The sequence below is a fragment of the Lycium barbarum genome, chromosome 10 (genome assembly GCF_019175385.1).
Source record: "Lycium barbarum isolate Lr01 chromosome 10, ASM1917538v2, whole genome shotgun sequence".
NCBI lineage: Eukaryota > Viridiplantae > Streptophyta > Magnoliopsida > Solanales > Solanaceae > Lycium > Lycium barbarum.
In genome coordinates, this window is record NC_083346.1 from 100,652,186 (window position 1) to 100,724,274 (window position 72,089).

At 34.9% G+C, this 72,089-nt stretch overlaps 2 protein-coding genes and 1 long non-coding RNA gene across 7 annotated transcripts; 2 read left to right on the top strand and 1 right to left on the bottom strand.

Annotated features, from left to right (window-relative positions):
* Nucleotides 1–15,784: 15,784 nt before the first annotated feature.
* On the top strand, nt 15,785–23,277 carry LOC132615719 (MADS-box protein 04g005320). Its single transcript, XM_060330327.1, has 8 exons — nt 15,785–16,134; nt 19,975–20,053; nt 20,284–20,345; nt 20,732–20,831; nt 21,596–21,637; nt 21,731–21,772; nt 22,288–22,418; nt 22,959–23,277. The coding sequence occupies exons 1-8, from the start codon at nt 15,950–15,952 to the stop codon at nt 23,035–23,037; spliced, it is 720 nt and encodes a 239-aa protein (XP_060186310.1). The 5' UTR covers nt 15,785–15,949; the 3' UTR covers nt 23,038–23,277.
* Nucleotides 23,278–30,616: 7,339 nt separating this feature from the next.
* Nucleotides 30,617–45,681, top strand: LOC132615718 (truncated transcription factor CAULIFLOWER A-like). 5 transcript variants are annotated; one of them, XM_060330325.1, is made up of 9 exons: nt 30,617–31,018; nt 37,901–38,056; nt 39,328–39,409; nt 39,850–39,914; nt 39,999–40,098; nt 41,436–41,477; nt 41,713–41,754; nt 41,885–41,997; nt 42,805–43,000. In XM_060330325.1, exons 2-9 carry the CDS (start codon nt 37,998–38,000, stop codon nt 42,905–42,907), a joined length of 606 nt encoding a protein of 201 aa, XP_060186308.1. In that variant the 5' UTR covers nt 30,617–31,018; nt 37,901–37,997; the 3' UTR covers nt 42,908–43,000. The 5 variants fall into 5 exon arrangements, with proteins under 5 accessions (XP_060186308.1, XP_060186306.1, XP_060186307.1 ...); XM_060330323.1 differs by lacking the exons at nt 37,901–38,056; nt 42,805–43,000 and adding an exon at nt 44,135–45,681; XM_060330322.1 differs by lacking the exon at nt 37,901–38,056 and having other exon boundaries at nt 30,622–31,018.
* On the bottom strand, nt 45,109–50,255 carry LOC132615720 (uncharacterized). Its single transcript, XR_009572809.1, has 3 exons — nt 50,098–50,255; nt 49,719–49,772; nt 45,109–45,461 (listed from the first exon to the last, which is right to left on the bottom strand). It is a non-coding gene; the product is annotated as an uncharacterized LOC132615720 (long non-coding RNA).
* Between the last annotated feature and the right edge of the window lie 21,834 nt (nt 50,256–72,089).

Genomic DNA, 72,089 nt, shown 5'->3' on the forward strand with positions numbered 1-72,089 from the left:
ATTCCAATTGAAGGCATAAGGACTTAGTGCTTGATCTTGGACTGGACGTCATCTTGATCTATTACAGACTCCTTAAATTCCTTCAATTTTTGGAATTTGATTTCTTTTTCAAGACTTGATGTTATGGATTTGATTTTAAGTTTGGACATGAATGTTTCATTTTATATAAGAATACTATTTTTTTTTATTTTGGTGTTCTTATTGATGGTTTATATAAATTGAAACTCGATAATGTTTTTTTTGAATCCCTTCTTGCTCTTCATCAAAATATTGAAATTAAACATAGTTCACTGGATGAAAGTTTTGCTTACTTGTGGCACAAACGCTTGGGTCATATATCCAAAGAAAGGCTAGAAAAATTAGTAAAGAATGAAATTCTCCCGAATCTAGATTTTACTGATCTTGATATATTTTATCACTTTTATCAATGATTTTTCGTGTTATGGATATATCTATTTGCTGAAAGAAAAATCTCAAGCAACGGACGCCCTCAAAGTGTACGTTAATGAGGTTGAAAGGCAATTAGATAGAAAGGTGAAAATCATTAGGTCAGATAGAGGTGGTGAATATTATGGAAGAAATAACGAATCGGGACAATGTGTGGGTCCATTTTCAAAGTTCCTCGGTGAACATGGCATATGTGCACAGTATACTATGCCAGAACAACAAAATGGTGTTACAGAAAGGTGTAATCGGGCACTTATGCATATGGTTAGGAGTATGATAAGTAATTCCTCGTTACCCAAATATTTGTGGATGTATTCTCTTAGTACCGCTGTGTATTTATTAAACAAGATTCGTAGTAAGGCAATTCCAAAGATTCTTTTTGAACTGTGGATTGGAAAAGAACCTAGTTTAAGGCATCTGCATGTTCGGGTTTGCCCAGCAGAGGCTAGAATTTATAATCTACATAAAAAAAAATTAAATTAGATTCTCGAACAGTAAGTGGTTACTTTATTGGTTACCCAGAGAAATCTAAAGGGTATAGGTATTACTGTCTGGACCATAGCTCAAGAATTGTTGAAACCGGTAATACAAGATTCATTGAAAATGGTGAAGTTAGCTGGAGTGTTGAACGACAAAGTGTGGAAATAAATGAGGTGAGGATTAATGTTCCATTAACCATGAATGTGCCTACTTCCACATCAATAACAAATATTGTTCCTGTTGTCAAAGAACACTTTGACAATATTGAACAACATTTGAATGAAACACTCCAGGAAGGAACTCATAAATATCTGACACAAATGAAAAATGATTATGTGGTTAATTTACAAGAGTCAGATTTTTGACACTGGACTTAAAAGATCCGGTTTCATTTCACAAGCCATACAAAGTACCGAGTCTGATAACTGGATTGATGCCATGAAAGAAGAGTTAAAATCCATGGATACAACATAGTTTGGGATCTCGTTAAATTGCCAGAAAGTTCTAAAATAATCGATTGTAGATGGATCTTTAAGACCAAACGTGATTCAATGGCAGTATTGAACGATATAAAGCTAGACTTGTTTCAAAGGGTTATACTCAGAAAGGAGGCATTGATTATAAAGAGACCTTTTCACCCGTCTCAAATAAAGACTCGTTAAGAATTATTATGGCTTTGGTGGCTCATTATGATTTAGAGTTACACCAAATGGATGTGAAAACTGCCTTTCTTAATGTAAACCTTGAGGAGAAAGTTTGTATGGACTAACCAGAGGGTTTCAAAATCAAATGAAAAGGCCGGATGGTGTGTTAATGAAAGCAGTCAATGTATGGGCTTAAATATATCTCATGACTATGGTATATTAAGTTTAATAATACTGTAATATCTTTTGGATTTAAGAAAAGTACCGTTAATCGGTGAATATACCAGAAGATCAGTGGGAGTATGATTATGTTTAACCCATATGTTGATAATCTACAACTTGCTGCTAATGATTTGGTGATTTTGCATGAAAGTTTTCTCTCACGAAATTTTTGAATGAAAGATACAAGTGAGACATCTTTTGACATGAATAAGATATTTCAGAATAAGTCATGTAATTGATGGATTGTCTCAGAAGTTGTGTCTCTTAAAATTCTAGAGAGATTGCATAAGTATTCACCTATAATTTATCACTTAAAAGATGCATAAAGTGTTGTGGTACCTGAAAGAAACAAGGGATAAATGTTTATATATATGAGATCCAATATAATGAAAGTTGATTGGATAATCGGATTCAGCTTTACCAAATATTTTGATAGTTAAATATAACAAATAAAACCACACTTAATATTTGTTCCTATTATGTGAAGGAAAAATAACGTGGAAAAATGTTAAGTAAACTGTCGTTATATCATCAAGAATGGAAGTGAAATTTGTGACATTATGTTTGAAGTCACTATTCACGCTTATGGTTGCAGAACTTCGTTTCAGTACTTGGGGTTGTCGACGCCATTACCAAGCCGCTGAAACTTATGGTGATTAGTCTGCAGTAGTGTTCTTCTCTAAGAATGACAATTACTCTAGAGGTAGCAGACTTAAGGAAATAAAAGTACCTTATCATCAAAGAGAAGACAATTCAGAAACAAAGAGTGTCTACTAAAATGATCTCATGATTGCAGATCTATTAATGAATGTTTTCAACCAAAGACATTTAAAGAATATGTACATATAATGAGACTTGATTGTACTTATGACTGATGTACTTATGATATTTTGACACTCTGAGCTCAATTATGCGTTTCTGATATACATTAATGAATTTCCTATTTCTCATAAGGGTGTAGACATTATTGTTTTGAGATATTACAGGATAAGTCTCAATGAGACATTATTATGGACCATAATGTTAAATGTTTTATAGCTTATGAACCTGGTATGATAAATTGCTAGTGTTGTAGTATATGGAAGGGAGTACGTAGCACAAAATTATGTATAACCGCCATAACTCGCATTAGCGGTTTGTCATATTGTGGTATGTATGATGGACATTATAGAAGAGATTTATTTTATGCGCAGCTAATGTTTATGTCCTTTAATATTAGTGTTATGTGGTCATTGGGCCAAGTGGGAGAATGTTAGAATTTTATTAGGGCCCATTTTATTATTCTTATGTGTGGCCCAATTAATGTAAAGCCCATAACTAATATTTAATGAAGAATAAATCTCGTTTGTTAGATCGGTTACTTGATGGACGTACCAGATTAAGTCACAACTTATATAAATTGGCCCTCCCTCCACCCATTAGGGTTACCACAAAATCTCTACATCTTTTCCATCACTGACGGCTGTGGTAACGTAAGGCTAGGGCAATGAGGTAGAAACCAATTTCTACAAGTAACACTTCCGCCCTTCTCTACGATAATGTCTTCCGCATCAGGTATGTTTCATGTAACATCTCTCTGTAAGATTATCATGTTCAAGATCCTAGTATGCATTAGGTTAATCTTACAGCGTTCACCGAAAATTGAAAAATCGAAGAAAAATATAACCGGAAAAGCTAGTATGTAGATAAATACCTATTTAAAATTTATAATTGCACATACATATATCTATTTTATATAAAATTTAATGGTACATATTGATCTCTTGCACTTTTGATTCGTAATCTAAGTGTTTGCCTTCTAGTAATCAATTCTTTGCCTTTACTTTCTAGTTTAATTTGTTGTCTTTATTTTAATAAGTTTAAGAATCTACTTCATGTTTAAAATAACCCGTATTTGAGTCATTTAATTCACCATTATTTAATTTAATTAATGTAACGTCAAAATATCAATTGGTAAATCACAACTTTTTGCGCAAAAAAAAGTTCATGGTAAGAAGTTTTAAATTTCTAGAAAATGGCTAAATTTAGGACAATGGATTCGATTTTCTAGAAGAAGCTGCACACATGACTTAATTACATATACAGTAACTTGGGGCGTGACCCTTTTCCGGACCCAGCTAATGCAGAGAGCATGCTTTGTGCACCAGACTACCATTTTTTTAATGTAATTCCTTTTTTTTTCAAAGAATAATGTATTTGATAGTGCTATGCTGGAATATAGTCACTTTAATATGTATATTATCGTATATTTTGAAAAAAACTCGGCGAAAACTGAAAAAATAAAATAAAAAACCCCAAAACTAAAGCGCTGAAAATCAACTTAATAGGCTTACTTTGATTTCAATACTTGAAAAACCAACTTAATTAGTTTAATTATTTATTAGAGGAAAGCTAATGCAACCGAATCATGAATACCCCTAACACAACTACTGTTGGAAAAAAAAAAGAAAAATAAAGGGAACACAATCTACTTTGTCATTGGATAAAATTTCACGAAGACTATAAGGGGTCGTTTGGTATACTGAACAAGTATAAATAGTCCTTGGGTAAAAAATTAGTATTGTCTTATACTTTGTTTGGTTACTAATTTTGGGATAAGTTACACCAGAATTAGAAATAGTAATGAGATAAGTTAACCTTTCCAGATGGTGGAATAATAGTACCAGAATTAGTTATCCCTGAATAAAACAATGAAAATGACAAAAATACTCTGAGTCCCTGATCAAACCATTTTTCTACTAAATAAGGGGAGGGTATTTTTGTAAACAAACAACTTCTTCTTAGAAATTTATGCAATACATGTTACTTCTAATACAACAAACTAAATAGTCAATAAAAAAGTAATGCCAGAATAATTAATCCCAATATAGTTAATCTCAATATAACTAATCCCAACATAAATAATCCCGACATAACTTAATTTCTTCAAACCAAACGACCCCTAAGATCCTTCCACTTCTAAAGCAGTTCTTATACTACAAGCCAAGTCTTGAAAGATCTAGTTACTTTTCGTAGACAAGCAAGTGCATTAAAAAAAAAGGCATATATTGCCTCACACTGAATTTAATTAATTTGTTTTATATATATATGAAATTATTTATTGTAATTAAGCTTTATATAATAGTTGAATGTGAAACTGAAGATTATGTTGATACTCAAAGTAAAGTGACGAATTCAGTTTGTGACAGAGAATATATTATAAGATTTTGAACAAAATCGAATATTAGGGGGAATAATTTTGGATATATTCTTAGTTGTCCTTTCTAATTTCAAGATCTACATCTAGACTCTCGACCTAAAAGGAGATGGAGAAAACTGCGGGAGATAAGAGAATAGAACAATCCAATATTAGTTGCACCATCTTTTTAGAAGAGAATATACCCATTTGCATGTGGACATCATGAAAAAATGCTTATTTTAGAGAATTAATCTTCCATACGTTATTCAGTGTGTTAGCGCTTGTAAAGGGTGTGATGTTCTCAATTCGCTCTTTCATGGCGCAACCATCGAAGTTGGAATTAGGGCTTGGATGGCAGAAAGTGCACATGGCGCGTTCGTTGATAGCATCGGCTAGTTGTCTCTTAATAATTAAAGACGCATTTTGACTTTATTAATATATTAGTTCAATTGAGGCTTTCAGCTAGTTAGTACAAGGTCACTCTACGGTTAATTATACAGGTGGTTGTCAATTACATCTCACCCCAGTTTGATGAAGAAAATATAGTTAAATATTTGGTCTATATATATCTGCTTAACCTTCAATTTTGAACATTCCCCAAAAGTTGCATCAGGAAGGTGAAAAGTCTTGTTAAGGAACAATAACAAACATTTTAGGTTGTTATGCATTTTATTAAAACCAAAAAAATCTTGTAACTCTCAACTACGTACAAATACTTTAGTTTAAATTCTATGCATTGATAATGTAAAAATTAGAGATTTACATAATCAAATCACTTATTAAATAAGTACACACATTTAAATCAGGTTTGATTAATAATTGATAAGTTGTGTTACATTCTATGTTTTGATGATTTATCAAATAGTTGGAGAACCAGAGAGGGACCTGGTCTACTATGTGTTCTCTCTGTACATCGTACAGTCAACAGTAACTGCTGTAAAGCTGCACTGCTCACTGCACACAAGTACAACAGAGCTGCTGCGGCCATGCTTTAAGTCAAATGTGGGATGAGTGGTCTCTATCTCATCCCACATGCTCTCCAATTTATATGCTACATGTTACAACACATTAAGCATCACTTGGAAAACCTAGAATCACTTTAAAGTGCAGCCGTCACGAGATTCTCCAAGTGTTCAAAACAAAGCTGACCACAAACTGAAGGACCAGATCCCAACAACTGAAGATGTCAACGTCTCTTAGTTTGTTTTGAGCTTTGTTTATGTTCTTTAACTTGTAAACCTCCTCTTCTTTAAAGAAGCTGTTGTAGGTAGCTTAAATTCTCAGTAGGTGTGTGTAGGCAGTTTACCTATTCATTCTATTTAGTGGTACTCTTGGCTAGAGTTAGTCAAGGTGTATTAGTTGGTTTGGCTAGAGGTAGTCAAACTTAGTTGAGTGTGTGGCCAGAATTAGTCATAGCATGTAGCTTACAATAGGGTTATTTTAAGGGTGAGAGATTAAGGGTTTAATTCCTAGGTTACAACAGGTTGTAATCTGAAGTTGCTCAGTGTAGTGGAGTTGAAATCCTACATGGTAGGTCGTGATTTTTAATCCCTTGAGCAAGGAGTTTTCCTCGTGAATATCTGTGTTATTTACTTACTGCATTGTCTGAAGGAACTGGTAGACAACCAGGTCCCTTCATATGTTGTTTGGTGGACACATAGGTTTTATCAATTGGTATCAGAGCAGGTGCTTTCTAAAAGGTTAACACCTAGAAAGAGGCGTTCAAATGACTGCTCCACCAAACTTAGAGGAAGGACAATCGATTACAAGACCACCAGGGGTTAGGGGAAAGTATTACAGATGGTGTACATCAAGCGATGATGAACCAGACATGGAATGTCTCACTCGCAAATTCCAAATGATGGTTAAAAGAATCGGAAACGCCAGCAGGAAATCCGGTTGCTCCAACAAAGAGGGTCCTCTTTACAGCAAGCTCATGATGAATATGAGTCAATCCTTGCACTCATGGCCAAGATGCAGATAGTAACGATGATGCAGATAAGGCTGAGGTGAACGGAGGCGGTCAAAGAGGGTACATGGATAGTGGCTACTCAAAGCACATGACCGGTAAAAAGGATGATTTTCTTTCACTCAAAGCCTTTAAAGATGGGAGTGTGTCCTTTGGAAATGGCAAAAAAAGGTACATTCTTGGAGTGGGTAAAGTTGGAAGGACACTATTGAAAATGTGTACTATGTAAATGGTTTGAAATATAGCTTGTTAAGTTTGTCTCAAATCTGTGAAAAAGGGAATGAAGTAAAGTTCCTGTCATGCTCTTGCACAGTCACAAATCTCAAAACTGGTGAAGTGGTGCTGACTGCTAAAAGATTCAAGAATGTATATATTTTAGACTTTTGGCTCTCAAAATGAAAATGACCTGACCTGTCTAAGTGCAATAGAGGATGACCCTTAGCTTTGGCACATACGACTAGGGCATGCAAGCTTTTCGTTACTAAATAAACTTGCACACAGACGATTGGGGCATGCAAGCTTTTTGCTACTAAACAAACTTTCTGTAAAGGACCTGGTCCGTGGACTACCAAAAACTAAATTTAAAGATCACAAGACTTGTGACTCTTGCATAAAAGAGAAGCAAGTGAGATCCTCCTTTCAAACCAAAGAAAGAAGTAAGTACCTCAAGGCCACTTGAACATCTTCACATGGATCTATGTGGACCGATGAGAATACCGAGCAGAGGAGGAAAGAAACACATTTTTGTGATTGTGGATGACTATTCCAGATTTACCTGGACTCTGCTATTGAAAAGTAAGGATGAAACATTCCCTGTGTTTTATGCCTTCGTAAAACAGATCCAAGTAAAACTTGGCACGCACATTGTGAGTATTAGATCTGATCACGGTACTGAATTCAAAAATTCTAAGTGTGAAGAGTTTCGTGATAATAATGGTACCAGTCACAAATTTTCTGCCCCTAGAACACCTCAACAAAATGGTGTTGTGGAGCGAAAAAACAGAACTCTTGAAGATATGGCCAGAACAATGTTAATAGATAGTGGTGTGTCTAAAAGTTTCTGGGCTGAAGTTGTCAACACAGCCTGTCATGTAATAAACAGATGCATGATCAGGTCTCTACTTGAAAAGACTCATTATGAGCTATTAAATGGAAGAAAGCCCAAGCTGACATACTTACGAGCATTTGGCTGCAAATGTTTTGTCCTAAACAACCGCAGGGAAGCCTTGAGAAAGTTTGATGCTAAAAGTGATGAAGGTATCTTCCTTGGTTACTCATCCCACAGCAAAGCATACAAAGTCTACAACAGCAGGACCCAATGTGTAGAGGAAAGTGTGCACGTGATCTTCGATGAGTCAAATTCCCAATTAAATGACAGGACTCCAAATGATGAAGATGAAGATGGAGTTTTTCCAAAAGTACCAACTGAAGCCATTGAGATCTCAAATGGAAAGACGGAGTTGATGAATCGAATCGAACAAGTTCATGAAGAAGATGCTGATAGCCCCCCAAAAGGTGCAGAGGAACCTGATTCTCAGATTAATATACTTGAAGCAGAACATAGAGTGGCAGATGCTGTCTCAGGCACTCCTGAAGCTAATCAAGGAGGTGGAAGCCACGTATCAGTCAATGCTAATGATGGATCCAACACTGAGAAAATTGGTTCGTCCATTTCTGCGGTTCAAGCCTCTAATTAGAAGCACAGAGATCCCATCCTCTTCACAATATGATTACTTCCTTGGACTCAGGTATTCAAACAAGATCCAACGCGAGAAGTATGTTTACATTTTCCGCCTTCCTATCCCAAATTGAGCCCAAAAATATCAAAGAAGCCTTGAAGGATGCTGACTGGATAGCTGCTATGCAAAAAGAGCTCCACCAATTCGAAAGAAACAAGGTGTGGCACTGACACCTGGTCCCCAGACCATTAGATAGAAAGTAACAAAGGAGTAGATGACTCGTCCATGGAGTTAGATGGGTGTATTTCTAAGAAGGAAAAGGGTGGATCAAATATCCTACACAGCGAAGCTGAGATTTTGCACAAACCTTGCAAGCCATGAAAAACGGTGAGGGTGTTATTAGTAATTTGAAGTCTGGGTCTGTGAAATTAATAAGGGACTCGAAAGAGGGACCAGATCCCTCGGCCCAAGGGGAATATGAGTCTCCTACACTCAGTATGCTCCCCATCTGGGATGGAACACCTGGTTCCTCAAAGGTATATTTCGAACTCATGGTCAACCCTGAACCCATATCCATGATTTCCGTACCCTTGGGTGACATGTCTCTTGAGAAAGAACTTGGCTCCTCTAATCACACTGTTAAGTATGAGGGAGATGAGATATGTATAATCTTTTAGTGAAAAAGAACTCCTACGCATAAGATGCCTAAGGACAGAGCTGCGCCTACCATTGTAAAGAGCATCCCCACCGATGCACCGAGAACCAGGCAAAGCAGATTGGTTGCCGCACTTGCCTTGGATAATGCTCTAAAGGCCAATAAAGCTAAGGGTACTAGCCATACTAAACGACAAATTGGGTCTCATAGGGTGGATGATGGAGACATCGTGCTGGATGCAGATGTTGAGATTTCTGACAGTGGTGATATTGTGGAAGGTGTTCTTAAGAAAGGGAAGTCACTGAAAATAAAAAGTGCGGGGAGACCTACTGAAAATGACAATAACTCACTCGTAACCAAGTCACGAGTTACTAGGCCTCGTTCCTCACTGAAGAGAAGAAGTAGCAGTCGAAGGGAATTAGGTCTCTTTAAGCGCTAGCGGAGTGGCAAAAGTGCTACTCAACTTGAAAAGAAACGAAAAGAAAAGTTAAGGGTCAAAAGGTGCTGTTAGGAAGGGTGTTTGATCCTGCTATTGCTGATCAATATGATATGAAGGAGTTGCTTTGTCACGCCCCGAACCTGGGCCTGAACGTAACACGGCACCCGGTGCCTGACTGCATGTGACCGAGCGAACCAACTGGCTGGCTGAATCAACATGTGATATCAAAAACATAACTGAATGTGGAAACAACTAAACACATGCTGATATACTAAAGGTCTGACTGAAATCATAATGCGAAAATACTTAGACAATCTGAAATATCTGAACGTAGCTAACATGGCTTAAACCAAAACAACTGAAAAACTGCCAACAAGGCTAACATAATAAATATCTGACTGTCTGAACTGTGTCTATGAAGCCTCTAAGAATACTGAATAATAGAGCTGTCTATAAACTGAAATAACTAGATAGCTGACAACGCCCCGAAGGAATTTGGGGCTCACCAGTAGCTGATACGTACACTCCTAAAGAGCTGAGTCGTCAACTTGTATATCGTTGCCTGCATCGCGAGATGCAGGCCCCCAAGCAATAAAAGGGACATCAACACATTTGAATTGTATTGGTATGTAAAGCAACTAAAGCAATAAAATACTGGAACTGAAACTGAAACTGAACTAAACAGGAAAGCAAGAAGCTGAAGTACTCCCTGTTCTGGATGAAGAATCACCTATAAAACTGTAAATATAACTGTGGCCTAGGGCCCAAATAATGTGTACAAAAACTGTGGCCTCAGGCCCAAGCAATACGTATGCATAAACTGTGGCCTAGGGCCCAAAACAAATAGATACAGGTGTTCAACATTAACAATTTGCAAGACTGAGACTGGCTATAGCTGATAGCATGATAACTGTTTCTGATTATGAGACTCATGCAAATAACTGGTTATGTACTGACTGAGACTCATGTGATAACAATGCATAAGTCTATAAAGATTACGTGTTGAGTTCATGATGTTCAAAGTGACAACCATGAACGAATTCTGTAATTGCAACCCTAGAAGATAACAGTTCTACATCATATCATGAAACTAGGGATAAACTATATTCTAAGTCAAATTACTGACAAGTATGAAGAATGAGGCGTAGGGAGAATCATGAATATTCCCTAACGTAGATAGTTAGCCTCACATACCTTAATTCCAGCCTTTGAGCGTAATACAATGTTCATCAACCTTTTCAACTGTGATCTATATCAATACAAGTCAAAGGGATTCTATATTAGCAATAATATTCATGCTTTGGTCATCTAAGCATTTTATCAAACATTTAGTGGGCATAAAGCTCCACAATCTCCATTAATGGTGTTTCTTCACCCAATTCCCATTCTATTACTTCTAGGTGATTCTACAATCTCAATTAGGTGTAATTAACATCATTCTCCATCACCCATATCATTATAACAATCTCAAGTCAACAATCCAAAACCCTACTATAGTTCGTGTAATTCTCTTTACTAAACCCATTTACTATTCTCCCAAGAACTCATCAATTCACTATTATGAATGATTACAGTGTAGAAGCATTAACTTTTTGACGTTCCATCCTCTTCAATTCGAGGTCTAGGGTTTCCACGCCCAACAATAATGTTCCACAAACAACTCTATTCATTAGAAAGGTTTACTCAAGTTAGAAAGAGATTAGGGACTTGAATTCAACCTAGAATCATGATAAAACTTACCTTGGAGGGTTCTTGAGGCTTGGGACTTGTTCCCTTTGACTTTAGGGTGATTTTTCGTGACTAGGAGTGTTAGGGAAGAGAAATAAGCCTCAAGCTTAAATATAACTTAAAACGCGAAATCCCGACTTTTGACCCTAAACCCGACCTGTTATGTGATGGGCCCGTGATGTAATCGCCAAACGAGCAGACGGTATGCGAAGGGCGAGATTTCACAAGAAAGAGCTCAAAACTGAGTACCAGCTTAGGTTCAAATTAGTCAACAAAGTGCTTCTACCGCGGTCTGAAGGTCGCACTATTGCATCGGTAACAGACCCTGGTTCTTTTTGAAGCTCTGTTCGCCTTTTAGCCCATCAGTTTGTCAGCGACTAGGATTGAGCATATTATCAAGGTAGTAAATGCACGGGAAGGGCGACATGGGCTCCCTTATGGTTTCCTCTTGACCAAAGTCATGGCGCATTTCCACATGCAAGGTCACTAAGGGGTCTAAGAAGCACATGCTCACAGTAGCAACCTTAGAGGAATGCTAGTGTGTACCCAAGAAAGGGGGTGTCGGCGGCGTCTCTACTATCTCTACGCTTCTTGAAGCTCAGGAGGTTGCAAATGCTGAAATTCATAGGGTTTCTGCAGAAAAAGATCTTCTCAAAGCCGAGCTATCTGGAATACCACGGGAGTCTGGCCCTTCTGGTGCTTTGGAGGCTGCCAATGCTGAAATTGTGCGACTAAAGGCCGCAAATGAACGACTTAAGCAAAAGGTTGATGCCCTTCGTGACTAAATGCTGCAAGATCAGCGCAGCAGTAATGAGCGTATTAATAAACTCCTGAAGGCTTTTACCCCTCCATTCTCATGACTTTCTTTCCTGATTTCTAAAATTGGTTCTCCCTCTTCCTTAAGTCAGCCTTTATGCTATCTCTCTCCTTTTCTCTTCTGTATGATTTGGCACTGTGACCATTGAAATTTTTATGCACTATATTGATCTGACTGCTATCTCCTAGTTACCATCTCTGCTGTTTTGGGAGTTATTCTGTCTTGTGCATTGTTACTTGCTTTCTTGTTCATAAACTGTTCGTGCCGTGCTGCCCAAGTGGCTCCGAGTTAATGCTATTGAACTACTTTGTGGTTGTCAACTTTGTTTCTTTTCGATGATGCCAAAAGGGGGGAAAAAGGATGGTAGATGATGTGTAAAGGAAAGGGAAGACGATATGTGTAAGGGGGAAGATGATATGTGTCATATGTAAGGGGAAGACGAAATAAATGTGTTGTTTGATAACATGTTGCTCGCTTTAAAATGGTCTGTTTTGCAAGGGGAACATCAATTCTGCGTTTGTCATCATCAAAAAGGGAGAAATTGATATGTCGTGTTACATTCTATGTTTTGATGATTTGTCAAACAGCTGGAGAACCAGAGAGGGACCTGTTCTACTATGTGTTCTGGTCTACTATGTGTTCTCTCTGTACATCGTACAGTCAACAGTAACAGCTGTAAAGCTGCACTGCTCACTGCACACAAGTATAGCAGAGCTACTGCGGCCGTGCTTTAAGTAAAACGTGGGATGAGTGGTCTCTATCTCACCCCACATCGATCTAATAAAAGCGACAACTAATTAATTACCGTTACAAATTAAAATTTACCAATAATATAAAAGTGATGATTATACCGTCAATATATATAACTTGTCTCCGACATTTTTTTCCAGTCATAAAAGGCTGTAGACATGTTGGTATTTCCAATCTAAGGGGCTATGATTATCTCTATATAAAGATATTTTAAAACACTCCCCACAATGGGATACAAATACCTACTACCTTTCATAATAATGTCTCACAGTTTCCATTAATATGGAAATGAGACTTGATTGATTGACATCTCTAATGTGCAAAGTTGAGAGGTTAATTTCAGTCATGTGAAAACTCTAAAAATAGATGCCATTACTAGATGATCAGACTCTTTCATCTTTTATGTTTTCGAAATCCAATTGGGAGCATATGGAATAGCTTTAATTTGTCCTACACTGCCTAAATCTAAAGTTTGGTTCGACTTGACAACCAGCAACCAATTCTAAGTGGCTGACTATATAAAAATTGAAAACGAAAACAATAAGTTTTTCTAGCAGTATGTTTTTCTTTTGTTCCAACCTGTATTGGTATGTTCTATTATAACAATAACATATCCAGTACAATTCCACAAGTAAAGTTAGGAGAGGGAGGATATACACAGATTTTATCTTTACCTTTGTGGGGGTAAGTATTTTAGACTGTATAAAAATATTTAGGCGCGTTCAGACATAAATTGATTTTTGTCTTTTTATTCAAGTTTCTTTCCAAAATCCTGGTTGGTGATACATTCGTCGATTTTTCACTTCAAACTTGAGTTTTTCAAGTTTTAAAAATAACGTTCAAGTAAAAAGAGAAAAAGACTTCCTTATAAATAATTTTCAAGTAAAATGAGAAAAAGACTTCCCTTATAATTTTTCAACATTTTTTCAAGTTTAAAGTACGTTCAAAAACATCTTTCAAATACATTTTTCAACTTAACTGCAAATATTACTTTCTTTCAAATATTACTTAATTTATTTTCAAACATACTTATACTATCACATTATTTACAAAGTATTAACTATACATAATTCAGTACACGTCAACCAATAAGTTAATAAAAATAATAACTAACATGTTATGAAGTTAAATTATACTGAAAATATAATTAAAATATTTATATACTGTTAGCTAGTGTGTATGACATAAATCTCTTTGTTTCCTTCTCGGCTTAATAGGGAATTAGTCCTATAGAGAAGAGAAAATACCAACAAGGTTATGATGAAGTGGTAAATACTCTTTTATTCTTAATTAAAGATTTCATGTTCAAACCCTGATTATGAAATCACTTCTGCTAGAGAGTACATTATCCCAATATATATGAACTTCTTGGTGTGAATCAGAATATAATCGGCGGGTTTCAATATAAATACCCAACACCGAACGAAAAATCGAAAAAAAGAGAATAAGATAGAGCAACTTCTCCACGTGATAAAACCCCAAAGTTGCGGTTAAGGGTAGGAAAAAGAACACAAAAAGGAGTCATTACCAACAATCTAGCTCATGGTTTGTGGGTTTTACTTTGTGTTCGATTTATATGATAAACCTTTCTTTTTAGGATGTTACAAAAAGAACAACATGTTTTTTTACTTGAAAGCTATTTAATTTGTGCATCTCCGTTTTATTCTTACGTACTCACATGATTTATATATCATGGTCCCTTTATAGTATAAAAGTTCAAAGTCATTTTAAGAAAAGTAAAATTGAAAAGATATGTGAAGCTCTAATTATTTATAAATTAAAAATATAAATCTGACATTTTGTGTATATTTAATTTATATATATAAAAAATTTCTTTATTTTTAAAAGGTATAAGTCCAATCAAATACTTTTACATAAAATGGAATTGAGTGTAATACATAAAGAAACTTTGTTTGGTGTTTTAAGATGGAGAGCGTTTATTTCCAAGTCTCAACTGTTTATTTTTCTTTCTCTCTCTCTTTTTTTTTGGGGGGGGGTGGGGGGTGGGGGGTGGGGAGGGCTGCATCTACCGTGTAACCTATGAATTCAATAGTTTTTGCTTAGTTTCGGTATATGTATTGAAAGATTCACTAAATATTTTTAACTATGAAGCCAATAATTATTATGACATAATTAATTTAGTTTGTTTTAGGAACCCGTAAACTCCAAATCATGAGTTCGTATCTGGGCGAGGGGAAGTTAAACAAGAATTAGCTAAAATCTTGATTTTTTTGTTAAAATACAAATTTTGGCAAATGTGAAGGAACATCGAAATATTAAATTGAATAAGAAAAAGAAGAAACGAAACTAGAGGAAATGAGATCTATCTTGCCCTCTTACAAGTTGAATAGAAAAACATGATTTTTTCAGATCTGTTTTTTTTTTTTTTTCGGATCTCTTATGTATAAAAAATAAAAATCTTTTAAAAGAATCATAAAACTAAAAAAAGTTTGTAAAGGGCTAAAAACTATTTCTCCTCATCAGCTCGTATAATATGGAGTAATTAAGTTGGATACTTTCGAATTTAACAAACAAATCTGAACCCAAACAAGAAGAAAGAAGTAAAGAAAATACTAGTATTGCCTTGTCTTTTTTCGTCCTACGCATATTATATGTAGTTGTAGCGAGACCAACCTGAAGAAATAACAAAAGCACTTTCCAGTGTTGCCAAATATGCATTTTCTACAAGGTCTAAAGTGACAGTATTTATTCAAGTATAGTAAAATACAATGTTGTATACAAGGAAACCTAAGACCTCACAAAGCTATTTATTGCCCGAAGAACAAAACAAAAGAAAGAAGAGCCAAAGCCATAACTGCACTATCTATATAGTACATAGCCTTTTAACTGCAAAAAAGATACGCACACAGACACTTCTTATTGAAAATTTTCAGATTAAAATATTAGATTTGAAAGAATATTTTACTATTTTTAAAGTATAATGGGAAGGGGGAAGGTAGAACTGAAGAGAATAGAAAACAAGATAAACAGGCAAGTGACATTTGCAAAGAGAAGAAATGGATTACTCAAAAAGGCTTATGAACTTTCAATTCTTTGTGAAGCTGAAGTTGCTCTTATCATTTTCTCCAACCGTGGAAAGCTCTATGAATTTTGCAGTAGCTCGAGGTACGTTTTTACTGTCCATATCTTTCATTTAAGCTCGTTTATATATAAATCTTAAAAATTAAACGTATTTGCAGAAAAATAAGATTCAGCTAGGGATTGGACAAAACTGCCTGAAACTAAGCTCCCGTTTGGCCATATATTTTGGAAGCTTTGTCCAAAAAAAAAAAAAAAACACACACAATTTGAAAACATTGTTTGTTCATGGAATTTGATCAGTTTTGAAAAAAAAATTCAAGTTCCAAAAACTGGTTTGGGTTTGGACCAGTTTTGGATGAAATTTTCTTTCACTAAAACTTCAAATCAAGTAAAATGCTCGTCACTTCAAGTTCCAAAAACCTTTTCTTCAACACAACTTCAAATTTCTTTTTTTCAAGTTTCACAAGATCAAATATTGAAAATGTTAGCTAAGAGATACTCCCTTGTTTCAATTTATGTGAACTCATTTCCTTATTAGTCCGTGCCGAAAAGAATGACCTTTTTCTATATTTGGAAATAATTTACTTTTATGCAGTGATTTATAGCCACACCAAATATATGTGACTCATTTTACACCACAAGTTTAAAAGTCTTCTCTACTTTCTTAAACTCCGTGTCCAGTCAAATGAATTCACATAAATTGAAATGGAGGGATCAGTATTATATATCATGTTCATGTGCAATGTGGTTTTGTTTTGTTAGTTTTTCCTTTAACTATGTTTTTTGGTTTTTGGTTGTTGAGTATTGATGTTAGATCTGAGTGAAATAAAGATCAAATTTTCATTTGATCAGATTTTTTTTGCTTGTAGATTTACAAATGCCATTAGTATCTTAAGGATGAACTAAGAAACCAAAGGACACTTCCATGATCCAACTTAATTAATTAGATTATGATTTGATGTTCCACAACTCCATTTTTTTTATTTTTTATTTTAATTATCCTCACTTTATATGTTCCCCAACTACAGACCCAGAAAAGAAAAGCCTCATAATCTTAGATTTGAAAATCACAAAAAGCCTGAAAAATAATGTGGTTTGAGGATTTGCAAGTAACATTTGAAGACTCTTTTTCTCATGCTTCAAATATGGTGAACATTTGAAGACTCTTTTTCTCATGCTTCAAATATGGTGAACATTTGCAGACTTGATATTCTTCTTTCAGTCTGAGTCTACAAAATCATAATCATAGATTCACGGCTCATTTACTTTTTAAATTTCCTCAATAAATTTTCATTTTTACCTTAGTTATGTATAGCAACGTTTAACCCCCCCCCCCCCCCCCCCCCCCCAAAAAAAAAAAAAAAAAAAAAAGAGACTAACTTTATCATGCATATGAAAACTAGCTCAAATTGAGTTATGGAGTGATGTATACATGTATCAGTCCTTCAGATCTTTTTTGGCAATTGATTTTCTGAATATCTGTATTGTGAATTAATTTTTACTTTCTCCGGTTCAGAATAAGTGTCCACTTAGCCTTTAGTACACCCCTTAAAAAAATACTACCTCCTAAAAAAAATAGATATTTTGATTAAACTACACTTAATTAAAATGGAATTAATAAGACTCTTGATTATAACATGCCTTGAACAAATTTCAAATGGCTAGAAGAAACCATAACTGAGCTTAATAAGTCTCATCATATTCATGGCAATCAAATTTGGAATGTGTAAAAAAGTGACGAACTTAGGATTTTCCGTCTTGGTGCATATCAATGTTGAACTTATTTAATGATATCATAAAAAAATTTGAGTAAAATTTTGAAAGATTTCTGAGAGATATGTATGCTTTCCAATGCTTTTTCTTGAGTCGAGGGTGTATCGGAAACAACCTCTCTACCTTTCAAGGTAGGGGTAAGGTCTGCGTACACTCTAAAATCCTTTTCAGACTCCACTTGTGGGATTATAGTAGGTATATTGTCATTGTTCTGAGACATATGTAAATAAGGGCGGATCTGAAAAAATAAAGTTAATTTCTTCTTGATTATGTAAATAAACACTTATTCTGGGTCAAAATAAAAAGGCTAAGTAGAGACTTATTATAAACCGAAGGAAGTAACATAGAAATCCTCGTTAATTTCCTTCTGGTTAGTAAGACATGAGTTCTTACCAAAATGGCATCTTGAAAGTGACCTTGATTGTCCTATTCCCCTCCATTAGGGGTAAGTCTATCCTCGCATTTTTTCTGTATGCATCATCAGTTCTTTTTCCTTTGCTGTGAATGCATCCTGACGTTGCCAACAAACAACAACAATTAACATATAATCCCACCAGGCCGGGTCTGGAGAGGGTAGAGTGTACGCAGATCTTACCTTTACCTTCAGACGTTGCAAACATATTTTCTAAGTTTTTCAGACTCTTCACTTTTGGTGCCGCACTAGTAACGGCATGATGCAGGTGTGGGTGTGGGATCCGTACCCTATCAACAATTTTGGGTTTTGACCTAAATCGACTGAGAAATTCCGGACAGATTCAATGATTTTTGTAATAAAAGCAAAAGACAAGGTTAAATTGAAGAAAATAGAATACCTTATACATACAAAATTTCTATGTCACTCCTTTTCCTTTTATCTCCTTCTGGCATTTTCCTCTTAATCAATATTTTCTCATCAGGTTTTCCACATAATATCTCATAATTAAAGTTTTATAACTCTATTTTTAGATATTTGAATTAATTTTAGCCGAATCCCAGCACCTGTATTCATACCTGGATCCGTATCCCCGAATCTTAAGATTTAGATCATGAAGGATCCGACCTCTAGATTCACACTTGTATCGGACACCCGCACCCGAGTCCGAGCAACTTAACATAATTTTAAAATATGTCTAACACCCGCATTTTATTTTATTTTTCCTAACATTCTAGACTTTTTCGGACCTACATTGTAGGTGAATCTTTTCTTGATTCATTATTCACCTCTCTTGTTATAGCTGGAATTAGCTCTTATATCATCTAGTGTTTTCCTTTCTTTGTTCCCTTTCCCTTTAGGTTATGTCTCTTGTACCATTGTTTAACTTGTGCCATTCTTAGTACCTGATGCTTCAATTCACTTTTCCACACTTCCAAACACGCATGTATATGTTTCTAGCATACCACCATTATTGTGTGATATTATTATCACTCTTGTGAAACCTTAATTACGTTATTGGATTACTAATTAGCGAATTAGAGTTTAAATTTATGGAGCTTTACATTCTTGCTCATTTGAAAACATTCGTTCTCAAATATATAACTTGGTCGTTTTATACTCTAGAAATAGTCCCAAGTCTCTTGTCATATTCACCTTCTTTTAGGACATCAAAAACTCGGGGCTAGCTCTACAAAGCACACTTTTACTCAATTATATCTTTTCGACATCCTCCCTCACGTGCATCTTTTGATTCCTTTTATGGAAAAAACACGTTGAAATTCTTTTTTGACAATGTGTGGCGATGACACTTGAACCCCAGGACCTCTGTTTGCTCTAATACTATGCTAATAATACTTGTGATCATCTCATCTAAAAGCTTAAACTGTTAGAGAGATCAGCACACTTTTAAATACTTAATTATATCTTGAGCATTTGTAACTAATTTACAATCAAGCTGAGGAATTCAAAGTAAGAGAAGGCAACCCAAGACTTAAGTACTTATATAAGCAAGCCATTGTGGAAAGACAATTCGTATAGAGAAAATCAAGCATGTATTGTGCATTATGCTCTACATATGGTCCTACAAGAGTTAGATAAAGTACGTATGCATTAGTTTTTTCTTGATTGTTGTTTTATTATTTGGGTTTTACTTATAATTATATGATTAAAGAACTTGTTAACCTGTTGTCGAAGAGTAAATAACAGTGTCACTGTTCTTCAACTTGCCTTTTTTCTAGTATGTCCGAGACACTTGAGAGATACCATAGATGCAGTTATCGCGACCTTGAAGCTGGTCAGTCTTCAAAGGATTCACAGGTTCCTTCATCTTCCTCAGACTCGTAATTTATACTTAATAAAGATATCACTTATATACACTGAAAGTGCAAATAATTTTTAGAGTATCAATGTAGTTTAACTTCTTATAACAGGTTATCTGCCTTATTTTCTTGGTAAATAATTAGTAGCTAGATAATATTGATAAGTAATGTCATGCAGCCTATATATATATATCTACAGTCTGACAGAATAGTATTATTATAAAACAGAATAGCCACCAGGAGTATATGAAGCTGAAAGCAAGAGTTGAAGTGCTACAGCAGTCTCAAAGGTGATTCATATATGCTTGAGAGTATATGATAATTGAAAGGCGAATAGCCTGACACACTCCTAATTGTCCCTTTTTGACAAGCCGCCCCCTTTACTTTGGGGGGTTAACCTTTTAAAACTAGTATTTTGAACATGTATGATCGGAGTGTTCGAAATACAAATTTTGAACAAGTTCAGGTGTTAAGATGAAACCCCGTGAAATAAATGGGTTACTTGTCAAAACAGGACAAGCAAGAGTGTCTTCAGGCTACGCAGCCTAATTGAAATAATTAACACTGCTTCAGCCTCTACATTAACTTGGTTTTTCATATGATCTGTTTATCTCCTATATATTATTTTTACCCTAATTCTTAAATAACATGGGATTTACTTCTTCATAATCTTTAGGCATATACTTGGAGACGACTTAGGAGAATTAAACATAAAAGATCTGGAACAGCTTGAGCGTCAGCTGGATTCATCTTTGAGGCAAATAAGGTCAAGAAGGGTATGTTCTATGCACCTTATAGGTTATTAATTTATCAATTTTTAGGCGACCTATCATAATTCACTGACAGAGCCAAAAATTAATGCAAGAGAATTCAAATATATTATAGAACGTCATACTTCGGATTTGAATTTATGATTTAAAATAATTTTTGAACCCCTTTGTCAGTACACTAAAATCTTTCCTCATGTCAAGGGAATTCAACAGTTTATACGTAATCAAAGAATGTCATATTTCATATTTGAACTTATAACTTAAGGTAATTTTTGAACTCCTTTGCCGGTACGCTAAAATATTGTCAAGGGAATTCAACGGTTTATATATAACCAAAATACATTCATTTTTGCCCTATTTGGTGCGACATATATATATTATGAAAATCCGTTGACTCTACTTAGCTCCAACCAGAATAGTACCTATTAATTTGAGTTTTCCCCAAATCAGAATCAAATCACTGCCAAATACAAAAAAGAAAAATTAGTTACGTATAATATAAAGAAAAAATGTTCTTAAAAAAGGACACAATTGATATTGCTCTCTGAAGCCGCGGTCATGCCTTTCCTCCCCCAAAGTATAGTAACCGTCAAAAGTTGTTAATAACTTGACGGCTACTCTCGAGCTCCATATACCAACCAATTGGTCGCGATCTTACCTCCTCTCTTTTACTAACATCAGCTTATACCGTAATAAAAAAATGTTTGCATGATTTACTAACTCGCAATTATCAAAAGTAGTTGTTAACCAATTCCTTGAACATGTTTCAGACACAAAACATGCTTGATCAACTTTCTGATCTTCAACAACAGGTATGTATTCTATAATCCCGCAATGAGTAAGAAATGAGTGCATTGCTCAACTGTTCATGTGACATTGTGTGTGTACTTATGCTTTTTCTACAGGAACAATCTCTTCTTGAAATCAACAGATCCTTGAGGATAAAGGTAAAAATATCTTGAATAATGTTTCAACTTGAAAACATGGACAAATACAGAAAGCTAATAATACGTATAGTCTTCTCATTTTGGACCATTTACTTTCATGTGTTATGTTTTCCTTTAACCCCTTTATATTATGGGATAGTATTCAACTTAATATTTGTCTTATGCTATCTGACTCATTTGTTCTCCATTTCATCCACTACTAAAACAAATGGGAAATTGCGATGGATGGATAAGTTTAGTAGCTAAACAGCGCAATCCGTTGCTAATCCTATTTAGCGAGGAATTAGCGACAGATTGTCAAAAAACTTCTATTAGCTATGAGTAATTTAGCGACGGATTAGCGGCGAAGTCTCAGCCAATTCCAGTTTTCTTTTGTAGTGATCTGAAATGAGTTGTTTAGACTTTCTATTAATGGGGCTAATGAATTAAAAAAATGAATTGAATAGAGGAAGCTGGTAATTCTTCTCCATTATATTTAGTTGACAGTTGTTTCTGTATTTAAATGCTTATAATAGTTGGAAGAATACTCTGTAGCCCACCAAGCACATTGGCATACTGGAGAGCAAAATATACAATTCAGACATCAACCTGTTCACTCAGAGGGGTTCTTTCAGCCTTTACAGTGCATTAATACAGTGCCAAACAGGTGAGTTTTTAATCTTTTTTTGTCCTTTCAATAGCACACTTTTTGTAACATCCCAAGTTGAAGTAAGCCTTATTGTAAACCCAAAGGCAAATTCAAGATCTATAGTAATAAATACATTCTAATTAATTTCTTTGTGTGTATATTTTATATATATAATTTTGCCATATGATGGCGTGTCCCTTTCATATATGTCAAAAGATTTACACATTGATGACTTATGTACTTCAAGCCAAAAGCAAAGGATTTAGTTAAAAGTTAAAATAACGGTGGATTCTAAGTAAGACTTACGGGTTCACAGAAATTCAGTAGCTTTTGCCTAAACTATATATATGTATTAGAAATACCACTGAATATCTATAAGCATTTGATTATTGTATACTAACTTAGATCGCTGTTGGAATTCTTAAAAGATCAAAATCCTGAATTTGCCTCTGAATTAAAACACAGAGTCGCACTTGATGCGCCTGTGTGGTAACTTTATATATCATCCTTCCTATTTACCCAATTTCTTTCTACTTTCTGAAATCCATGTACTTACAGATACAACCTGGCGTCATCGGATACAATAGAACCATCAACACAGAATGCTACTAGAATTTTACCTGGATGGATGCTTTGATAAGTTGATGCAGTCAGAGATTGGAAAAAAGAAACTAATAAATGTAATTTCTCTCATACATACACTTGGAGTTTAGTTTCAAAAGACTACTGCTTGCATGTTTTGTAAGCTGTTGAGTATGCAAGGCATAATGAAATACATATAGGTCATGTAATAAGTCAAAACACAACTTCAATTTTAATTTAGACTCATCTTTCTTCCTTGTTTCAGTACTTTTCTTATTGCCTTGCATGGAATTAATGCAAGTAGGTGCACTTACTAGGCCATTGTGATGTTTATGAACGCTTGAATCTTGATGTAGCGATGGAAAACTGTACCTTGATTTTACATACAAGTCTTCCTAAGAATACTCCAATTGCTCTAATCAAAATACTATCAAACTATAACTAAGAGATGACTTTTAATTAAAAGATAACTCTACATCTCTATCTAAACTAAAGATACACATAGAAGATTAATAAGAATAAACATAGAAGTTAAATGCTAATGATCCTCTGGGATAAGATCTAGTAACAGGATATTATTGTTCCAATACATCCTCCCCTCTCCCCCCAAGTTAGGCGATGTGTCAGTGTGACTAAGTCTAACTTGAACTAATTTGCAGTCGAACACAGGCTTGGCTAGTGCTTTGGTCAGCGTATCAGCTAGTTGATCGGCAACATGGGCATGAATAACACAAACCCTATTTTTGTCCGGTACATGCTTGCATACAAAATGGAAATCCACCTCAAATTGTTTCATGCGACTATGAAAAATGGGATTCTTGCTCAAGTATGTCAGATCAATGTTGTCACAATAAATTTTAGGTGCCTCATGGACCGGAATAGCATCTCACTCAGAAGACTGGTGACCCACAAGGTTTCAGCAAGAACATTGGCCCCAACCCTATATTCGGCCTCTATGGAGAAACGAGCGATAGTCTTTATGCTTTTTGGAGGACTAGCTGATGGGATTGCTTCCAAGAAACAAGATGTAAGATATGTCTGTAAATCAGAGAACATGTGTAGGTTGAAGTCATCAATTGAAGATACACGCAACCCAAATTGGATCATACCACGAAGTTACTTTAGGACACACTTGACAGCTTTCCAGAGAAGGTCCGAAAGTGATTGCATGAATTGACATAACTTATTGACCACCTAGGAGATGTTTGGTCTAGTAAATGACAGGTATCAAAGTCTGCTTAAGACTCGACGATAGTGAGTTGCATATGTCATGTGGGCACCATCAGTGAGTTTAAGCAGTCCAGATGCACTAATAGGAGTCTGTGCACTTTTACATTCAAACATCAACTTATCCATAATTCGCCTGAGAAAGAACCATTCCTTCAGAACTGTGTATCACGTCATCGCTAAGAGAATAATGAAGATTCCTGAAATCTTAATTGAGAAGCGAGAAGCAAGGGAAGCATAACCTGATAGAAATTAGAAAGGTTGATCCTAGTGACAATGATGTCGTCGACATAGACCGGGACCAACAAAGTGTCAGCAAGACCATGCCTTACAAGTAATGAGTTATCTGATTTAATTTAGTCTTGACAAAATACGTGGAAGAGAGATGACATGTGAGTGCATTGAACCCAGCTTGGGGGCTTGTAACAATCCATGGATCGTTTTACGCAACCGGCATATGTAAGTTGGCTTATCATCACAAACAAGTCCCAGAGATTGTGTCATGTACACCTCCTCATCAAGGTCACCATAAAGGAACGTGTTGTTGACAACAAGTTGATATAGGGTCCAGTTGAAGAGAAGTGTCACATAAAGGACCATGCATACTGTGGTAGGCTTGATGACAGGGCTAAGTATCAAGTGAAAATCAACATCTGGCCTCTGAGTGAAGCATTTTGTAACTAGGCACGCTTTGTATATGTCAATAGACCCATCAACATTCCTTTTGGTCCTAAAAAACAACTTACATGATACAATATTTTTAGATGAATCATGTGGAACAAGTTTCAAGTATGGTTATGTCACGACCCAGCTAGGGGCCGCGACGGGTACCCGGGACTAACCACCGAGCACCGCTCGTAATATTACTTCTTGGGCTTATTAACAAACAATTATCCAATTCATGCTCAATTCATAAAAAGAAACCGTTTCATTTAGAACAAAATACTTTTATACACATGAGCTCTTAGGCTCGCAAAACAATTCATATATATACATATACATGCATAAAGATCCTGCCATAAAACCCTACGACCCACGTCGAGTATCTACGAGCCTCTATGAGATGACATCTACAATTGTACACAAAAGGATCATCATAGGCACCTCCGGGGCAATGGAGGGCTTTCAATCAACTAGCAGCCTCTAAGAATCCGGAGCGAGATCTCCTCCCTGTCTACCTGTGGGCATGAACACAGCGTCCAAAGAAAAAGGACGTCAGTATGAATATTGTACTGAGTATGTAAGGAAGGAATGAAATAAACAAACATAATGGAAGGATCATGCGTCAAAAGACAAGGATATAACCTGCACAAATGTCATAGGCAATTACGTTACTTACTTATATCACATTTTACATAATTATAGCACACATGTTAGCACATCTCATACATCATCGCACACATCGTCATATACATCATCGCATCATCATCTGTATCGTCACCCGCTTCCGGGTAACCCTCATGTGCCGCCCACTAGTGGTGATCATGCCCGGCCCTCTAGGCTCGGTGTAAACATAGCAGCCCGCATTCGCGGTGACATGCCCGGTCATATAGGCGCGGTGGAAATCTTAGCAGCCCGCATTAGCGGTGACATGCCCGGCCATATAGGCGCGGTGGAAATCATATCATCACAACCTCAATCATACACCTTATCATTATACATCTCTTGCCATAACATCATATTATCATTTCTTAGTATTCCATAGTCGTATTACAAGTTAGTATCATTGATCATTTTACTATCATAGCATACGTTAAGCTTTAAGGCAACCACACTATGTCGGGGTGACATAAGGTCGTGAACCCCCGATGGTATTATGGACATTTGTGATTATCATGCCTCGCCTTGAAGGAAATAAAACATAAGGTGAGTGTTAGCAATAATAACACCATTATCATGCTCATATGTGATTTCATACATAGAAGGGCTCATAAGCTTCATCTTATAGAAGGATCATGGAAAACTTGAAGGATTCATGCCTTTCGGAAGAAGAGTTAAGCCTCACATACCTTTCTCGTTTAAGCAATCTAGCGTTCGCTTATTCTCCTTCAATGTCGCGCCTCTACCTTCAAAAGAGGATTCGTACTAACATTAGTCAACCAACCATAAGAATGCACTACTAATTCTAGAGAAAATTGGGCAGCACTTCCTTTGTTTGTACTACTTTTCCCGTATTTTATATCAACTCACAATATCGCAAGCAACAATCTTCATTCATATACTTTAGGCAAAATCCACCATTTCTCTCCAATTTCTTCACATTTATGGTTATAGGTTCGTTATCGTATTTTCCCTCGTATCACACTTACCTCATGGTCTACAAGTTATTTGTAACGTATTCATACTCACAACACCCTAACATTCATGATTCAATTCAACTACTATTCAAACATGACACTATTCACTCTTGAATGACCCATTTGCTATGCTTCTCTACAAGTCGAGTACCTTAACCTTCCAATACCTTAAACAACATGTAATGGTCATAAAACTTACCTTGGATGATGGTTGAACAAGCCTTGAGTGGAGTTTTCCCTTCTAGCACCAAAACCCTATCTCCTCTCTTTTGGGTTTTCTTGAATTAGATGCACTAACGGTTTCATACACTTGGGTTCATGGATTTGGTGTTATTGATCATGGATTTCCCTTGAGTTCTCTTGTGGATGAGTGTTAGAGAAGGTTCTAGAGGTTTTCTTGACCAAAAATGGAGGAAAAATATGATTTTGGACGAGTTGGGTATATTTAAAGTGGTCCAGAAAATTCTGGACCGTCACGACATGCGGCACGCTTTGCGAGACGCAAAGCATGACATGCGGAACGCATATTGGGTCGCAAAGCTTTCCAGGTTACCAACTCTCACTGGCACACTTTGCGGTTGAACTGCGGAACCGCATGTCGTACATGCGAGCCGCATGTTGTGTCGCAAAGTGTGTCAGAGAGTGATATTTCTCCCCAAAACAGTCCGTCGTAGAATGGCCCACGACCTATGTTTGGAAAGCTATTTCCATTATCTACAACTTGCATCCTATGGTGTTTTCCCAAATTCCAACTTTATAGTAGCGTTTTGGTCCCTCCAAACCAGATCACCCGAAAATGGTTCCTTAACTCACCCCTTTTGGATGGCCTATGCCCATACTTGGCTTATGGGTCCTTCTTGAAACTTACTTGACACTTCATTACCAATATAAGGGACATTATAATTCTTCTCCAATATGTCATTAAGACATCATTAATGCGATACTCGTAACTGCCCTTCGTCAGTCAATTCACTGTGCACGAACGAGAATTTTCCGGGGTGTAACAGGTTAGTTGGTGAAGCATCAAACTCTTATTTCATGGAATTTTGCTACTCGAGGTGTTTATGTGCTTGTTTGAAGGTGTAGAGTGCTTAACAGAGTCAAAACCATCAACGAAAGAACTCGTTTCAGAAGAAGGTGCTGCTTTAGTTCTTGAGTTGATAAGTTGTTCTTAGTTCTTGATTTGTAACCTATTTACTTTACTAGAAGTTTTGCAATAGGTTTTTGTTGATTAAGTTGTAAAGACTTTCAAGCTAGGGAATAGTCTTGAAAGGGTTGCTACAATTAGGAAGCATTGTAGGGGAAAAGTACTTAGTTGGTAGTTCCTTGGGTTATGGAGTTGTAACCTTAAAACTACTTGAGTTGTTAGTGAATATTTAGGGCAAATCCTACTGTAGTAAGTTGTGGTTTTTTACTTCTTTAAGCAAAGCGTTTTCCACAGTAAAATTTCTGGTGATTTACATTCAACACTTTACTAATTCTTGCTTAGGCGGAAGAACCCGATCTTCACTTCATTAGGGGGCAGCATAAAATAACAGTTAACTCTCATACCTTCATAATCTCCCCTGTGATCTTCCCCCGTGATCTTTCCTCTCGAGTTTCATGGGACATGCCATGTTTATGACTACCTTTTGTATGCATCTATGTAACACTATAAACAGAGGTATAAGAACTCACATTATACACACATAAATAGACTTGAAAGAAAAAAGAAAGTTATCTTATATTGTTTCTCTTATTTTCATCTTTATATTGTTACTTTTGAGCTTGATTTTTCAACAGTATAAAATATGTTGAAGTGTATAAACATATCATTTAAAGATTTAAGTTGTGAGGGAGAACACACTTTCAACTACTTATATTTAATTTTTCCACACGCCCCTAGCGTGTAGTTCTAGTTCTTTTTCATGAACCGAACACTTCAAAATGTATTTTTTTTATTTTTATTTTTTGAGTAGTGGTGAGATTTGAACCCAAGGCTTTTTTATTACCACGTTAAAGTGTATAATTATGTAAATTTAACTGATTAAACAAAACACCTTTAATTGAATAATTGTACCATAACAACAAACTAAACAGATAGAGTAGTTCACTAGCTAGCAGTCAAAATTTAATGAGAAAGAAGTCAAGGGAAGTGAGAGTAAAAAGGAACTATAATTACTCTGCTGACTTTATGTGATATATTTTTCTTTTTAATCTGTCAAAAAAAAGTGATATATTTCTATACTTAGAAATAATTTAATTTAAAATTTCTCTTTTACCCTTAATGAATTTTTTTACAGGCACATAAATACCGATAGTTTGTTTTAGACCTATTTTAAAAGTTTCTTTCATAAAATCCGTGACTATCACATAAATTAAGACGAAAGGAGCAGTAAGACTTTGTCAAGAGAGAATAGAAAATTACTCCTCTACTGTAATAACGAGGCACACACATAGCACTGAGAAGGCAGAAAGTGTAAAGAGCACAGATGTACAGAAGCTTGTATTAATAGCTGTGAGGGTTCATATTATATCCAGCAGACACTAACGGAAACAAGTTGTCCAGCCAATCAGTAGTAGACAACAAATCCTTAATACACATCAGTTAGTTCCTCAATACCCCGTCTTGCCCCTTACGTGCATTAGTTATTGTGGTTTCATTTGTCACCTCACATATCCTGTCTTATCGTTTTTATGTACTTGCTTTTTCAGACAACCTCTCCTTTCCCTTCCAGACCTAATATTCCTCTAATAGTTTCAATTTGTGTAATATTTTATGTGGTCAAAAACATCCTTTGAATAGTCTAAAAAATATGTATGTTTTTCATATTTAGTACTCCCTCCGTTTCAATATAAGTGTCTTGCTTTTCGTTTTAGTATGTCCTAAACAGAGGGGGAAAGGGTCAAAAATGCTCATTTACTTTGGGAAAAGGGTTAAAAATATCCCCCACAACAAATTTGGATCAAATATACCCCTCCCGTCATTAAAGTTTTCAAATATACCCTTGTCTTAAAGGAAATTCCCAATGTAACCCGATTTTATTTTTAAACTTGCTCCATTTAAACTCAATCCAACTAAATAAAAAACGCATATGGGTTACCCGCTCCTATGCCTAGTGGCTCCAGTTGTAAGACTCGGGAACAAGTTGGCCGCATATGACAGGAATATATTTGAAAACTTTATGACGGGAGGGGTATTTTTTATTCAAATTTGTAATGGGGGATATTTTTAGCCCTTTCCCAAAGTAGAGGGGCATTTTTTACCCTTTCCCTCTCTTTTTAGGATATACGAAAAAGAAAAGTAAGACACTTATATTGAAACAGAGGGAATACTAAATGAAGCGGGTTTAAAAATGAAATCGGGTTATGTTGAAAATTTCAGTTAAGACAGAGGTATATTTGAAAACATTATGACGGGAGGGGTATTTTTTATTCAAATTTATAACGTAGGATATTTTTAGTCCTTTTCCCAAAGTAGAGGGGCATTTTTGACCCTTTATCCTAAAAAGAGCGTCTCTTTCTAATATTTAGCAAGTTTTTTAATATCGAGGCAAGTTTAAGACTACAAGACCACAAGATTCAAAAATCTCTATTAATTTATTTCTTGAATTTCGTGCCCAGTCAAACTATGACACTTAAATTGGAACGGAGAGAGTAATAATAATTTAATATTTTTTGTTTGAAAAATGATTTTCTTGGGTTGAGGATACATAGGAAACAAACTATCTACCCAACAAAGGTACGAATAAAGTCTACGTACACCCAACCTCTCCAAACCCTATTTGTGGGAATATGCTGGGTATGTTATTGTTGTTGTTGTTAATTTCAAACTTCTCATTTTATCCTTAATAAAACATTTGTAGCTACAGAAGTTTTTATGGCTTATTTAGACCATGCATAAGTTTCAAAAACCTTTCTTTTTTATCTTAGACTTCGTGTCTAATTAAACACTACACATAGATTGGGATGAAGGGGATACTATTTAAAAATAATTATTGTTTTTAATGAGATGTTTTTATAGCTACGCAAATGTTATGATAGGTTTATCAGTTTAAGACCATAAGTTTCTAAAATTTTATATATAACTACACAAATAAGTTTCTAAAATTTTATATATAACTACACAAATAATATGATATGTTTTAGATTCTTTTTTTTCTTAAATTTAGTGCTCAGTCGAAGAAGACGACTAAGATTATTTTCTTTTTTCTTATATAAAAATGAGGTTTTGTTCATTTTTCTAAAAAGGGAAAAAGAAGAAGAGATATCTCTTCTTTTGGTTGAGCCAGCTGAGGGAAATAAAGCCAGGGTTTCCATTTTTAGGTCATATTTGGGGAAACTAAAGATGGGAAGAGGGAAAGTGGATGTGAGGCGTATAGAAAATAAGATAAACAGACAAGTGACTTTCTCTAAGAGAAGAGGTGGTTTGGTGAAGAAAGCTAATGAGATCTCAGTGCTTTGTGATGCTGATGTCGCTTTGATTATTTTCTCTAACAATGGCAAACTCTTTGACTTCTCTTCTGATTCTTGGTAAGCTAGCTTTTTCATTTTTACTCATGCTTAGAATTCAACTTTATTTAAGTGGAGTATTATTTAAGAAATTGTCTCTCTTTTAGGGTTTCTTGTTGCATGATTCGTGTTTCCTTTTATTGCTTGTCGTAGTAATTGGACGATCAAGCTAGTGCTTCGTCTACGAGTTCCGCGGGATTAAGTAATTTTAGCTCAAATCTTGTATTTATACTTCAAGATTTACTTAATATGTCTTAATAATTTATCAAGAACCCAATAAGTTATATTTTCTAAAATCCAAGACCAATACGATTCTGCCTTCGTTAGTAATTAATTCTAGCTTCTATTCACAAATTAAATTGTTTTTTCCCAAGAAAATCGTATTAGATAGATAGTAATCTCTATCCTTAAGTAATTTAAGCCCTCACGATGTTGTTGCATGAATTTTGTGGCAGAATTCCTCCAGATTTACAAAGTTAATGAAATTCAAATTTTAGCATTAAATTTGAATTTCGCACAAGAACACAGTTTGTGATTGTAGAGAGCAGTAAAAGAGGAAGTCTTAACGATCGTTACATTCTTTTTTGGGGAGGAATAGGTATTTAAAGTACCTTTAAGTGTCTGTTCGTATTAATAGACCTATATATATAGGGGTGTCAAATTTGGCCCAAAAGGTGATTGCCCACCTAATTAGCCCAAAATTTTATAGGTTGGGCTTAAGATAATTTCACATTGGGCTGATTTTAGCCCAACCCAACATAACTCATTTAAAAGTGATCTCCAACTTAGTCCAATTCTAGCTCGTTTTAAGAGTTACTTAAATTTGGGTTTATTGCTTGAGTTTACTCTATTTTTTTTTATGTACACACTTTTCTTGTATCATGTATCTTATAAGTTTGTAGTGTGTTTGATATGAAGGGAAATATTTTTCACAAAAAATGATTTGCTCGAAAATATATCACGGAAAATGTTTTCCTCAAAAATATTTTCGAAAAATCCGCGAAAATATTTTTCGCAAAAAATGTATTTCTAGAAAATATTTCCCACGAAAATGTTTTTCTCGAAAATAGACCCTTCAAAAAAATTGGGTCAAATTGGGCGGGTCATGACCTAACCCATTTTTAGCCCAAGTAACTTTTGGGGTCAATGTTAGCCCAACCCATTTATCACTTCAGCCCATTTTGATTGGGCTAATTTCAGCCCAACCCGCCCATTTGACACCCCTATATCTATACATTCCCAATACAGTACTAGAAATAGACGTTTTTCCCATATACATTCAATGGGAAATTTGTGCTATAAAACATTATTTTCCCACCTTATTCCTGCTGAACTTAGCTCACTGGGAAAACGTATGGTGTGAAATTGGTTACCATTGTAGCACAGAGAAACTTTCTAATTTTTCCACGTAAAACACTACTATTTTGATTTTTCTCACTGACATTTAGTGAGAAATAACCACTAAACATTGTTAGTGGGAAATCAGTGGGAAAATAAATATTTCTTAGTGATGACAGGCATCATTTGCTTATCCACCAATAAGCACTTATTAACAATCATCTCTTTAAATCCGAAAACCTTTTTAATTTAAAATAAACGTATTAAATAAATACTTTTATTATTCCAAAAATAACAAATCTTGTCTTCTCAAAAACTATAATCCATCAGACACTAACTAATATAACATATTTCTATTACCTGATGAGTGGAGCTTCAAAGTGGCTGAAGGTCTTGAAGGGGATTTTATTAGTAAATACCAACTTGGTGTAAGAGAATGTGCATATATATATATATATATAGTACACGACGTACTCTAGGCACAAAATTTAAATGAGAAAGATTTTTGAAACCTGTGATCTAAAAAAGACAAAAATATTTGTGTGACATAAATCAGCTCATTAAAGATAAAATAAAAGACTTAAAGCTCTATTATTTAAATATAAAAAATATCAATATTTTTGGCTGATTAAAAAAATACACCATATAAAATAGGACAAAAGGAAGTACTAAGTTTTACCAGCACTAGCGAATTCAGTGAAACCAATGGAAGATAGGGTTTAATGTCTAACTGAAACAAGAAATAATTTCTTCCCATTTATATAACACTGGGGAGCAGAGTCACTTGCACAATGCTTATATTGACAGGAGATAACAATCTGTGCTAGAGCTAGAAATTTAACTAATGTGGCTTGAATTTATGACCCAAAGCCATTTTTAAACTTTCTTGGTCACTTTGTTAGAACTTTCTTTTATGTCACCGTGATTCAACAGTAACTAAAAAAGGCTAGTTTTTGCCCTATTTATGGGATACAATTTCTTAAGGGGATTCAATTCCCTTCCTTCAATTAGCGACTCAAGTACTGATCTAGAAGTCAGATTCTTCATGATCTAAATTTTCAAATTCGGGATATGGATCCAGATACGGATACGGATGTAGATTCTGCATGATCTAAATTTTCAAATTCGGGATATGGATCCAGATACGGATACGGATGTGGAGATTAGGCTAAAAATAATTCAAATAGCTAAAAATAAAATTATGTGAAAAACTTACAACGTATTCCGAGGAGAAAATATTGATCAAGAGGAGAATACCAGAAGGAGATATAAGGAAAATGACTAACATAGAAGTTTCTATATACACGGTATTGCATTTTCTTCAATTTCACCTTAGGTTTTTTTTTTTTTTTTTTTTTGTGTTACAAAAATCATTGTATTTATCTCGAGTGTCTATCCGAAATCAGTTGACATATCCGATACGAATCCCACACCCACATCGTATCGGCATATATATATGCACGGTTGCGGCCTCAAAAGTGAAGAATTCGAGCAACTTAAATATGTAAGGGCTCGTTTGGTATGATGGATAGAGAAAAATAGTCCTGGGATAAAAATTAGTACCGCTTTATCCCACGTTTGGTTGGAAAAAAAACTCGGGATAACTAATCCTGAGATTAGTTATCCCGGGATTAGAGTGTTTTTTTATCCCACCTTGAGGGTGGAATAACTAATCCCGGGATTAGTTATCCCGGGATAAGTTGTTTCCAACCAAACGAGCCCTAAGCTACTTAATTGTGATAACTTAAATAATACCGTAAGCTACTTAATTGTCGAGGTACACGCAATAGTGCAGAACAGAGCTATTCCGTTTGGTGATAACTTCTGAATCATACTGAATTGCTTCACTTTGGTGATTCAGAAAGGTTTTACACGCAGGATGTGGATGCTATTGCCCTTAATAATAGTCGTTTTGTTCATATTGGTCCATATCAGCTTTTATTTCAAGTTCTGATTTGCATTTTACCCATGATTATGTTGAAAATATATTATATCTCAAAAGAATAATAATATTTTCATTAACATCCTTAATGTCCTTCATTTAATTTGGTCAAATGTATTTGTTGCCCAACGTATCTTACAATTCAATTTGTTGTGTTTACGGCTAATTATCTTTATGGCTGTTAATGCCTATTAAATATTTGGAACGTTGGCAGATAACAAATACTATTAGAAACCATCTCTTTCTTTGGAGTATATCTATGATCTTGTGTCATCATATCGGACATAGAAAATACCAAGAATCAAATCCTTCTTCTCATTTTCTTTTTGCTGGTTTATTTATCTACCTCTGTGAAATCTTTGTTAGATTTTTGCTCCTAGTTTTATACTAGAAGGGTTTGTTGAATACTGGGGGATACACCCATACCGGGTGAAATATCCTTAAAAACAGTGTCTTAATTGACATGCCTCAAGCTTTCAAGAGTTTCTCTACAAGGGTTCGTGATCAAGTATTTCCGATAAGGTTCGTGATCAAGTATTTTCCGTAAGATTTCCAACAATCTTAAGGATATTTCTCACGCTCTATTCTTACGGAAAATTAATAGAAAATAACTTAGTATAATCTGTCTAAGTTTCAAGTATGGTTCTGCTAAACATGAAAGTTAAACGTAGGTAGATGAACTTTGACACTCTTTGCCTTTCCTTTTCTAAAGTGATGCCCCGGTTAGTTTTTAGATTTGGGATTTGCATAAATTTTAAGTTCAATTACTAAAATCTTTATGGTGTTTTACATTATTTTTTTAAAAAGGATGTAACTTTTAACTTATGAGTAGGAATCTAACTTGAATTACAATTAGTTTTATCTGAATATACTTCGTTGGTTTTGGAGCTGTAATGAATTTTGTTGTTGTAATATTATTTTAAATAACTCCTAAATAATGTCCAAGTCGTTTGAGTATTTCTGGATAATTTATATTTGAGATAGTAAGATGAGCACAAATAAATATATTAATATACATCTATTATAATGACATTTTTGAAAAGTTGGCTTGGAATTAATGTTTCTCTTAATGGATTAATGACAGTGCAAGAATTTGAAGACCTATCTTATGAGACTCTGTTTGAATTTGATGTATAAGTTGTGTTCTTTGCACATTAATGAGTTTTTGGTAAATTTAATTTTGGCTTTGAAAATTATCTTGCTTGATTATTTGGGTAAAGAGATGTTTGAATGATGACAAATTTCCTTTCGTACTTATGAAATGTTTATGTGGAAGCCAAGCTCTTCGTTGTCTAGCTTTTTTATTCAGAAAATTTTATATTAGTATTTGTCTATGAAAGTGAACTTGACACTAACGCGAGAATTTTATCACGAGGTTGTGCTTGACAAAATAGATCCATATGCCAAATAATGTGGCTTTTAGATTGTGTAAAGCTAATAATCAAAACCGTGGAAAATAGTTTTGTGTGTGGGAAGCTAAGCCATCTATGCTCCTAGATGTAGAAAAGAGATTCGGAGAAATAATAATCCCGCTAAGTAAAAATAAATTTGACTAAGCGGATGACATAAATATTGTGGTCATTCCTCAATAGAATCTTGTGGGGGAGACATTGGATGTTAGATGACTTTGGTGTTACTAAGCTACTTTGTGCTAATTACAAAATATTTTGTGTCACTCAAGTCAAAGTTGAAGAAGAAGAGTGATTTATTTATCTTGGTAATTCAAGAACTTGGATAGTACTTGAAAAGAAAAAGTTCTTCTTAAACTCACATTTGAATTTTTTTTAAAAAAAAATTGAAAGTTTTATTTGAGTATGATAAGGTTGTCTAAACCAAAATAATATTTCTATGAGCAATGAATATTGTAATCATAGTTTATTTGTGCTTACTATTTTCAAATAAATAACGAAAATATTTATTTTTAATGCTTACTTTTCTCATATTGCTTTCTTCAATTGTTTTGTTGATGATGACATAGTGTGAGTAAAATTTACTTGAGTGAAGTTATATTATTAACTTGTTATTTATAAGATGAAATGTCTTATGAGAAATTAGTAATACTTCCTATGATTATGAAAGTATTATTCCCTTATAAAATATTTGAAAATGTGGGGGTTACGATGTCTTATGAGTTATGAAAATATTGTTCCCTTATCTTAAAACTTTTAAAAATGTGGGGGTTATGTGTCTTACTGGAATTATGTTGAGAGAATTTTTTAAAAGTGATAATATTTTTCTTGGTATTATAATTCAAAGGGTTTTTAAAATAAAGTTTTGGAAAGAAGCCATTGATGATGAGATCAATTCTAGTTTTGAAAAAAATAATATTTGAGAGATACCATGAATCATAGTATTAAATGGATTTTCCGTTGTATTACAGAGATACAATGATGATAACTGGATCTTCGATTCTGATGAGGTGTGTTCACCTTTCGTGGAGGTGAAATAACCAAACAAAGCATAATTATATAGATATGATATCTGAATTGAGGCTTTGGAGTTTGTTGGTTATGATACTGGGTGGTTAAAAAGCTACTTAGCAAGTATTTAAATTTGAACAAAAGCAACATTTGTTTGTATCGACATATTGTGATAAGAGCAGCTGTTCTGAGTTGTGATGATTTTTATAATTGTGTGAAATCTGAGGTGAATTTGACCGATTCACAGGACGAAAAGAAACATCAAGGGGAATGAGCTTTTTGTCATTTGAGAAGATTAATAATCATGGTAATCTAACCTATGTGATTGGAGATCCCATGAATTAGGTTCATATGGGTAATAACAAGTCATTAGTTGATCAAAAGTGCACTATTAGATTATGTTCCTTCCTATGGTGTGTGAATATGGTGCAGTTCTGCAAGGCAAAGTGAGGCTGAGTTAAAAACTCTTAATCCATTACCATATCCTTTATAGGTGGTGTATTGCTCTGCAGAATACACTTGACGGGTGGACCTATATGAGTGTGGAGTGGTGCCGCTCCTATGAAATTGTAACGGATTTCTAGAGTACTCATGAATACCAGGACACGCGCATGGTCTCTTAACGCAAAACCGTGATAACGACAAAGATTGTTCGAGTATAATGTGATAGAATAAGTCCCTGAGCTTACAAAAGAATTATTAGTTCATAGAAGTTCTAACCTTCCCCAATTGTTCTGTACGTTTAATCTTATTTGATCTAGGTCTGGTTCATTGTCTACGCGACACCAGATTCGATATATTGTACTCATATGTGGAAACCCAGCAAAATTCCATTTTATTCCTTATTATTCTTTTGAGATATATAGGGGATTGTTGAAAAATATTATATCTCAAAAGAATAATAATATTTTCATTAACATCCTTAATGTCCTTCATTTAATTTGGTCAAATGTATTTGTTGCCCAATGTATCTTACAATTCAATTTGTTGTGTTTATGGCTAATTATCTTTATGGCTGTTAATTCCTATTAAATATTTGGAACGTTGGCAGATAACAAATACTATTAGAAATCATCTCTTTCTTTGGAGTATATCTATGATCTTGTATCATCATATCGGATATAGAAAATACCAAGAATCAAATCCTTCTTCTCATTTTCTTTTTGCTGGTTTATTTATCTACCTCTGTGAAATCTTTGTTAGATTCTGGCTCCTAGTTTTATACTAGAAGGGCTTGTTGAATCTTGGGGGATACACTCATACCGGGTGAAATATCCTTAAGGACAGTGTCTTAATTGACATGCCTCAAGCTTTCAAGAGTTTCTCTACAAGGGTTCGTGATCTAGTATTTCTGACAAGGTTCGTGATCAAGTATTTTCCGTAAGATTTCCAACAGATTACATTTCCAAGAGGTATGGAAACTTGGAGAAAACTGTGAAACCTAATTACAAGAGAACATGTATACTCCCGTCAATCTTCCCTTTTTCTTTTGCTTTTAAGAATCTCATCAAAATCATTTAAGATAGCTCATAGATGTTAAAGCCTTAAAGGGCAAGAGAATTTTTATATATTGTGTAAAGACTACCCTAGCAAAATACTTCCTCTGGTCCAACATAATTGAGGTTTTCACCTTAGGCACATGGATTAAGGAATTCACTAACTCCTAGAAGTTAAGGGGGCTTTTGGCTAAGATACTCTTTTCTTTGCTTTTTAGGTTGGCATAATTATTATGATGATATGAGAATGTGACAGAGGCAGATTTGAAAAAGAGAGCTAAATAGTTCTTGGTTTTGTAAAACATCAATTATTTTGGACCAATTTTTAAAGGCTAAAATCAATTATATTGGATCGGAGGGAGGAGTCCGTAAGTTAACGAGCTAGGAAGGTTACACCTACATATCTATAGCTCCATTAACTGGGGATTAAACATAGTTTTCAGTTACTATATACTCCTTCGATTAACTTTTATGCGTCTTAATTAGCTTGACCGAGTATGAAGTCCTTTAAAGAAGACTTTTAAATACCGTGGTGTTAAACTAAAAATGTGTATAATGTATTGAAATGTCTTTTGAACCTTGTAGTCTCAAACATGCCAATGGGATATTAGAATTTAAAAGTTATTAAATATAAAAAGTGACATTATTTATGTTACCATTGTCAAAAAAAAAACAAAAAACAAAAAAAGTGACATTTTTTGTGTTACGGGGTAAAAAAGAAAGAAAGACATACATTAATTGAATCAGAGGAAGTAACAAACATTATTTGTTACGAAGCGGTTTTTCCCCCTATGTAGGACTCCTCGCCCGAGTCCGACTTTAGTCAGGTCCTAATGCGGATATCAGGGCTCAGGCACCTGGTGGGAAGCAAAACAAGCATATAATCTCCTTTTTTTCGGTGTATATGCGGCGTTTACAGAAGAATAAAGCTTTTGAAATTTATAATCTTAAATATGCCATGAGATTTATGATTGATAAAGCATGTCTATTAAGGTAAAATGATAATATTAAATTAAATTAGTTACATTACAAGTACTCTACGTAAATGTGTTGACATAATTATTTGTTCCAAGGATATTATATTTTACTTGGAAAAAAGTAGAAGTAATTTGTTATACTATTTTGTTGCAACAGTATGGAGAAGATTCTTGATCGATATGAAAGATACTCATATGCAGAGAGACGTTTTCTTGCAAGCAATTCTGAAGCATCCGTAGTTTGACTATCATCTTTTTCTTTACCTCTTCATGAATACGATGTTTATAGTCTATGTTGCTCAGATTCTTCAAAAATAGCGATAGGTGTGTGTTGGATCCTCCAAAATAGTGCATTTTGAAGGATCCTTGCACTAGTTTTGGAGGATCCAACATAGACACAACAGCATTTCTGGAGAATCTGAACAATATTGTGTATATATAGTATCAAATGTGCCATGTTGAACTGTTCAATGCAGGCAGAGGCAGATACTTTAGTTACAGGTTCATCTGGTCTAGTAATTTTAGTTTAGATCCTATATAATACTCAATAAAAAATGTAGATCAGTAAATAAGTACAAATATGATAGATTTCGAACCTTAGTATATCAAATGTATTGCGGTAGAATTATGAACTCGATCGGGTCCATAAATTTTAAATCCTCAATCCTTTTGATTGCAGGAGAATTGGAGCTTGGAATACACAAAACTCAAGGCTAAGATTGTTCTTCTGCAAAGAATTCACAAGTAAGAGATTGCTTCCATGAATATTTTTGTAAAACTTAAAAAGAATTCAATTTGTTCATTAATTTTTCCTCTTAACACTTCAAGGCATTACATGGGAGAAGATCTGGAGTCATTGAGCTTGAAGGACCTCCAGAACTTGGAGCAACAGCTTGATAGCTCTCTAAAACTTATCCGATCCAGAAAAGTACGGTATCTGAACTTTATTCAGTATAACAGTATAGTCACAGAATTAGTTTGTCATTAAAATAAGGGATTCTTTCGTTTATGTCCCTCCGGCCTGTGGAACCAATAAAAAAACAAATAAAAGAAAATGAAAAAGTAAACCTTGGCAACAAGAAATAAAAGAAGAAAAAAAAAGATCTGAAAGGTGGAACAAGTTGCAAAGCAGTTTGTATATTCAAGTTGTCAAATTGGCAAAGTTACATTGCAGTTTAATTAGTTAAGAGGAGCAACAAATTTCCTATAAAAGGGAGCATTAATACGTTCATTTCTTCACACCAAAATCAGAGAGAATTATTGAGTGTAGAGAGAGTGACACAGACTATTGAGAAAAATAGTTTGTGAGAAAATAGAGAGTGGGAGTAATATTGTAGTGATTAGTGTGAATTAAAGAGTGTTGTTTCTTTTTGAAGGTGTAGTAGTCTTTTGACACTATCAAGTTGTAATAAGTGTTATTATATTGCTCCGCTCGAATATTATATTTTCTCCACGTTAAAAGATTTGGTGTCGTTGTTACTCTCTTATTCTTATTATTTAATGTGTATATTATTCCTATGTGCGATCATTATTTCCAACACGGCCAAACTTAATTACCTGCAATAGCCCAAATATATTCAAAATATATACACTGATATGTATATTATACGTATAGTATATGTATATTATATGTATAGTGAAGGACAATTATACAAAACTATACATTTGCTAGCTATTTTGTAAACTAGATCATCAAAGGTATTGGACTTCAATTATCCCTTAATAATAACTGAGTTTTACTCTTTATCATAATAAAGTCACTTCACTCTTTACCCAATATAGCAACTCTACCCATTGTTACATTGGGTAAAGTGTTATGACTTTATTATTATAGTGAAAAGTGTTCTATCACCTTAATATGGAGAAAAATAGTTAGATGATTATGAGCCCGTTTGGATTGGCTTATAAGTTGGCTTATAAGCTGTTTTCAGCTTTTTTGAGTGTTTGGCTGGCCAGCTTAAAGTCATTTTATGCTTAAAATAAGCTCAAAAAAATAATTGGACCCATTTGACTTAGTTTATCTAAAGCAGCTTATAAGCTGAAAACAGCTTATAAGCCAAAAAAAATAAGTTGGACTACCCCAACTTATTTTTTTCAGCTTATAAGCTGCAAACAGCTTTAAGCTGTAAGCCAATCCAAACGGGCTCTATATTGTTTTAGTGAATAAAATTATGTGGTTATACCTGAAATTAACCCTTGTTTCTCCATTCGAATTTTGACCTTCCCTAAAATGCAACTTCTGCTTGTGTTGGATCTCTCTTGCAGAATCAGCTCATGCATGAGTCTATATCTGAGCTTCATAAGAAGGTTTGGTTCCTCGTGGGAACATCGCATTTGTTACAGAAAAATAGCTTGTAGCAAACTATGTTCCTCGGACTTTTCAAAAATGTCGACGGAAATGTTTTGGATCCTCCAAAAGTATGCATTTTGGAGAATCTGACACAGGTATGACAACATTATTGAAGAGTCCAAGCAACATAGGTAGCAAATGACAAGCATCATGAATGTCTTAAGTACAATTATATATTGTGCTCTTTCACAGGGAAAGGCAATACAAGAGGAAAATAACATGTTATCAAAGAAGGTGAAGTTGCTTCTTGTTATTTTCTGTAAATTTCTCATGATGAGCAATTTACATTTTCAACTTAATTATCTCTAAATTGTTAAGTTAGCTGATTTTATTTGTATTGTTTGTTCCACTATTTGGTGAACAGATGAAGGATAAGGAGAAGACAATAGGACAGCAGGCTGAATGGCAAGAGCAAAATCAAGTCCCTAGTTCGACATCTTTCCTCTTCCCACAACAAACTCCATGCCTAAACATCGGGTAATTATATAATCTGCCAAAATCAACATATGAATAAACAAATCTGATAAAACTTTTATTCTTAAAAGTCAAAATAAATACTCCCTCTATCTCAATTAGAATGTATCATACTTTTTATGTTCTAATTGTACTTTTTATTCCTCTTTATGCATTTTGTTTTCTACTTTTTATTCTTCTAGTAGTTTATATTTATTAATTAGTCTAGTGCTACAACAATAACTACCAAACAAGTTGGTGTCGCCAATATAAATTAGTCTAGTAATATGTATTGTTATTTTGTCTAATGTCGCTTGAGTTGAATTTAAATGAAGAAATACAACAAGTGAGGATTCATACAGGCGACCCAAGCGAGTCACACTTTCGATTGAAATTTGAATGGGATATTGGCATACTAGGACGAGATCAAGTGGTCAATGAAAATAAAATGACCGAGAAATCAAGTTTCAAAACCAAAAAGAAACTAGAAATATTAGGTGATGTCTTCTCATCTATCCAAGTCTCATTGGATAGAGTTATCTATTGATGGACTAGTCGAGCTGCAAATAAGCTGACCAGAATACAACCATTTTAATTTTTTTTGTTGAATGACATTGGATTCTTTTAAAATGTTGGATGATTGCTACTTATTTTTCATAATTAGACTATGTTTAAATTGCTATCAACTTAATGCAAGCCTCCATTTTTATCCCACAAAATATTGGCAATGCTTTTCAAAACTTACATAAAGAGAGCAGATTGGTTATTCGGTTGATTGAAAGAGTGCTATTTGGAAGATATAATTAAATTATGGTTGCTAATTGAGTGCAGAGGTAATTATTACCAAGATGGAGATGTAGAGGCACGGAGGAATGAGCTTGATCTAAATCTTGATTCTCTATATCCTAGCCATCTTGGAAACTTTGCTGTATAAGGAATAAATGCTTATTTTCATAAGAACTGTTCTGCTGGAATTCAAGTTTATCAAGTATTTGTTAACATCTGGAATTTGTCTTGAGTGTAAGAAGATACTCTCACTAGTGCATAAATAATCTTTTTTAATGTGTGAAGAGAGCTAGCTAGTCGCGTCACCTTTGCGCATAAGTGCAAAGGAAGTGTAACTCTATTGGCAATATTTGACTTCTTAATTTGATTACGAATTTATTAAATGTAGCATAATGTATTGTCTTATGTCTACGAATTTTTTTATCTTATAATGCTGTGCTATTTATTCTTCTCCAAACTGGTTTCTCTTAACAAAATTGCCTTTAGATTGGATGTTAGGTTAAGAGCTGAAATCATAACATGTTAGGTTACTAAACATCACTTTAATAAGAAAGGACCAAGAAAACCTATCATAGGCTTTGGCCATATCTGCAATATTATTTTGAAATTGGATATGGCCAAAGCCTATGATAGGCTTTCTTGGTCCTTTCTTATTAAAGTTTTAACTAAAGTTGGTTTCAATGATGATTGGATCAACCTTATATGGAGAAGCATATCTAATGTTTGGTACTCCATCATTATTAATGGAACTAGACAAGGTTTTTTCAAATCTTTCCAAAGTCTTAAACAAGGTGATCCATTATCCCCTTCACTTTTTATCATTACTGCTAAGGTTCTGTCCAGAGCCTTAAATAATCTGTTGAATAATCCAACCTTTACTCCTTTCTCTATGCACAAAAATGGTCCTCAAATTACTCACCTTGCTTATGCTGATGATATAGTTATTTTAATAGTGGTAATTCCATCTCTATTAAACTAATCATGAGGCAGATTAGAGGTATGAGAAGATTTCTGGCCAAATGGTAAACAAGGATAAAAGCTTCTTTCTTACCAGCCCCAAAACCTGTGCTTACAGTATTAATAGAGTAAGGAATTGTACTTGTTTTATTGAAAAGATTTTCCCTTTCACATATCTTGGTTGTCCCATTTCCATAGGTAGAAAAAGAATCTCCTACTTTGATTGCATGGTTTCAAAGTTGTTAAGAAAAGTTGTTAAGAGACTTAATGCCTGGCAAGGTAACATGTTATCTTGTGGTTGTAGATAAGTTTTAATTAAAGTGTCATACAATCTTTGCCTATATATATTTTGTCTGCTATTAACCCTCCTAAAGATACTTTGGACCTTATAGAGAAACACACTGTCAATTTTTTCTAGGATATTGTCAATGGAAAGAACAAATATTATTGGAGTGCTTGGGAGAAATTATGTTACCCTAATGAAACTGGAATTGGCACAAGAAGTCTGAGTGATATTGCTAATACTCTTGCTGTAAAAAGATGGTGGCAATTCAAAACCAAAAAAACCATATGCGTTAATTTTCTCAATGCAAAGTATTGCCCAGAATGCACTCAGTTGGTAAGAAATGGCAAGCTGGTAATTCACAAGCTTGGAAACATTTACTTTGGGCCAGAGACGAGTGAGAAATACATACAGTGGCACATCAATTCAGGTACTTGTAGTTTCTGGTGGGACAACTGGACAAAGATTGGCCCTATTGCTCATATTTGTCAAAACTACATCAATAAAAGCAACTATAGAGCCAAAGTGCAGGATTTCATGGCGGACAATAGGTGTAATGCTCATAAATTGTACAGAACACTACCAAGTCAGGTAGCTCTGCACATTATATCTATTGAAATTGGAAATGATGACAATGGGGATTATGCAGTTTGGGACCTTACAGAGGATGGTAATTATTCAAATGGTTCAGCCTGGGAACTGATCAGAAAGCACAGAAATATTGACACTTATATCAACAAAATTTGGCATAGAGAAATTCCTTTTAAAATGTCCTTCATCTGCTAGAGAATGTTTGTGGATAAATTGCCTTTTCCTAGAGCTTGGAATAATGCTAATACTAGCACTCAAGACAGAATTGACTGTGATTGTTGTTATATTCCTCAGGCTGAAAATATGCAATATGTAAAGGTGGAAGGTAAGGCTGCAGAATGCTTTTAGAAAGCTATGGGTACTCCTCTTGGTATTACTCATCATCATATGCCAATTAGAACTGTCATTAGCAACTGGTGGAATCTCAAGCCTAAGAACAAAGTTCATAAGTTGATTCTGCAAGCTACTCCAGTGTTGATATGATGGGAAATATAGAAATCTTGAACTGCATGTAGATATGGAGATAGAAGCAGATTTTATCAATACAAAATGGTTACTCAGTGCACTTGAAATATCAAAGCAGTGATACAAGAAGCATTTCTTTCTTTTACAACAGAAGAATATTGGCCAAACTTATGCAACAAAGTGGAAAGACTCTGTCCCATGGTAAGATATACGCCAATTGCTTGGGAAGAACCCTGCACTAGTATGGTAAAACTCAATACTGACGGGAGCTTCTTCAATGACACCAAAAAGGTATGGGAGCTGTTGTGAGATCATACAATGGAGATTTCATTTTTGCTTATTCAGTCCCAATTGAACGCAGCAGTAACAATTAGGCTGAAGCACTTGCTGCTAAGTATGGTATCACCTGGTGCATTCAACAGGGACTTGATAACTTGCACATTGAAAGAAAAGGATACCAATGACTTGAAACTCAAACATGTTATCAAAAAGGAAGGTTTCCTAAACACTTGGTCATTTTCCTTTGTTCCTCGGTATTAATTTTCAGCATATGGTGTGCCTCGAGAACCATGTTGAATTTCAGATTTGTATGCATCTATAAAATAAAACACGGTTAATTCCCTACCCCCAAGGACAATGGTTTAGCACATAGGCACACAAAATGTTTTCATTTAGCACATAGTGGGACGTGGTGTCTTTCGGGTCATAGACCGTCTTGACACAGGGTAGTCTCCTTAATGGGTTTTAGATACATATCATATATCCAAAACCCGTCTAGGTCAGCATGTGCTAGTCCGTCAGGATTTGGCTTGGCTCTATCCTAGTCAATGCTAGAGTGGGCTTTTCAAATTGATAGGGACCCGAGCGGACTACCCGAGGTGAACCGTTGTTGGCTGTTGGACGACCGCGTACCAACTCCGCGTTCAACGTGTTCCAAAGAAAGAATGTTACGGTTTATTAGTGAAGGCTAGACCGCGAGCCCGCATGTCCCCTTTGAAACCATGTTTTTTGCCCGTGGTAGTGGAGTTTATGATATGAATACATGATAGTTATGTTTGCAAGAAAATAAACAAGGAAGCAAATATTCACAATTAAATCACATTATATTGAAACCCTTATGGTTAGAACCTAGAAAATTCCCAACAGAGTTATCATCTGTTACCGTTCACTTTTACGCGGGTGCATAAAAGCTACTACGAGGTTGTGGATTCTATTCGGATTTTATATTTTTTAGAGTCACCACCTAATTTATAAGGGAAATTAGGAAAACCAAGTTAAAAATGTTTATTCAAACAAGAGAAAAATCATTTTTAAAAAGTTCGAGGTAAAGGTTCTGGTGATCCCCTATGGAAGGTTTTAAGCACCCTAGTATTAAGTATCCGTAGAATATGGTTAACCTTCGAGATTCAATGTGTGAATAACTGCTATTACTTGCTAAAGAATGTTTTCTTTCATGCAAAAAACTGTCATGCTAATATCATAACTCCCTTTTTGGCAAAATCTTTAAGGAAAAGAATTGGTTTCAAAAAACGTTTATAAGGGTTGAAGTCATTTCATTTCCGGACCAAAACATACTTAAGATTTTCTCTTAAGTAGAGTTTCTACTAATTTGGTCCAATGTCATAATTTGAATCCTTAAAAGTTTTATATACATTTAGGAAAAAAAAAAGGGGGGGAGTATCTCCTTTAGAAAATAGCATAGGTTTTTTATAAGTACAAATAGAGAAAAAGGATTTTATTTATATTATTCCATTTTAGCTCATTTGGTCAACCATATTTTATACCAAAGTCATCTTACTTCAAATATAGGTTCAAGTCATCAAGTGTATTTCCTCTTGTTTATTGCCTTATGGTTTGGGCTTTGGGCCCAAAAGGTTTTAAAAATACCTTAAGTTCAAACAAGTTAAAAAGTTTGCTCCCCCGTACTTTGAATTTTCTGAAAATCAGTTTTTTACTTGTCCAAATCAGTCCAAGTTTCTATCTCTATAAGCTGAGGCCCAAAAAGTATGTTTGAGTCCAACAAAAGTCTGTATTATTTCCTTGAAAGGGGCTTATGGCCCAAAACAAATCATTTTTGGTCCAAAAGCAGTCCATTATTATTTTTCAGTTTCGAAGGGCTTATGGCCCCAAATAGTTCCATTATCTAATCCCAATCCGTAAAACTTGTATATGTTATTAAACTTGTATATGTTATTGATTTTCGATTTTATCACTTGAAATACTGTGTAAAAATCTAAAGTTTACCAATTACATGCAATTATAATAGACCGTGACATACTTTGAAAGTCATTTTGAGAAATTGTTTAGCAACTACACGAGCTTCCTAAGTTTTTAACGCACTTGGGTTTCAATATACATTCAAGTGTTATTTATATATACAACAGCTATACAAATAGTATACATGACAAAAATAAAATAAAAAATGAGGAAGAGTTAGGCTAGTGGGCCTACCTAAGCCCACCAGTTGCCATTTTCACTCATGGTTGGGTCTTCAATCATCTTTCTTTAATTCAGACTCGATTAAGAAAAAAGGGTTAGGCCTCTGGCCCAACAGGTTTATCGGAACAATGTGACCCAAATGGCCCGTGTCGAATTTTCATGCAAATAAAGGTAGGAAAAGGGGAAATGCGGTTAGAGGGTATCTATACTTAATCATTAAACTAATAAGGACTTAAGTAGAAAAATACAAATAACTCACGTATACAAGTATGTAGGGTAAACATGTTCAACATGACTGGGTGAATAAACAAAAGAAATAGAGGGCCAAATAAATAGAAAGAACACAAATAAGCCCAATTAAAGCAAAGATAACACACGGGGCAAGGCCCAACTCCAACAGCAATGCGAATCAGCTAAGGTAGAGGAAAGACCCATTTTTAGTGACAAAGTAGTAAAGGGGAAAGAGCAAGCCCAACAATATTATTCTAAACATAGTTAAGTTAAATGTTCCCACCTAGATCCACTAATATACGCACTATATATGCTTTCTTGTATGCTTCTAAGTGTATACACCATATAAGTTCATTGTATATCTTTTACATCTCAAGATAGCCACAGCCCATAATCGCCAAATGAAACCCATTAAAGGAACAGGCCCAATCAGTATCATGTCTTTGTCAAACTTACAAATGAACTCGTTAAATATATAGGGTATACTTTCGTGTATACACCAGAGTGTATATCAGCATAAATAACAACTCAGTACAAGGCAGAGGATAGAAATGAACATGAAGTATGACATGTTAAGCATGTATCAAGGTACACATAGATCTTGCTTGATTCCTATTGAGTTCACAACATGTTTATGTCAACATATACATCATAGATGTCCATTTCATAATTCTAAGTTAAACCAACAGCGCTTTGTTCTAAAATAAGAGCAAAGACAGGACACAATCCTTTCAACTGGTACCAACATGATTTCATCTACGAACTTCAAAACAAGTAGGACAAAATAGAAGAGCACAAACGGAAAAAGATATTGAATGGAACAGGGACTGAACTGACTTAATCAAACACATACTAAGTCACAATAAAAATGAAAAGGTTCAGGATTGTGCGACACCTAACTAAACAAGTTTCCACTTTCAGGGAAACGAATTCATATTTAATATGGTGAGCATTTTTATGGTTTATATCCATTACTTCACAGCACAGCAAAAGGAGGAAGAGGCATAATAGGTCAAAATGACAACAAATCATGCTTTTACTTCAAATGAGTTATGAACTATCTCAATGGATGCAAAACAAACACATATGAACAACTTAAACATCCCATACCATTACTGATATGCCATAGACCATAGCAGACTTCAGACTAACAGGAGAAAACAAATAGAGAATGTTCAATAGAAGACCTAGGCATGTTAACTCAGTATTAAGCAACTCAAGGAAGTTACCATGTTAAACTAGGCAAATCACAAGCTTGAACGGTCATGTTGAAGTCCTAAAATACTACTTCAAGTTCATTTTACATGTAGGACTCTTTACAGTTAGTTTGAAAAAACATATTGAACACCTTTGCAGAGTTTAAAACTCTCATGAGTTCATTAAGAGGGCAGACAGTTAGATACTTAAATAAATCATGACCAAATATGCTTCTAAAACATGCTAATGATGGGATTAGGCAAATAGGACCAAATATTGACAAATTGCAGAACGGAGCATTTTTGTTGTCAAATTCCTATATGCAACATCTAAACCCTAAGATGAATCCTGAATATAGTCATATTATACTACTAACACGTAACAAAGACCATTAGAGCTAATATAGGTATTGACATATCCAAAATTAGACAAAACTAAGGCAAGCATGCTAAGCATAGACATATATTTCACAGTAAATGGACTACAAGCCTATAAAGTAGTTTTATACTGCCATTCTTATCTCCTAAACATAAAGGGTTGAGTATAGAGAAAGAATTACTTATACTGATTAAGGGAAAAAATAACATGAAGCATTACATACATACATCCAGATTTTAACACTAATATTAAGCTCTAATTAACTTAAGCTAAAACAAAACAAATGGTGATTAGTTTCTGAGATTAAACCATATTTATGCTACAATGAACCCTAAACAGACCATTAAGGCTAATCAAAACATACAAGAACACATACAAATAAAGAGTACTGAATATTACTAAAAGGAAAGAAATTTACCTCTTCTATGTGCAGCCTAGGTCGAGTAATGCAATTTGAAGATCCTTCAAACCCCTTAGCCACAAACCAAAAGAAAGATTAATTTTTTAAACTAAAAACTCGGCAAATCAAAGGTTCCAGCAAATTATTATCTGATTTTTTCAGACTTGTGTGGTGTGTGAAATAGTGGAATCTGATAGAACCCCAAATCTAAGAATTGGAAACCTAATTTACGATGTGGGACTTGTAGTTTTGGGGGGGATTCTCTTGAATTTCCACCTCAAACTGATATTAGCCAATCAAAATTAAGGAGTCAAAATTGAATGCAACAAAATCCATTAAGGAATTTCAGTCTTTGACCGTAGAAATTACAGAAAAAGCAAAAATAAAAGAGTTATACCGTGTTTGGCTGATACATGGTGGAATAGAGGTGGTAAGCAATTAATGCTTGCCACAGACGGCCATGTAACGCCTGAGAAAAGCAATATACTCTGCCCTTTTGCCATTTTTAACCGTGATGACGCAAAGAGATAGGAAAAGAAAAAGGGTGATAGCTAGGGTACCCATGTTTCTCTATCAAACTAGATGGCCTAGGTTCGTGCTGCGCACGGGCCCAACACTTTAGATTATAGTGCATCTATATGTATGTAGTTATCTTTGAATAGTGATTATATATATATACACTATATATTATGTTCAAAACATAATTAATATAACATTGTAGTTTGTGCTCCGTATCTAAAACTTTATTATATTAGTGTTTGCTACGAATACAAAGTCTGCACGTTTTTTTTTTTTAACATTGTTTGTTTTTTTAATATGGGATTCACTTTTTTTTATATTGCTTGATTTTGTTAATATGGGGTCTATTTTTTTTTTTTCTCCGTGAGTTTGGAGATGGTGGGTTCTACTTTTTTTACCTCCTTTTTTTTTTTTTTTAATATTGGTTGGTTTGTGTTTAATATGTGGGCCCACAATTTTTTTTTTGGGCCCACAAACGGACGACGAAAAAGTGCCCTACTATGTTCAAAAAACACGATTAATATAACATTGTAGTTTGTGCTCCGTATCTAAAACTTTATTATATTAGTGTTTGCTACGAATACAAAGTGTGCACGTTTTTTTTTTTTGACATTGTTTGTTTTTTTAATATGGGATTCACTTTTTTTTTATATTGCCTGATTTTGTTAATATGGGGTCCACTTTTTTTTCCCCGTGAGTTTGGAGATAGTGGGTTCCACTTTTTTTACTTTTTTTTTTTAATGTTCAAAACACGATTAATATAACATTGTAGTTTGTGCTCTGTAGAGTGTTCATGGTTCGGTTTGGGTCGGTTATTGATTAAAACCATAACCAAACCAATTTAGTCGGTTTTTAAATGTCTAAAATCATAACCAAACCAAATAAAATAATAACCACCGGTTTGGTTATTGTCGATTTGGTTGAATTTTTCGGTTTATGACTAGCAGTCATGAGACTTACCAGTAAAATATTAAAAAGTTGAAAAAGACATATATTTTTTTTGGTTCAAACGATAACTTTTATTTATCGTTTAAGGTGGAACATACATCATAGAAATATTTTCACTATTAGTGATAGTGTCATACTCAAGTTACCCAAAGTTGCTAAACTATTACATATAGAGCTAAAAACTAACTAAGTAGTGGCTGCACCATTTTTGTCATCTTAATACACATATCTGGAAATAAAGTAGAGCATAGGAGCTTTTAGTTGTTGTTACAAACATACATATTAATTAAACATAAAGACTACCTAAAATTAAAATGAAAATATATGAAATAAAAAAACTTTGTGTAATGATCCCAAACTTTGGGGCAATACTTGCATTTTGTCCTCAATTCTCCCATTTTATTAAAAACACTTTGTGTAATGATCCTAAACTTCAGATGTTTTTCTATCATTATCCCCAGGGCTAGGGTCTCGACTACAAAGAGTTATTCTTTTCTGCCTTTTAGGAGGATTACCCACGGAAGAAGTATTAGGGCATTACCATGTGCTTGAGTTGCAGCAAATGCTGATGTTACTGAAGTATCTTCTATAGGAACCTCCAAATCTACAACCTCTGTCCTTTTCATATGAAAAATATTAGAAGTTTAGGACCTATTCAGACAAGAAAAAAGAAAGGTATAAATTCGGAAAAAAAAAAAAAAAAAAACAACCTAAAATCAAATGGCTGACAAAGAAAGACTAAAAATTTAAGTTAAAGACATTAGACTCTAACGTGAGCTTCTGTTAGTAGGTTTACACTTGACACTTAAAGAGTTAAAAGACTTAAAGACATGAGCTTGGACATATTCTTAAAAACATGGACCTTAAACAATCATGTGAAATAAGTAGACCAAAAATCAAATTAATGATTAAAAGGTATAAAATATTTATAATTATTTATGAAAAACTAATATTATACATACAAATAATTATAAAATTTATGTATATAATTTATCGGTTTGGTTCGGTTATTTATTCGGTTATTTTTTAATATAACCATAACCAAACCAAATATTATCGGTTTTTAAAATTTAAAACCAAATCAAACCAAACCAAACCAAATGTCGGTTTTTTTATTCGGTTTGGTTAAATTTTCGATTTGGTTTTGGGTATATAAAACTTTATTATATTAGTGTTTGCTACGAATACACAGTCTGCACGGTTTTTTTTTTTTTTTTTTGACATTGTTTGTTTTTTTAATATGAGATTTACTTTTTTTTATATTGTTTGATTTTGTTAATATGGGGTCCACTTTTTTTTTTCCCTTGAGTTTGGAGATGGTGGGTTCCACTTATTTTACTTTTTTTTTTTTTCAATATTGGTTGGTTTATGTTTAATATGGGGACCACACTTTTTTTTTTAATATTGGTTGGTTTGTGTTTAATATGTGGGCCCACAATTAACATTGTAGTTTGTGCTCCGTATCTAAAACTTTATTATATTAGTGTTTGCTACGAATACAAAATCTGCACGTTTTTTTTTTTTTTGACATTGTTTGTTTTTTTAATATGGGATTCACTTTTTTTTTATATTGCTTGATTTTGTCAATATGGGGCCTACTTTTTTTTCCCCGTGAGTTTGGAGATGGCGGGTTCCACCTTTTTTTAAAGTTCAAAACACGATTAATATAACATTATAGTTTGTGCTCCGTATCTAAAACTTTATTATATTAGTGTTTGTTATGAATACAAAGTCTGCACGTTTTTTTTTTTGACATTGTTTGTTTTTTTAATATGGGATTCACTTTTTTTTTATATTGCTTGATTTTGTTAATATGGGGTCCACTTTTTTTTTCTCCGTGAATTTGGAGATGATGGGTTCCACTTTTTTTACTTTGTTTTTTTTTAATATTGGTTGGTTTGTGTTTAATATGGGGACCACACTTTTTTTTTTTTTTAATATTGGATGGTTTGTGTTTAATATGTGGACCCACAATTTTTTTGGGCCCACAAACGGATGACGAAAAAGTACTCCATCCGGTGCTTCTAATATAGTAGAAATGAGACCTTAGTGGTCTGTTTGGGAGTATTTGAAGCGGAAGTAGGCCGGGTCTGGTCCTTAAAATGGACTGGGCTCGGCCCTAATTTAAAATAAAAGGTAAGGGGCCCTGATACACACATGTATATACACGTTATACATGTGTATAGGTGTATATACACGTATATCCGTGTATATATATATATATATATATATATATATATATATATATATATATATATATATAGTAGGGACCAAATGCGCAATTACATAAATAGCCAATTAAAAAAGTGGCAATTAATTAAGCATTCCAATTATGACCAAATTAAAATTAATTAATTAATTAATTCCCTTTAAAACACGATCATATGCGTGAAGACTACTTATTGCAATCATAACCTAAATAACCTTTAACATGCAATTTCACTATTTCAATTATAGCCATAATTAACACATAACCAGCAATTGGCTATTTCAAATATAGCCGTAGTTAACATATAACAAAGAATTGACTATCTCAATTGTAGCTACAATTAATGCATAACTAATTGTAGTTAATTTGAAAGCAAATGCCATTTAGTCAAATAACCTGTAAAATTGAGATGCAAATTGACTATTTTATTTAATTAATCAATTTTCTTGAATTAACGGAGTAAGATACTTTTCAATTTGATATTTAACAATTTAAACAATCAAGTGATTGATTGTTTTGAATTAATTCAAATTAATTTGACAAATAATTTAATATTAACGGTAAAAGATGTAAAATATCTTAAACGACTCACAATATATATTTGAAATTATTTTGCCTAATGAAATGGCAAAATATTGTCGAAATAATTTTGTAAAAATCATTTTGGTTCATAAAATACATACTTCACTCCGTTTGAGATCCAAGAACCCTGTGAAATTAAATAAAAATCATTGGAGGGCCAAGAGTAGGTGTCAACAACAAGGTGCAAGAGACTTACCCCAAGATGAATCCACTTAGAAGACACTTCAAATCACCCTTGCGTCACTTGGAGAAATAAATTCTAGGAATGGGAAATGAATGGTTTGAATTAGGCATTTAATGAATCTGATTCATCGTCTTTCGCTCCAGCAGAAGAGCTGCCGCTGCGGCGGACTCGCCTCGGCGGAGGCCCATCCGTGGGGAGGATTCTAGTAAAATGACAAAACTTCGGCGCCTGCGGACCAAGCCTCGCTAAGGAGGGTCCACTGAAGCGCACCCAGTCTCACTCGGGCGAGACAATCAGTGAAATTCTGGTTTTTTACCAAGTTCACCCCAAATCCCGACATCTACCTGAGACCTCCCGGATACAAAACAGATATGCACATATACATAAAAACTCGCTACGGACCCGGTCCCGCTATTTGACCGGGTCAACCCCCAACGGCCAAAAACCAACTTTCCAACCAATAGCCCAAAATGCTCCCGAGTGCCTCGGGAACCAAACTGAATACCTCACCAAGTCATAACCGACTCTCCGAACCTCATGGAATCGATAGATTTTCTAAAAAGATCCGTTTACTCAAAAGTCATCAAAGGTTTTTCACTTTAAGGTTCTAATTCTCATAAGTCACCATAAAACTCGCCCGATTACCTCGGGAGCCTTGTCGGCCATCCTACAGGTCAAAATCATGCTAACAAGGCTCAGGGAAGGGTCAACGGGGGCAAATGGGTCAAAATGCAATAACAACCAAACGGGTCGTTACATTTAAATGCAATTTTTTGTTGTGGTCTTTCACGGGGAAAGGCAATACAAGAGGAAAATAACATGTTAACAAAGAAGGTGAAATTGCTTCTTGTTATATGGGCATTGGAGCTGATCCCAGTAGTATGTAACTTATTTTCTAATATAAATGTATCCTTATCACCCCAAATCCCACTTATGGGATTACACCGGGTATGTTGTTGTTGTTGTAAATGTATCCTTTATCACCAAAAAAGAAATTCCTTCTTGTTATTTTCTGTAAATTTCTCATGATAAGCATTTTATATTTTCAACTTCATTATCTCTAAATTGTTAGTTAGCTGATTTTATTTGCATTGTTTGTTCAACTATTTGTTGAACAGATCAAGGATAAGGAGAAGAGAATAGGACATCAGGCTGAATGGCAAGAGCAAAATCAAGTCCCTACTTCGACATCTTTCCTCTTTCCACAACAGATTCCAATCCTAAACATCGGGTAACTATCATTATCTGATAAAATACATAAACGTATAAGCATATTTGATGGACCTATTATTCTTGATTGTCAATAAATTAGATTAGTATCATATTTTTTATCTTGTTCTTCTAGTACCTTTTTATCTTATGTACTTTTTATTCTAGTGATTTCTAATTTTTGTTTATTCTCGTTCTTTCTCTATTTTTTAAATTTTTTTCTTGTGTTGTGTTGGCTTGAGATGAATTTAAATGGAGAAACACGCCAAGTAAGGATTCATATAGGCAACATCAACTTGTTTGAAATGTTGGTGAATTTGAAATGTTCACGAGAGACCAGAGTGCAAATGCCAAAAAGACTACAAATATTAGGTGATGTCTTGATATATAAAGTCCCCACACAGTGGGATTATACTGGGCTTGTTGTTGTTGTTGTCGTCTTGATATATAAAGTCTTGTTGGATAGAGTTATCCAATATCTAAGCTTGCCCGGACGTATGATGTACCCGGTGTACTAGTCGAGCTGCCCACAAGACACCACAATTATTAAACAAAAAAAAATAAAAAAAATTGTCGAATGACATTGCTACTCTTTAAATGTTGGATAAATATTGCTACTTGTAATTGTCATAGTTAGACTATGTTTACATTGCCAGCAACTTAATGCAACCCTCCTTTTTAATCCCACTAAATATTGGCAATACTTTTCAGTATAAGAGCGTTGATTGGTAATTTGGTTAATTGAAAGCTTGTGTTATTTGGGAAATTTTACTAGATTGCGGTTGCTAATTGAGTGCAGAGGTAATTATTACCAAGGGGGAGAAGCAGAGGCACGGAGAAACGAGCTTGATCTAAATCTTGATTCTTTATATCCAACCCATCCTGGATGCTTATGATTTTCATAAGAACATCTATTTCTGCTGTAATTCAAGTTTTCCAAGTCCGTGTGAACATTTTTTTTTTCTTTTTCAATTATTGTGAATAGCATTAGTAGCGTCACCTTTGTTCAAAAGTGCAAGGGAAGTGTGTTACTCTACGACAATATCACACATATTTGATCACGAAGTTACAAAATGAACATAATGTGTCGCCTTCACTTTTTAATCTTCTACATACTTTTTATTTTTTTTACCAAAATTGTTTTGAAAGCTGAAATCGTAACATAGCGCCGTAGAAAGGTGATGTTTCTGAGTCCTTGATTATATCCTAATCATGCGTTGCTCAACACCAAATTTCTGAAATTGGAATTGCTAGAATTGTACTGGATTAGATGAAAGTGCTGGTGGAATATGGGGGAAAAGGATGACAAGTTAACGTTAATAACATCTATTAAGGAAGAGATCACTAAAAAGCGCACTAATTAATTTCACAAACGAAGAGGATTATTAGTGCTCCATGTGAAAAAATAAGAATTACTTTTGTTTATGAGAGAATCAGAAACAAAAGAAACCAATGAATAACTAATCACAAGAGACAAGTTACTGAATTTAATAACCACAATATATATATATATATATTCCATAACATATACCGGATCATAATGGCCTAACAATACCTCGTGATCTCTGGCAAAGAAAAAGATGACAATCCAAGAAATCAACTATACGAGCAAATCAAATACAATAACCACTTCATATCCATCACATAGTCGTTTTTCTTTATTACACAATAATCCCTTACTAGTTTAATAACGATGGCTGCGAAAATAGGTAGCAGGATCACGCTCAAAGTCATCCCTATAAATATAAAAATCTCTTCCTGGAGCTTTCATTTTTTTCTTGTCGCTTTTTCCCTTCGATGAACCTCCAAAAAGCTTGTACAATAACCATCCACCGAATGCTACAACGGCTATGGCAACCCAAACTGCTTCCTCTGTCCCCATCACTTGGTACTAAATTTTGCTAATAATAATACTTTATCACAAACAAGCACTCGAGAACATATATATAGAGAATATCAAGTATCTAGCCTTGTTATATACTCCCTCCGTTCATTTTTACTTGTCATGTATACTGAAAATTTTGTCCATTTTTTATTGTCTAGATTAAGAAATCAAAAGACAATTTACCATTTCATACCTATTTTACCCTTCTTATTAAATACTGGGTTGACAAGTTCAAAAAATTTTTAGTAGTTGCACAACTTTTAAAGTATGTTTTATTGATTTCAATCATTAGGCTACTTAGCAATACTAATTAGGAGTGATATAATACAATTGTCATTTTATTTGTGGCTCCTTAATAGGCGTGTCAAGTCAATACATGACACGTAAAAATGGATGGAAGGAGTGTGCGTAGAAAATAATTACTCCCTCTGTCCCAATTAAAAAATTACTAATTCCTAGAAACAAAAATAAGATTTTGACTAAACAAACTTAATCACATACTACCTAATCAATATAGTTTCTTAATTACATAAAAACTCACTTATCTAAATAGGGTAAATTTGGAAGAAAATAATTACTTCCTCCGTCACAATTTATGTGGCACCAAAGGAAGGCTTTTTGAAATTTATGATTCAAAACAAGCCTTAGATATTTGCTACATGGCATTCACCTCATCAAATGAATGTCCACCTTGTATAACTTTAACAGAGGAGTGATATATTTGAACCAATAGTGTAAAGGCAACGGTATATTCGGACCGAAAGTATAACGAGGGTATATTTGGCCCTTTTCCAATAGTTCAGGGTATATTTGACCCTTTCCCGTTCCTAGAAAGTAAGATTTATTTTTACTAACTTACCCTTAAGAAATACTTTGAAATAGATGTAGCTCTTTAATAATTTCTTGGTTATGTAAACTCTCTTTATTTAAATAAGGAAAAAATTGAAAGAACATCATTAATGCCTTGTAGATTATGTGAAACACCACTTATTTTTAAACTAGTTTTAGCGTGCGTGCATTTGCACGTGTCAATAAATAAATTAATTAAAATAGCAATGTCCGTTAAAATAGATGTAACAATCACCTAAGTGACAAAATAATGTTATTACATTGGCATCGTTACTGACGTCCACCTAATATAAGATCCAATTTCTTAATTATTTGTGCAAAAAAAAAAAAAAAAAAACATAATAGTATGGCACTGGATGGAAAGTTCCAGTAAATGCTAAGGCACAATTTGTCTCAGAATGGAAATAAGGACAGAGGGATAGAAGAATCTCCAGGCAGCGGATCGCAACATGCTCACCCTGAAAACTCCAACTGACTGCCTCGGGAACTCACCCACGAGGGCCTGAAGTGGAATCTATAACAAACTTTCCACTCAGAAAAGAATGCAGCAAGGTAGCATCAATACAAACAACAAGTACTTGTAGGCATCATAGGCCGACAACAATTAGATAAAATATATAAAAGAAAGAAACTGAAAGATAGGCATATAAGTAGTCAAATGCAGTCACAAAACACATCCACGTAAGACTTGCAGTAATGTGAACCACACTAGATCTCAATAATCTACAGTCATAGCCTAGGCAGAAACCTCTAGTCCTCGAATCCATAAAGTGTCTAGGTAAGTGATTAATTAACAAGCAAGAAACATATCAAATGAATCATCAACCAAGGAATCATTGCCAAAACGCACCATGCAATACAATAAATGGAACAACCAGAATCAAAGATATGAGTGGATGTAATATGAATGCATGTGCGATGCAATGCAATGCACTGGCCAACTGTCTCATACCGTACACACTTGCTACGGACAGAAACCTCCACATCTCGATAGTCATGAGTCATGACCCATGTGGGACCCGTGAAGTCCATGTACCAGTCACTCCACACACAGCCCATAGATGACTTCCACAAAACCAGCCACTCCGCACACAGCGCAGAGGTGCCTTCCACATCACTAGCCATTTCACACACAGCCCAGAGATGGCTACTATATCAAATTTGTCCATAGTCACTTCACACACAACCCAGAGATGACTTTCATCATTCACTTTCTTCGTTGGAACCACATCACAGTATCATGAGAAATGTAGGATGAAATGCATGCATGAATGTCAAATTCAACAATAATCATGAGGGTGAATAAACATAACAACATCCGTAAATCAACTACCAATACAAACTTATTCCCAAATTTGTACAATGCCACGTCCGAAATTATTTCCCTTCGGACCACATAGGTAACAACAATTAATATATGCAGGAGATGCCGTATGAAATATGTATGTAGCAAACACCATAATAAGAAGCCTCGGATGTCTCACTTTCCCTTTTATCATTATTAATATTAAATCATAATTCATATCATTGAATTACGTAGAATGTGTATGAATGATATGCATAATGTCAATCTCAATCATAATCGTGTCAAATCACAGTCGTGCCTCTACAAAAGCACATATTACCATATCAATAACGAATCAAGTTCTTTCTTTATCAATGATAAATGACAAGATAAGTGAGAGACAAACATATCACAACCACAGCATAGCAAGTGAGCGACAAGATCAACACCACACACAAGGCAACAAGTCAAATCACAATAAACGAGGTGACACACCACAAAGACATCAAGAATACCAACCTAGGCAATATCCATCCCAACTTCATATCCGAAGGCTTAATATGCTTTCTCCGTCAATGAATTACTTCTATTTATTCACTAACTAAAGTCTAACCAAAAGGTAAGTCGTAACCTACCTCGATACCGAGCTAGTGCCACGACCCGTCAAACGTGAGCCTTGTCCTTCCAAAAAGCCTCCGATTACTAAAATTCTAGTCATTATCGAAATCTCAATTAGAAACGGAGAATACCAGTACCTATATTGCTATACATTCGTTCGAAACGAAATTCAACTAAGTAAAAAAGGAAAATCGGGCCCATAAGGGTAAAACGGGTATTTCAAAGATGGAATAGGTAACCCAACATTCTAGAAGTTCAATTCTACTCTCCAATTGCTAATTTAGCTCAATTGTTGATCAATTTCATCATTCAAAGCAAAAAAACCCCAATTTAAGGCATAAACCCTAGCTTTTCCATATTTCAATTTCTCAACTATAATGGAAGATTCAAGCTTATTGGTTGCTAATTAATGAAATTCCATGCTTAGATTTGTCAAATACATCAATTAATCTCATATTGGAAGACTAAAATATAAATAAGAAAGTAAAGGTCAAGACTCATCTTCTTCCATTGGTGCTCAAGGTTCCACCATTAATTCAAGCTTAGGAAAGGTAAATAGTTGATAACAAGGTTAGAGACACTTATCCCAAGAAGAATCCCCTAAGAAACACTTCAAATCACCCTTGAGACACTTAGGAGAAATAATTTTGGGAATGAGAAATGAAGAGTTTAACTTAGCATTTAATGACTTCTAAATCAGCGATTTCCGCCGTAGCAGAAATGTCCGCTATAGCGGATCCGCTCCAGCGATATAAATCCGCTATAGCGCATCCACTCCAGCGGAGTACCGTCTGCTAGAGCAGACTCCCAAGAATCCATAACTCCTGCGCCAGCAGACCAGGCCTCGTCGAGGCGGGTCATCTGTGGCGCACCCAGTCTCGCTGGGGCAAGACACCAGAAACCAGTGAAATTTTGGTTTTTCACCAAGTTCACCCCAAATCCCGACATCCACCCGAGACCTTCCGTATACAAAACATATACGCACACATACATAAAAACACCCTACGGACTCACTTATGGTCTCGGAATTTCCATCTAAGGTCTATTTGACAGGGTCAACCCCCCAACGGCCAAAAAATAACTTTTCCAACCAATAGCCCAAAACACTCCCCAGTGCCTCAGGAACCGACCTCACCAAGTCATAACCGACTCTCCGGACCTCATGAAATCGACGGATTTTTGAAAAAGCTTCATTTACTCAAAAGTCAACTATCGGTCAAAGGGTTTTCACTTTTAAGGTTCTAATTCTCATAAGTCGCCATAAAACCCGCTCGATTACCTCGGGAGCCATGCCATCCATCCCCGCTGGTCAAAATCATACTAACAGGGTTCGCGGAAGGGTCAAGGGGGAAAAATGGGTCAAAATGCAATAATGACCAAACAGGTCATTACACTTAAGTATAATTTTTTGTTGTGCTCTTTCACAGGGAAAGGCAATGCAAGAGGAAAATAACATGTTAACAAAGAAGGTGAAATTGCTTCTTGTTATATAGGCATTGGAGCTAATCCCAGTAGTATGTAACATATTTTCTAATATAAATGTATCCTTATCACCAGAAAAGAAATTCCTTCTTGTTATTTTCTGTAAATCTTTCAGGATAAGCATTTTATATTTTCAACTTCATTATCTCTAAATTGTTAGTTAGCTGATTTTATTTGCATTGTTTGTTCAACTATTTGTTGAACAGATCAAGGATAAGGATCAGGCAGAATGGCAAGAGCAAAATCAAGTCCCAACTTCGACATCTTTCCTCTTTCCACAACAAATTCCAATCCTAAACATCGGGTAACTATCATTATTTGATAAAATACATAAACGAATAAGCATATTTGATGGACCTATTATGCTTGATTGTCAATCAATTAGATTAGTATCACACTTTTATCTTATTCTTCTAGTACCTTTTTATCCTATGTACTTTTTATTCTTCTAGGGCTTTCGATTTTTTGTTTATTCTCGTTCTTTCTCTATGTTTTAAATTTTTTTCTTGTATTATGTTGGCCTGAGATGAATTTAAATGGAGAAACACGCCAAGTAAGGATAAAATACATAAACGAATAAGCATATTTGATGGACCTATTATGCTTGATTGTCAATCAATTAGATTAGTATCACACTTTTATATTATTCTTCTAGTACCTTTTTATCTTATGTATTTTTTATTCTTCTAGGGCTTTCGATTTTTTGTTTATTCTCGTTCTTTCTCTATTTTTTAATTTTTTTTTCTTGTATTATGTTGGCTTGAGATGAATTTAAATGGAGAAACACGCCAAGTAAGGATAAAATACATAAATGAATAAGCATATTTGATGGACCTATTATGCTTGATTGTCAATCAATTAGATTAGTATCACACTTTCATCTTATTCTTCTAGTACCTTTTTATCTTATGTACTTTTTATTCTTCTAGGGCTTTCGATTTTTTGTTTATTCTCGTTCTTTCTCTATTTTTTAAATTTTTTTTCTTGTATTATGTTGGCTTGAGATGAATTTAAATGGAGAAACACACCAAATAAGGATTCATATAGGCAACATCAACTTGTTTGAAATTGAGGTGTACCTAGTAAACGGTAGACGTGCCACTTTCAATTGAAATTGGACTTGCATATTCACACCCAAGGGTGATGCCTAGGGGTTGGTAAATTTGAAAATGTTCATGAGAGACCAAAGTGCAAATACCAGAAAGACTATAAATATTAGGTGATGTCTTCACATATAAAGTCTTATTGGATAGAGTTATTCAATATCTAAGCTTGCCCGGAGGTATGATGTACCTTGTGTACTAGTAGAGCTGCACACAAGCTGACCAAGACACCACAATTATAAAAAATTTTGTTGAATGACATTGGTACTCTTTAAATGTTGGATGAATATTGCTACTTGTAATTGTCATAGTTAGACTATGTTTACATTGCCAGCAACTTAATGCAACCCTCCTTTTTCATCCCACTAAATATTGGCAATACTTTTCAGTATAAGAGCGTTGATTGGTAATTTGGTTAATTGAAAGCGTGTGTTATTTAGGAGATTTTATTAAAGTTACTAATTGAGTGCAGAGGTAATTATTACCAAGGGCGAGAAGCAGAGGCATGGAGAAATGAGGAATCCGGAACCTAAAGGGTATAAAAATACATGATTTTTATCAAAAGGGAACGTCTAAAAATTATTATACCAAAAGGGGTATATCGTGGATCAGGGGTATATCGTGGGCTGATCCACGATATACCCCAAAATTGTTTTTACCCTTGTCAGACGATTGAAGCAAAAACAAAAAAAAAAAAATTACATGTATAACGTGGACTGATCCACGTTATACAATATAAATTGTATAATGTGGATCAGTCCACGTTATACATGTAAAAAAAAGTTTCCGTTTTCCAGACACTCACTGGGTAAGACGTTGCCTAGATTTAAATCATATTCGGTTATATTTTTAATAAAAGAAATTTATTGATTTTTTTAATTTTTAAAGCATGATTAACTCAAATAAATATTTTAACACATGCAAATAATTAAACGTCACACATTAACTGAGTAATAAATGTTAAATTACATACTAACTATTAAACTGCACAAGACATGTTATATATTCTTGGAAGAGTACATAAGGAAACAACAATTGTACAAGTTAAGAAAAAACATAAAAACCAACAAGTAACAACAACTACTGATTTCTATCGGGGCAGCGATTCTTGTTATGACCTGTTTGCTTGCACGTACTACACTTTCTAGCCATGCGAGCAGAAGCTATATCCATTTCATTCCTCCTTCTAGTTGTACTCCGCGCTCCTGAAGTTCGCTCGTATTCAGTGTTTGCAATTAAACTGAAGGGAGAAAGTGGCCAATATGCCTCATCACCCAACGGTGAAAAATTTCCATTGTACGTTTGCTTATAAAACCTGCAACTGTAGTACTTGCTAACATAGGTCTTTGGTTGAATTCCGCGAATATCACAAAATTTAATTGCATGTGAACATGGCATATGGTAGTTTCTCCACTTTCCACACAAACACTTTTTCCCTTCGGCAGAGACTTTATGTATATTTCCGCCCTTACCTTCGTGTGCAAATGTCAGAATCTCAAAGACCCCTTCAGTTGCATTGTATTGCTGCATGTCAGTATGCTTTAGGGACCTCTCCTAGTATTCATCAAACTTCTTTTCAACAGCGCGCGGCCAAAACTTTTTATCCGCAATCAACAAATCAGCAAGGGTGCTTCTCTCAACAAACCGATCAACAAGATTTTTAAACGTATAACGGACCATGGCAGTAACGGGCAATCCACGAGCTTTCTTCAATAAACCGTTGTAAGACTCGGAGACATTCGTTGTCATAGCCCCCCACCTATGACCGTTGTCCTTATGCAATGTCCATTTTTCCTCCGGAAGAGCTTTTAACCACAAATACGCTGGAGATGACATTGTTTTGATTTGTTCCATCCTCATTTTATACTTCTTCTTCTGGTGCTCTGTAGCCGCCAACCACATTAGCTTCTCAAGGTCACTGCTGAGGAACTTTTTATTGAAGTTGCTTTTCAAATGCCGAACGCAAAACCTATGGTATGTGGATGGTGGTTGTAACCAATCATGTGTTTGGACACATTGTAAGATGCCCTGATGACGGTCATAAATAAGTCCAATTCCTTGTCTCTCACGAACAATATGTCTCCACAACAACACAAGGAACCACGTCCAGGGCTCAAAGCTCTCACGTGAAACAATAGCATATGCAAGTGGAAAAATGTTATTGTTTGCATCAATTCCAACAGCAATTAGCAGTTTCATCTCATACTTACCGTACAGATGAGTACCATCTATTGAGATGACAGGTCTGCAACTTTTGAATCCATCGATGCTTGGTTTATAAGCCCAGAACAGAAACTTGAAGATGTGTTCACCTTGCATTGTAGTTGATTGGTGCTCCCACTCAACAATGGTCCCCGGATTGAAATATTTTAAGGCAGCCATGTATCGGGGCAATGTCTTGAAAGAGGTTTCAAAATCACCAAATACCATTTCAATGGCTTTCTTACGCCCCTTTTGTGCTTTTCTATAACTAGGAGTAAACAAATGCAATCCTTTTATTTTTTTCTGAACTGACTTAATACTGATGTATGTATCGACCATAATATATGGTATCAACATAGTAGCAATTAGGTGACTGTTCAAATTGGAATGATCCGTTCTGTAATCATCCGTCAGACAACTGTGGTGGAGATCCGCTTTGCCTGCCATCCACATACCACTTGAAATTTCTCTAAAACGGATCATCCACTCACACCCCAACATATGACGCTTGCAAATAACCCTCCAAAATTTACCTTTGGACTGATCACAAATGAACTCTTTCTTTTCTTTGAGACAATATTGTCTCACTGCACCTTTCATTTCCTGCTTGTTCTGAAATAACATACCTAATTGCATAGTACAAGGAAAATTATCAACCCCTTAAAAATGGTCCAACAAATAAAAATAATATTCATTGTCACCATACTAACCTGATCTGATAAATTCAGGTTTTTTACAATCCCAAAGTGCAGATCGAATTGGACCGTCATCTCTCATGAAGGAAAAATCATCCGAGCCTTCTTCTGTGTTGTCCAAATATGGAATCGCATTAGAATGGTAGCTAACGTTACCATCAGTCGGAGTAGTAATGTCTTCATAAGAATGACCATCACCATCAGATGAGTGATCATCGTCTGTTTCTGTGTGATCTAATGGGATATCACTATCTGACTTATCGGAGTGATCATTAGCTACGTCGTTATTGCTCACAATTTGTGTGAGCTGAGTCAATACGGGGTTTTCTTCAAAATCGTCACACCTAAATTAACCCCAAGGACAAATTAAAAAATAAAAAATAATCAAAATAACATGCCGATTACAAAATGAAAAATAAAAATAAAGTTATATTATAAAAATAGTACATGAGAACTAAATAACATGTTGTATTCTTTTTATTTTCCATGGATGAACAATGAAAGAGGTTAGTTAGAATTTGCAGTATAATAATTTACATAGTTATCCTGAAAGTTATATTATAAAAATGGTACATGAGAACTAAATAACATGTTGTATTCTTGTGATGGTTAAACGTACAAAGACATTGAATAGAACGTAAATGACAAAGTTTTCATAAAACATCGTTATATTTACCTTTCTGTAAATGACTCTACTTGAGTAGGGTGATATCGAACTATACTCCCGCCACCTAATTCAGTTGTATCTGGAGCACTACTCGGTCCAGGATATCACGGCTCTGCATAGTCCAACCAAAGTTATGTGACTGGCTACCAACTCCTACCATTATTTCTTGTTGAAGTGTACCTCTTTGAAGCCCAATATTCATAGCGGGAAGATACGTAGTACCCCGAATATCAAACTCATCGTCAGTGGGTGCTTCAACATTAGTAGAGCGTTCAACAGTTGCATACATGTCAAGTGAGGCTATACTGATATGATTGTTAAATATATCAGGACTTCGAAGAAATAATGATAAGGAGTCATCGTCCGAAATAAGAGTTTCCTCATAAATGGGAAATCCCCTAGCCGTAATTGATGTTGGATATCGTCCAGTGATAACCACCGAAAGGTTAGGATCAGATATGGCCATTTTACTTATGAAAACATGTTGTAGACGATCGTATTTGAGGGAAATTGGAAACCTTTGTACGGCTTCCGGACGACGGTTATATCTAACTGAACCTTCTTCGTACACAACTTCCCCACCCCAATATAAATTAACTCTTACATAATTTTCCGCCATATTATTTTCAACAGAATACAAAAGTAAAAATTAATAGAGAGTGCAAGAGAGAAGTTGAGAGTTCGTAAAAAATGAAGTCTACAATAGAGAAGTGTAGAATTCAGTGAAACATACAAATCTGCGATTTTATATAAAACTAATGATTCACGGATTTTACTATTTGATTTTACGCAAAACACGCTTGATTTGACGATTGCATGGCAGATTCGACGACTTCATGCATTCTGCGATTTTACACAAAAAAAATTACAAATTATTGATCGTTTTTACTTTTACAGCAGCATGCGTAATTTGACGACTGTAACGATTCTCTGGCGTAAAAAAAAATTCGCGAATCAATTATTGCGCGAATCAATTATCGGAGGAAAAACGTTGGCAGCCAACGTTGCAACAAAATATGAATTGTTGCAAAACGTTGGCTGGCCGACGTTTTGCAATTCATGTTGTTGCAAAACGTTGGCTGGCCAACGTTTTGCAATTATATTGTTGTAAAACGTTGGCCAGCCAACGTTTTGCAACAATATGAATTGCAAAACGTTAATATGAATTGCAAATGGTTCATCGACAATCAGTTAATTCGTAACAATGGTGAATGGTGTAGTGAATGAATCACAAACTCGAGCAGCAACTGGAAACTTTACACACATTAAATATGCAGAAACGAGGTGAACCAAAATTGAATAAAAACAGACAGACATTGGCAAATAAAAACAGTAACTTGTCCATGCATTTTTCCGAATTCAATAAAGTTTACATACTAATACTTCAACATGAAGTTACCCACTATACAATAAAAATTTAATTTTTACAGTGTCCCTTTTTCCCCCCCGTGCCACACCGAGTTTGCCGACGCTCTCGTTTTGATCTACGTTGGTGAACCTCCTCTTGTATCACACCTGCATCCTGTAAATGCCATAAAAAAATAGAAGTTATTTTTGTATGATAAATTTTCGTAGCAATTATTTGATTGTCTACGTAAAATCGGGCAGCATCTCCCCTGTAACAAGGACTTCCTCCAATACCATATACCAACACAAACAACCAAAGCAACCAAGACAAAACACCACATAACAACCACAAGTCTCCAAAAACTTTGAATTAAAAGCTAACCTGTGGCTCTAAAGTCTGTACATCCGGCACAGGAATGTGTGAGGATCCAACATCAAATGCCATGGGAGACTATGCAAAATAAATAATACAGACACATAAGGTAGCCATTACTTTAAACAAGATACAAGCTATTTGAGTGGTTAGAATACTCACGTCGGTAAAACTCAGTCTCCTCCCAATTGAAGAGCTCTGTCCAGTGAATGCAGGTAAAGACCCCTCAGTCATCCCATAAGAGCTGCTTGTCTGACCACTAAACTGTTGGGCCATAACTGCGAGGCTAATAGGCCCAGACGATGCGAATGCCTGAAAAGGTCCCTCACTTCTGATTACCGCTGGTGATTGAACCTCGGGAGCAGACGTCGATGAGCTGGACATAAAATCTATTATTGGGTGATATGCATCATCATCTACAGACATCGTTGAGCTGGGCATATCTTGATCAAAACGAACCTCTTCCTCATCAACCAACTGGTGATCCACGGGAGCTTGGCCCCGTCTGTTACCTGATTGGCGTCCTCTACCACGCGCCGCAGGTCTTGGTACATTAGGACGTTGATGACGAGGCACTTGCACAGTAGGCGGCTCAACATACTCTGCCGGTGGTGTATAATATGGAGCGAAACTCAACATCGTCCCCAGAGAGGCAGCAGCCATGGACTCTATATTAATGTGGCTAAACATCTCTGCTATTTCCTTCACTTCATCAGACTTGGTTGGATCTTGGATAGTCTGCTGAGCCAACTTGTATGATTCTTGATGTCCTAAAGCCTAAAAAAAAAAATTGCAAGATTTGATAGTGGTCTAAGACACATATAAAGACATCAAACATCTAATGGAATGTAATGTACGAACCAGTGCCTCATGCCTGCCTGCCATGTGTTGGTATCCTCTATCCACTTTATGCGCAGGATTTCCTATGAAAGTGCGTGAGTGACGTCGATACCAACAAAAATACGCTGATAGTGACTCTGGGTCTTGAGTTTCATACTCGGCCAGAATTAAACTTTCTCGACGATTTCCCCACAAAAAGTCTGTTTCTGTAAAATATTGTTGATCCTCCACTTTTATAGCATACCGCTTGTCACGTTTGTAATGAAAAGGATCAATCTCAGCACATGGACCCGGAATATGTTGCTTCCTACCAAACTGTCTGAGAACGCGGTCTACCATGTGTCACTCTCGATAGATACCACAAATAAGGGGAACCTTCGCCATCCAAATATCTCGGCCACGCAGACACCACTCAGGGAGTCTATTGATGATGGCCTCTGAATAAGGCTGCCACACAAACTACGATAGAAAGAACATAAAATTACATGATAATAAAATAAATAAATTACACATAAGCGTAACTATTATATCAAAACGTCATTAACAACCATAATTATGATAAAATACCTGGCCATCTATTAGGTTGTCCAATACATCCCTACATATGGGTAAAACATCACGTGCCTCATTTTCGTGGGATTTACGATGAGTCCACCTTCGTGCAAGATCCGTGTGTGGCGGAAGAGCCCTGCGTGGTGGCTGCATCGGTATAATGCGCTCCCAAGCCCAAACCTATATTAAAAAATTAAAATAAATACATAAAAACCTTATAACTATCAAATAGGACAACCAAATAAAATTATATAATTTTAAAGGTCACGTACCTGCAATAAGGAAATGAATCCACACACATCCTTGGCTTTCCTCAACGAAGCGCGGCATAAACAAGTATATAAATATGACAGTGCAGCCGCTCCCCAAGCTTGTCCACTCATTGCTCTAAGTTCACGCATGTCAAGCAAATAATCTAAATTAAGTAAGTCACCGGACTTACCCGGAAATATCGTGCCGCCACAAAGCCATAGCAAGTATAACCTAACCCGCTGTTGCACATCAATTTCTGGGGTCTGATCTGTAATGTCGTCTAAGCCTCTAATATATTCAATTAATTTATGTACTTCTAACCTACTAACACCATTAAAACAATCCAGACCGGGTGCCCAACCAGTAAGCTCATGGATCAATTGTTGCCACCCACCAATATCTATATATCTAGCATTAAGATTATTCAAGGGATAACCATCAATAACTAAGCCAAACATGACCTCGATATCTTGTAATGTGATGGTCGCCTCACCTGTACGCAGATCAAAGGTGTGCGTCTCAGGACGCCATCTCTCTATAAGTGCAGTGATGACTGCCCAATCATATGATACACATCCTACCTCTATTACTCCCCTAAATCCACACAGGCCAAAGTAGTCAAGGATGCGAGGATGAAAAGGATGACGCCTCACATGCTTCCAAAATTCAGTATCCGCGCGCCGAGGAAACAGGCATCCGGTCGGTCCTCTCAAGGAACCATCCCACATAGCCTCTGATCGATGCTTCTCCTGGAGTGTTAACACATCGTACACTTCTGGCCCCGGATGTACGCATACCCGTGGAAACTCCATACCTTATATAAAAAAAAAATGAAGTCCAGATCAAGCTATTTGGAGTAACTCACTATTAAAAAAAATATATTATTCCAATTTTAGCAGAACAAATATGCACTGGCTAGATAAAGCCAACTTCCATACGCCTTATTTAGAAACCACTGATAGTGGACCACATTAATACCTATAAGGTATAGACAAAATAATTGTCTACCCACTTAGACTTAGGTCCCATATAATAAAGCATTATCATGACATTTTAAGTTTTTTTTTTTTTTTTGGCCTACTGAGGCATCAATTAAGTTTCACTTTTCTGGCTATATAAATATCACATTAAAGGTACAATGAAATATATTGTATAACAATCCATAACAAAATATATTGTATAACAATCCATAACAAAATATATTGAATAACGTGGAACTGTCCACGTTTCACAATTATACCAAACTTCCGAGCATAGGGAAGAAATTACAGGTTCTGCAGTCATAAATTACTATGGTAATGCATAAATACATCAAACAAAGCAACATTCACAAAATGGGAGGAAAGAAATTCGATCCTTTATGACACATTTCACAATTCTTTTCTCCTGTACTGAAAATGTCATCATCGGTCCATTATTGGCAATATCCACAGTTCCACAATGTTTTAAGATAGTGATCTATACTTGTAAAACGTGAATTGATCCACGTTATACAATATATTTTGTATAACGTGGATCAGTCCACGTTTTACAAACATCCACAAAACTAACAAAAATAACAGCAACATAACAATCCATAGATCTTTTATAAAAGAATCCACAAAAATAACAGCAACATAACAATAAATTTTATTCAGATATTTTATATAACAATTCACAAAAATAACAGGAACATAACAATAAATTTCTTCAAAAGTGCTACTAAACAAATCAGACCTTTTATATAATAATGCTTCTAACAATCATATTTTAAGTTCAAATTAAAATAACACAAATAACACAAACGTATTAAAATAACACAAATAAAAAATAACAATTAAGATATATAAGACAAACAGATCTACATCTACTATAAATATACAATATTATATGAGTTAGAAAAAATACCTTAATTTAAATAGCAATAATAGATAAAGATGAAGAAGTTGCTCCAAAAATTATACTGTATTGCAGGGTTTAAAAAAAATAGAGGAGAAGGAAAAGGAGAAGGAGAAGGAGATGGAGGTTCTGCAAAATATTTGCAATGGAGGAGAATGGAAGAGAATGGAAGAGAACGAAAGAGAATGGAATGAAGCGGCGGAAGAAATATTTTAGGACAGATGAAATATTTTAGGGCAGAACGGATCAGTCCAAGTTAACAAATAACATGTATAACGTGGACTGATCCACGTTATACAATATAAATTGTATAACGTGGACTGATATTGTATAACGTGGATCAGTCCACGTTATACATGTAAATTTTTTTTTTTTTTTTGCTTCAATCATCTGACAATTGTAAAAACAAATTTGGGGTATATCGTGGATCAGCCCACGATATACCCCTTTTGGTATAATAATTTTTAGACGTTCCCTTTTAGTAAAAACCGTGTATTTTTATACCCTTTAGGCTCCGGACTCGAGAAATGAGCTTCATCTAAATCTTGATTCTTTATATCCAACCCATCTTGGGTGCTTATGATTTTCGTAAGAACATCTATTTCTGCTGTAATTCAAGTTTGCCAAGTCCGTGTGAACATTTTTTTTTCTTTTTCAATTATTGTGAATAGAACTAGTAGCGTCTCACCTTTGTGCCAAAGTGCAAGGGA

Coding starts and splice junctions, on each gene's coding strand:
- LOC132615719 (XM_060330327.1), top strand. CDS start 15,950: ATGGGAAGGGGGAAGGTAGAACTGAAGAGAATAGAAAACAAGATAAAC. Junction 20,832..21,595: donor GGCAAATAAGGTCAAGAAGG/GTATGTTCTATG, acceptor AACATGTTTCAG/ACACAAAACATGCTTGATCA. Junction 22,419..22,958: donor ATTAATACAGTGCCAAACAG/GTGAGTTTTTAA, acceptor ATGTACTTACAG/ATACAACCTGGCGTCATCGG.
- LOC132615718 (XM_060330323.1), top strand. CDS start 30,621: ATGATATGTTTTAGATTCTTTTTTTTCTTAAATTTAGTGCTCAGTCGA. Junction 39,410..39,849: donor GCAATTCTGAAGCATCCGTA/GTTTGACTATCA, acceptor TTTTGATTGCAG/GAGAATTGGAGCTTGGAATA. Junction 41,478..41,712: donor TATCTGAGCTTCATAAGAAG/GTTTGGTTCCTC, acceptor GCTCTTTCACAG/GGAAAGGCAATACAAGAGGA.